Source organism: Nuphar pumila, chromosome 6 (assembly GCF_984573655.1).
Source record: "Nuphar pumila chromosome 6, dmNupPumi1.hap1.1, whole genome shotgun sequence".
Classification (NCBI taxonomy): Eukaryota; Viridiplantae; Streptophyta; class Magnoliopsida; order Nymphaeales; family Nymphaeaceae; genus Nuphar; species Nuphar pumila.
The window spans coordinates 15,069,002-15,141,090 of record NC_143254.1 but is presented as its reverse complement, the minus strand read 5'-3'; the positions used below and the strand labels follow the sequence as shown (position 1 = coordinate 15,141,090).

Here is a 72,089-nt window from a genome sequence, read left to right as displayed (position 1 = left end):
ATTGTTAGATTTCACGTGAATCTATGTGCCTTAACCGTAGGTTCATGTGAGGGACTGTACTTTGCTTGAATTTTGGCCTTGTCTATTTCTAGTCAACATTAGACAGATGGAAAGGAAAAGTTTAAAATTAAGGGACGTGAGATCTTGTTGTTATAAACTGAAGATTTTTCTATATTGACGAGGCATATTTTATATATATATATATATATATAGAGAGAGAGAGAGAGAGAGAGAAATGTATAATTTTTAAATCATGTATCTCTCAATGATCCTAACCTTATTCAAAAATATACTTGCATGTGTTTAATGCTTAATCCAAACCTGTAGTTGTATTTATCATTACTTACTCATTACGAATCATGCCTTATATAAAAAATAATTTAATAAGAATTTTTGTTTTTTAGTTAATCAAGTTTTTTGGTATAATTGTAACACTTCGATTTGGGAATTCGAGAGTCCGAGTTCGGTGGGTATTACTTTTTAAAGAAAAAGCATGAACAATTCACAAAGAGAAAATATGGCTAAAATTTGTTTTCATTCTTTTTTCAATAACTCACTTTCTTTTACACAGCTCATCATTCATAATATAAGAAATAACAAGTACATAAATGTTCAATAACAAAAAAATTAAAAATTACCAAGTGTTTTGCTGAAGTAGAGTTCGATCCAGGACTTTCAGCTTGACACAAAACCCCGCTGACCACATGGGTAACTACCATGGTGGTGACTTTACTTCTTATTTCAATTAATCCTTTCCTCCCAAAATATGTGAGGTTCATCACTTTAATTAATTAAGATGATAATCAGTGTCCACCCAAATATTCAAAGAGATCCTACTACTCTTGGGCCCAATGTCTAGAAACGGCATCTAGTTCGGTTTGCAGGTGCAAATGGATCTGGCCCACTTTCAGCCCTTGTCTCACTTCTTGTTGTAGTACAAAAATCAAAACTAAGTTGAATCAAGACGCAATGATTCAAGAAATTTGTCTCTTAACATGTGATGACATCTAGCCAGTTTAAAACTCAAAATATGTGATATTTGTATGGTTATACTCTTAACACTGCTTCATGATACTCATGAAATTAATGTTGTTAGAATTACTTTTCAGAAAGGATTCAGAAAATTGGTGACTTGGATCCAATTGAATCTTTATGAACCAACCCATTTAAAAAATTCAAGAAAATCAAGGAAAATTATCTAAAGAACTGCAAAAACTGAAAGTAAATGATGACTTAAAGGGTCAATCAATTTCTAAAATACTCATTCAATACTTAAGCAATGTAATAATGATCAAATATAAAAAATATCACAAGAAAATGAACAAAAAAATTATGGAAAATTCCAGCTTTGGCTCTTAATTCCAAATAGTGTTCACATAATGTGCAGTGGGGTTGCTTGCCCACACAACCATCCATCTTGGCATTTATCAAGATGGGCATGGTCTCTATCTCGAGAAATGTTAAGATGGGTGGTTGTCAGCAGCGCTGCAACATACATCACCCACACAACCACCCATCTTGGCATTTTTGGAGATGGGTGTGGTCTCCATCTTGAGAAATGTTGAGATGGGTGATTGTCATGCTGCATACTTTAAAAAAAATGCCCTTTTTCAAATATGGGCCACATGATTATGAAATCTTAAATATGGGCCAAACTTTTCTTGAATACTGTCAAATAAGAACCCATCACATTAAAAAATGTGAGTCCTTTTTCGCTCCTTTTATTGTTCCTTAAAAACTAAAAAGTAATTATGTATCCTCGTAAAAGGAAGAATAAAAAAGTAAACTCAAATGTGTGAACTTTTAATAATGAAGGTCACTGTTGTTGTCACGGGCCTATTTTCTTCAATGGGCCAGCGTGGCGCGACAATCCTTCCTCACCGTCGTAAGCCTACTTGTCAGCTCGCTTGCCAATTGCGAAAGCTTATAATCAGAGTTCAAGAGAGCAAGAGAGAATAGAGGGAGAAGAATTGCAATCACAAGAAACAATCACAACGAGGGTGAACAAAAGAAAGCTCAACGCATTTAATTTATTCACAATTTTGCTCGCAGGCTGTTACAGTATACGGGTTGCCTCTTTGGGGTATTGATTCACCTGAACCGGGCAACTTACATTAGACTTAACAAAAGCAAAACAGACTCTAAGCGCAACTGTACAATATAAGTCGTAAGAGAACATGCTCCCCCCTTCAAATCATGCGCCGTCCTCGGGGCCATCTGTTTCATGGTAAGCCCTGACTTCAGCCGGGTAGCGACTGTTCATTCGGAATGCAGGCTCCCATGTTGGTTCTGCTATTTTCTCTCACTGCACTAGATATTTCTTCGCTTCGCCCAAGTAGTTAACCTTGTGACGAAGGATCTTACTGAGGTGCTTCTCGACCCGTTGTGCTGCCGGGTCCTTCTACATGATAGGAGCATGTTGTGGCACACTGTGTTCTGGGTCTCCATCATTTGGATAGAATTGCTTGAGGTTTCACACGTGGAACACCAGGTGCACCTTGAAGTCTGGGGGCAACTTCAGCTTGCCCACCTTCTTTGTGATGGTGAAGGGTCCTTCATACTTTCTGAGCAGTCCGCGGTGTCGCCCGCGAAAGATGCCTGTGCGACCAGGATATAACTTCACCAACACTTGGTCCTCAACTTGGAACCCTGTGGGCCGACGATGCTTGTCTGCCCACTTCTTTATTCTTTTTGCCGCCTTGTGTTAGAATGCATTCGCCAACTCATTCTGCTTGTGTCAGTCACGAACAAACTGATAAGCGAAGGATGACCTTCCCTTTTCTTGTGCGGCAAGAGTATGCGGGGTCAGTGGCTACTGCCCCATGGATATCTCAAACGGGTTGTGGTCTGAAGACTCGCTCTTCTGCAGATTATAACAAAACTATGTCATGTCAAGGAGCTTCACCCAATTTTTCTGATTGGTACTAACAAAGTGCCTAAGGTACTGCTCAAGTATCCTGTTGATGCACTCTGTTTGCCCATCTGTCTGCGGATGAAAGCTTATTGAAAACAATATATCAAAGCCAAGTAGCCGAAATACTTCACGCCAAAACTTGCTCGTGAAGCGAGCATCGCGATTACTCACAATGCTCTTTGGTATGCCCCAGTACTTCACCACATGCTTTATAAACAACTATTCAGTCTTCTTTGCAGGGAACTCCTTCGAAGCTGGGATGAAGGTGGCATACTTTGAGAAATGATCCACCACAACCAGGATGGAACTGAGGCCCTCTACTTTTGGCAGACTAACAATGAAGTTCATGGAGATATTATCCCAAGGATGTTTTGGAATTAGTAGATGCTCAAGGAGACCGTCAACCTTCTGGTTTGTCATCTTATCTTGTTAGCAGATGAGGCATGTTCGCACATACCCCTCTGCATCGTCCCTCATCTGCGGCCAATAGTAGCCACACTTAAGAAGTGCTAAGCTCTGCTCCTGACTAGAATGGTCGGCCTATAGTGTATCATGGCACTCTTTAATCAATTCTCGGCAGAGGCTTCCCCACCGCGACATGAAGACGCATCCCTTTTTTGTCACGAGGAGGCCATTCTGTAGCCAAAATGGCTGAGTCTTTCTTGCCTGTGCCAGAGAAATAAGGTGTTGTGCTGTTGGATTTTGCTGCGTACCTTTGCAGATGCGGCTCAACAATGCACCCTCCAAACGCACTTCAGAAGACTCCTTGCGTGCAGCTGTCAGTTCATCTCTGCGACTCAAGGCATCTACTATAACATTGGTCTTTTCAACCTTGTACTCCAAGGCAAAGTCAAACTCAGCAAAAAATATTTGCCACCGTGCTTGTTTAGGCGTCAGCTTCTTTTGTGTCTGAAAATAGCTCGTGGCCACATTGTCCATCTTGACGACAAACTCGACACCCAGAAGGTAGTGCCGCCAAGTCTTGAGGTAATACACAATGGCTATCATCTCATGTTTATGCACCGTATAACGACTCTCTACATCCTTTAGCTTTCAACTCTCATATGCAATCGGATGACTCTCTTACATAATAACTCCACCAATGGCAAAGTCTGATGCGTTTGTGTGGACCTCAAAGGATTTTGAGTGATTAGGCAACTTTAGCACTGACTCCCTCACAAAGACTTTCTTCAAGCCATCGAAGGCATTTTGGCACGCTCTTGTCTAGAGTCATACCCTATTCTTCTTTAACAAATCTGTGAGGGGCGCAACAATGAAGAAATAACCTTCGATGAAACTCTGATAATAGTTTGCCAAACCAAGGAATGACCACAACTCTGACACTTTACATGGCGGAACCCATTCCTGGATGACTCTTATCTTTTTTTCATCCATGCACAGCACACCACGCCTTACAACGTGGCCAAAGAAGCTTATCTCCTCTTGCCCGAAGAGACACTTCTCTCGTTTAACACAGAGGTCATTCTTCTTCAGCACCTGAAACACTGTTTGCAAGTGCCCGACATGATCCTGCATATTGCTGTTGTAGATCATGATGTCATCTAAGTAGACTAGATCACGATGTCATCTAAGTAGACTACCACAAACTTGTCTAAGTACGAGTAGAAAATCTGATTCATTAGGGTCATGAACGTGGCTGGAGCATTCGTCAACCCGAATGACATTACTAAGAATTCGTAAGCACCATAGCAGGTGACACAAGTTGTCTTCAGCTCATCGCCATCTGCAATCCTCACCTGCCAATAACCCGATCTCAAGTCTAGCTTTGAAAAGTCTCAGGCACTACCCAACTGATCGAACAAGTCTACTATTAGGGGAAACATGTACTTGTTCTTTACCGTGACCTTATTCAAGGCACGGTAATCCACACATAATCGTTTGGAGCTATCATGTTTCATCTGAAAAAAGACCGGGGTATCAAATAGGGCTTTCAATGGATGAACGATGCCTACGTCCAACATCTCGTCTAGCTGCCTACGTAGCTCCTTCAGCTCAGCTGGCCCCATGCGGTATGAAACCAATGCGGGAGGCTTCGTTCCCAGGGTCAACTCAATCTTGTGGCCGACCTCACGTCTTGGCGGAAAGCGCTTCGGCAATTCCGGAGGCATCACCCCTCCAAACTCTTTCAATAGTGGGGCTAGGGTCAGCAACACTGTTACTTCCACCTTCCCTTCTTCTGCGCGCACCACAACTAAGAATGTATGCTCCCCATGCTTGACACCCTTCTTCAACTGCAGCGTCGATAGCAGTGAAGACTTGCCTTTCTGCGTAAGACACTACACTATGTGAGACAGGTCTGGCCCCATGATCATCAATGTGTTAAACTTTGACAACATCATAATATTCTGGCTCCGCAGAAACTTCATACCCAAAATCATCTTAAAATCGTCTAGGGGCACCACAGAGAAGTTGGCTTTGCCGGCCCAACTCTCCACTTGGATAGCCACATCTCTTGCTTCACCAAGGATGGGGCTTGGCCTCAGAGTTTACCGTTTTGATGGTCTTCTGCTTTGGCCTGAGCTTCAAGCCCAACCGCTCTGCCTTTTTCCATGAGACAAAGTTGTGTGTGGCTTCGAAGTCTATCATTGCTGAAGTAGACTTTTCATTCGTAATGACTTTCAAGTACATAAGTTCATTACTGACCTGCATGTTTTTAGTTTTGCAACTTCTAGCTGCGTTAATTGATCGCATGACCCCCATCCTTGGTTGCATGGTCTCAGTGTCACTGCATTCTTTCTGCACAGCGTTGGCTTGCCCGTCGTCCTTCACAAGGTGCTTTGGGTACTGCCTAGCGATATGCCTATCGCCACATAACCAACATGTCACAACCGCACCCTTGTTGTTGTTGTTATGCTTTGTGTAGTTTTGTTTATTGTCAGATTGATGGCGTGTTGATGTCTCACCTTTGTCATTGTATCGCTGGCAAGCTTCTTTCTGACTTTGGTTGATAGAGTGAAAGGCTTATGCTGAGTGTCAACTAAGCGCTTGGTCGCCACATATGCATCTTTTAAAATATGGGGGTTGCTCCTTTCTACTTCAGACTGTGCTCATGGCTGAAGTCCCACAATGAACCAGTTGAGCTTATCGTCTTCTAGCATGTTAGGTATCTCCAACATAAGATTTTGGAACGTTCTGGCATAGTCTTGCAACAAACCAGTGTGTTTAAGCTCACGAACCATCTGGTACGCCTGCCTCTGTGCATTCCTTGGCATGAAGTAGTTGCGCAACTCTATTTTGAAGTCGTCAAAGATGTCTATCGCGCATTGACCCCTCTCCATGTCACTATGCTTCCGCCTCCACCAAGCGATAACATCTTCATCGAGTAAGGGTGTTGCAGCCTTAATCCTCAGATCTTCAACGATCACATTCTAGATATCCAAGTAGTCTTCTACTTGGAATAAGAAGTTCTCAATGGCCTTGCTGTCACGAGAACCATTGAATTTTGTGGGTCTTGGCACATCAAGCCTTGATGGCCTCTCACCATTTCCATCATTTAGGGTCACCGTTCGCTGCAACGTACGGTTCTTTAACTGAAGCTCTCCTACTTCAGTCTGCAGGTCGGCCACTGTAGTTGTCAACAAAGTGACCTATCCTATCAGCAAATTCACATGCTCTTATAGGCTCAACAAAGTGACCCCTATATTTAGAATTAGTGGCAAAAGGTTAGCCCCTAAATGAAATTTTCTCAAAAATTATCAAACTAGCTAATTCGAATAGATCATGATAGCATTACATGAAATTTCAGTCTTTTTTCAATGAATTCTAGTCCTTTTCATGTTTTAGGTTTTCTAATATTGTAAAAGATACAAACTTGTCCAGAATACACACAAAAGCACACGATTTAACGTGACCTACCTCCACGATGAACCCTCACTCTCTTTATTTCACATAGAGAAGAGGAAAACTTGTTTCATTTATATAAGCCCCAAGAGTACATAAGATTCTACAATTTTCAATAAGCTTGCAGTCCTTATTGATTTGGTTTCCTATATTAGATTTACAAACCATAGAAGTCCTTTACTAAGAAAAGTTAAAGTCATTCCTAGAGCTGATTTGGGAGGTTGAATGTGGTGTGTCCCTAGTCATTGAATATTAAATAGTCCTACGATCCTATCACGTTGAAGAGACAAAAAGGGGTCACATGGTAAACCAGTCCAACCACATTTCCACCTCATAATGAGTACTACCACCCTGCCAAACCCACGTGGACGGTAACACGAGGTCACCTCCATAGATGGCTTGTGAGTTACTTTTCCAACACCTGCAATCAAAACCATTCTTTTTTTAAGAGATTTGGGAGTTGATGAGAAATTCATGACTCATGAATGGTCCCACTCATGCCTGTTATGTGCCAACTCACAGGTATGTGGCTTTCTCAAAGTGTTCATCCATGCCACCCTAGTGGAATAAGTAATCCCCAGTGTCTCACATCTATGCAAGCCAAGGAAAATGTCCATTCTTTAGCTTATATCCAGCACTTGCTGAAGCCGTTATCAAGTAATTTTATAGGTTAATATTGGCTGCTACGTTCAATCATATTATGTAGAAGGCATTGCCAGTTTTCAATATTTTCTAATGTTTTATAGATCGAGCCTACAAATGTATTCTTCATAGTTTATTTAGTATAAAAACTTGTTTTACATTGCGCAACTATAACATTTTTAATCGTGTAATTATGATGCGCAGGTGGTGCACCAAATTTTCACTATTTTAAAAATTGTTTTTTCTTTCTTTAAAAAAGAAAAGAAAAGTATGTTTTGCATTAAAGCAATTGAAGACAAAGCATGTTCCTTAATAAATGGGTCTTACTAATTGTATCTATGTATATGCAATCAGATTCAGCAGATAAGCTGGCACCTATGATTTTATGCTAGATAGCCCATAGCCTAGAAGGCTTGGTGCTTCTCTGAAAATTAAATGCATCTTATCTACTTATCATCACTTTTTCAGTTAGTCTAGTGAACAATCGGGCGAACCCACAAACAGGGTCTATCTGTCAGAATTTGGGTGCATGACTTTGTATATTCTGTTGGTTTCAAAGAATTGGGAAGGCTTAAGTATCTTGCTTAGTTTGATCCATTCTTTTGTCCAGCATACTTAGAATTATGTGTATCTTTCCATGTTGGCATGCTTCTATATGAGAGAGAGAGAGAGAGAGAGATTCTTCGCTGTCACTCTTGACATCTTCCTTGGATTCTCTGCTTCTCTTTAGTTTTGTTTGTTCTTTTATGTAAAAACATGGTTGGATCACCAACCATTTCTTATGTTTTGGGAGAAAGGATCACCAACCATTGTCAGTGAGTGAGCTTGGTTCAAAAGAAAATTGAATCTCATCATTCCTACCTTGAGCCTAACTTGGTGTCTGACATTCCTATTTTCTTACAATAAACAATGACAAGTGAGAAAAAGTGGGCTTGATAAAGAGAAAATTGGTGCTAGTGAAAATGACAATTCTTGACTAATATTCTGCAAGAGGCAAACCTCTAAATCTGCTACTGACATTTTATGCCATACTAAAGCCATGCTGGCTCACCTTAGCTACTTATTGGAGAGGAATCTAATTTCTTTGAGATTGGTCACTGACCAGTGATAGTGCAGTGACCAACTTTTTAATAAAATTTCTGTCTAGAGCCACCTTAGAAACTCCTTTAATGATACTAACCAAACAAATTAAAAGATATGGGAACGGCTCAGCTCTTACCCCTCATGCTATTAGTCTCAGATGTCACTTGGATGCCGTTCATCCGTGCTATGAACGGCATCTAACTGCCATAACTGGGTTGTTTTGTTCTTAGCCATCCATTCCGTATTATCCAAATGACTTCCATCTTGAGCTTGAACGGCTATGAAAATTTTTGCGGGGTGCATCTATAACATAATTAATCCAGCCACTGTGGTTTGATGCTACTCATCACATGAATGAATGGCATCCGAGAGACCTCCAAACGTAATCACATCATGGGTACCCTTGACCAGTGTGACAAATGCCGGAAATATTTTGGAAAACTTGCAAAAAAGAACTAAGAAATTACCAGCCATTTTTTTGGCAAATAGGGTAATGTTGGCATAAAATAAATTTACTTTGTAAAAAATAATTAAAATTGTTTTTAATTTTGTTTCCTTTTTATGCCAAAAAATGTGAGATTTATGAAAGATTTCAAACTATCATGAGATTTTGGCTGCATATTACCTGGTCTCAAGGTTGGCAAAGCCCTAGGTACCCCCGCCCCCCAAACCACCAGAAGTGCACCCAGGTTCAACCTTATGGCAAGGATGCCACCTGGGAGTTTCAAACTTGTGATGCCTCGTCAAAGTGATTTTTTTGTTGTCGCTTTAAAAGAAGTCCTTTTTTTCTGCTTTTTAAGTCTTTGTTCAAAAATATTTGCACTAAATGGAGTTTTGATGGTAGTATACCATTCTTGGCTACTCTTTTTTTGTTTTGTTTTGGATCTTCTTGTAATTGAGCGGGTTATCAAGTGGATCTCCTCGATTCTTATATTTGGATCCAAAGCATCCATGGAGGGTGTTATGGGGTTACTTGTGTGTGTGTGTGTGTGTGTGTGTGTGTGTGTGTGTGTGTGTGGGTGGGTGGGGGGGGGGGGGTGTTTAATGGTATAAGGGGGTCTATAAATACCCCAATGTTAGGGTTATTTAATATACTTATGATCTTTTTTTATGAGAATTGTTTTTCTTTGACCTCTCTCTTTTATAGTGGATTGGGTGTTGTCTCTTTTGACTTGAGATTGGCTCATTAGGGTTCTTCTTTAGTGAGAATTCACATTCATTTCTTCTATTTCTCTCATCTCCACCTTAGTCGACCCGGCCCCTATATCTTCAGTTCCATCTTACAATAATCTCTATCAAGATCATCTTCCATTTGTGATATCATAGCATAGTTTACTTTCCATCATATTAGAAAAACCCAAAAATAGTGCTTGTGAATTACATCAAATAGCATGCAAATCATGCTAGCCGATTGAAGTTTTCATGCATTTCACGTGAAATACTTGAAATCGGTGTGAAGATCGGTCGATTCGATGATGGATTCTGATACATCGACATTAGATCACCATTAGATCGTGTAAGAATTGTAGATATGAAGCAAAATACCTCAGATCTAAACCGTTCACCATCAGATCATGAGATTTGGAGAAACCAAAACGTGAAAATCACACTCAGCATGAAGAACAAGTGAAGAACGCTGAGATCGATTTCATTTCACCATGGATTTACATGATTCTTGCATCTGATCTTGATTTATTGTTGATCTGAAGTGTTTATGCAAGATTTAGGATTGGATGATGCTTGGATGAATTCGTATGCATGAAGCTCTAAGTGTGTTTTCCCATTTTAACGTGAAATTGGATGGATGATTTTTTGTGTCTGATTGTTATTTTGTGATGATTGGTCTATGAATTTAATTTTCTAAGCATGGATCATCATTATGAGCATTAGATCTGTAGTTTGGTATTGATTTAATTGTTTTTGCTAAATTAGAAAATTTTTTAAATTTGAAAAAGTATTTTATTGGTTAGATTTCTTTTTTTAATGATATTTGGAGTTATTGGGTAGATCCACATAAATTAGAGAGCTCTTTTGCCCTACAAAGGGTCAGATCAAGCCTATGTGCTCTTGATCCCACTGTAGTTGGAGTGTGGTCTTGATCCCACTTTTGGTTCCTAAGTTGAGCATATGCATATGCAGAATTTCCTTGACAAAGTTGGGGACCTAAGTTAGACTTGACCTTCATAAATTCAGCAAAATTTATGCAAAAAGGATGTTCTATACGTAAAAATAAATGATTTCTACTCATTAAGTTCCTTCACAACAATGGGGACCTAAGTTGTGCATATGCAAAAATGTTGAAGGAATTTGGGCATACGAGTGTAAAAATAATTTTTGCCAACTTAATGAGTAGAAATCAAAGTTGCATATGCTTAACTTAGACGACCCGAACCAGATCAAGTCTAACTTGTCCAAACATCATTTAACAAGTTCTATAGATAAAAATAAATGTTAACCAGACCATGTTTTACAAAGACATTCATTTTGAAACAACTTATATATACACACGTAATAAAAACACAAACCTATGCAACTCTCGTAAATACTGCCGGGGGACAACATGGCCCCGCCCCATCTTGCCCTGGCGATGAAGGTTAAAATTACGCTTTCCCCTGCCCCGTCCCCATCCCAATCCCCGCCTTGCCCCACCCTGCCCTGTCCCCAATCCTTCAAGGGATGACTATAGACCGAGGAAAAACAGGGCCCCACCCCGCCTCGCCCCCATTTGGACCGGTGATGAAGGACATGAAACGTGGATGGAGGTGGGGGTGAAGGTTAAAATCCATCCCCATGCGAGGATAGGCAAGGATGGAGGTTCGGATTTTGAGACAGGCCAGGGGTGGAGACCTTGTCCTCCGCCCCCGACCCGGTCTACTGCCATCCCTAGTGTCCACCTTGACCTGAGAATGAAAAGGTAGGGCCAAAATGAGCCTTAGGTCAGGCACTAGTTTTCACTCTTGCCACGCGCCCACCCTTCCAATAATGTGGCTCCGCCCCTGATCCACATCTTCATGAAAAGAGATGAAAAAAGACCTAGGAAAATAAAAGTGAGTTACAAAGAAGAGGATCAGTCACACTCACATGCATTGCCTTGCGGATAAGACAAATTTGAAAAGATTGAGATTGGGTGTAAACAGGCCTGGTTTACTCATACCCGACCGGAACCAAACCCTAGGTATGGTGATAAATAAGAAGACTCAATTAAGATCCGGGTCTGGACTTGAAGGTCTGATTAATACATGGACCCGGGTATAGTTTGTGAAATTTTATACCTGACCCGAGTTTTGATTAAGACCCATAATTTTTCAATGTAAAAATAATAAAAAAATATGGTTTTATTGGGTATGGTCCGGGTTTGGTTCATGTATTTCTTATCGGGTTCGGGTATGGGTTTTTTATAGTGGACCTGATTAGACTCGGGTCCAGACTCTCGATACCATACCCAAAAATCTGGTCCAAGTCTAGTTCCACCTAGGTCCAAACCAAACCCAACCCAACCCGTTGACACCCTAATTGGGATTGACACCATACTATTCTTGAAGACCTTTTTTGTTTTGGATCTTCTTGTAATTGGGTGAGTAATGTACCTCCTCACTTTTTTGTATTTGGATCCAAAGAATCCATGAAAGGTGTATGGGGTCACTTGGGGCTTAGTGAGGGGTGTTTTATTACTCTTTTTAGAATCATAGGGGTTTATAAATACCTCAATGTTAGGGTTATTTCATATGTTTAAGATCTTTCTTAATGAGGATCACTTCTCCTTAGCTCTCTCTGTTTGCAGAGTGTATTTGTTCTTGCCGTTTTTGACTTGAGATTGGTTTTTTAGAGGGCGTTTGCATGCTGAGGAAGAGGGCTTTGCGGCATCACTTTTGCGGAAAGGAAATCAGACCCGTCCCAATGGAAAACGTTTCCCCTGAAAGGAGGGATCCAACATTGATTTTGGTTTCCCTTAACCCGTGAAGAGGGAACCCGGCGTTTGTGTTGCCATTGAGGGCCCCACAGAAACACACCGACGAGCGTGCTTTTCTGGGAAAAGCCCCAGCTTTTTGCGGCACACAAACGGACCCTTAGGGTTCTTTGGCGAGATTTTCCTTGATTCTATCCATCTCTCCCAATTCCACCGTAGCATAATTTTCTTCTCTCCCATTTCACATCAATTCCGGATCTGGTGCAATCACATGGCACAAAATTTGTGCATTAAGCACCTGATTTTCTTCCCTTGGGCCCCACAACTGACAGGCCTGTCTCCAAGATGGAGGGTGATCAGGTGGTTGATGCACAAATATTTGTGCAATCATATTGCACCTGATCTTTTCACTCTTTTTACGCAGTGAGAATTCTTGAAACTACAAGAGGTTTGTCTCCTAGCTTTCGAATGAGATGCTCCTTTTTCAGAGAACTTTCATGTGGAAAGTTCATGAATGCTACATGTTATAGTCCAGTTTTTTTGGAGGTGTAAAAAACGTTATATTGAGTTTCTAGCATGTCAAATCTCTAGGTTCCGAGTAGTTTTCAGAGACAACAACAAGATTGGTCTGCCCAAAATCATGCCACTTTTAAATTAGACATCTCAAGGTTTATTCCAAATTAAACTTATAAAAAGATGCAGTTGTTTTGTTTGGTTACAATTGAAACTTATAGTCATAGTCCCAAATATCGTAGCACCATAATAATTTTATCATGATATTTTCAAAAGCCAATATTATATTGGAAAAGTGTAATATTTTCAAATCATCACTTATTTTGAAAATATCATGCTTTAGTGCAATATTAACCCTTAAAATCACTTTTTTTAGAGTTGAATCATATTTTATATACATATTTTAAGTGCTTATTGTGCACCAGTATGTCTGAAATTTTTCTTAAGAAAACTAGACTTTCCAAAGTATCACAAGATTTTTCCTTGCCAATATTTTTCTCAAGAACGAGATTTTGTGACTGTTTTTTGTCAATTTTCACGACAGAAAACAGGTTCTGTGCATTTTACTGATAAATCAAACTTCAAAATCTAAACTAGTTAGCAAAAATCTCTTTCATGGTAATATTTACCAAGTACCATACCTTTTATTTTAGATAAATACATTTTTTTTGGGGTTGTCTTTATTATAATACCCAGGTATAACTGCAACCTTCTAGCAAGCTATCACTTTCACTTTATGAAAATGGACCATGTAAATATTTGTTTCCTCAAGGTTACCCATAAAATAGTAGCTAATTGTTGTGACCAAATCAATTTGTTTTTTTTTAGATAGGCAAGGCAGACCCCACCCGTTATACAACCATACCATTGGGATTTGAACTTGCAAAGTCCTGACATAGGTGACGTGCACTCACTGCTTCTACCAGATAACCGGAGCCCTCATTGGTTTAGTAATATATGTGGAGCTGGTAAACCAACTAAACCACACATAACTCATCCCAGTCTAGGCTTGGTATAAAGAAGTTTGCATTCAGCTTGGTATGAGCTCATTATATTTGACTAGCTGAGCTTGAAAAATAAGGCTGCCTAGCTCATCTTAACTTAGCTTGAAAAATTACAAAGAATGATAATTTTGTTTTATCAAAAAAACGAAAGAAGAAAAAGAACTTGATATGATAAAACAGATTCTCAACCTGTAGATTCTAAACTTGATTCTTGTAACGTAAAACAAAAAGTTTGAATTTTTTAAGTTACCCCAAAATTTTTAAAATGAAAGATTAGCATATCATTAATACGGTGCTGAGTAGATGCCTGATGTGATACTCTTTGCATCAAACACAAGTGTAAGGGTATGGGACAAAAAAAAATGAAAACAAGGGAAGGAACAGTTGTCCCACTTTTGTGTCAAAAGATATTAGGTCCCCAAGCATATATAAAAACAAAGCCTTGTCAAACTATTTAGGCCTCCTTGATGCTTTTTCAAACATATCAACGGTTGGATATGGCTTGCTGGCTCAAATACAAAGTTAAAGGAAAACAACATGCATAGATCATAAAAGCTTTCTCTTAATTTTATGAAGAGTCAAGATAAGACTAGCTAGTGATGTGTGTGTGTGTGTGTGTGTGAGAGAGAGAGAGAGAGAGAGAGAGAGAGAGAGATGGGATTCTCCTTCTTTTGAGTACAGTTGTTTGGCATATAGCCAAAATATTGGTGATGTTAAGAATATATATATTTTTCATGATACCAACACATTATTTTCAATTTTTTTGACTTAATGCTAAGTGTAATTATCACAATATTTGTTTCGATATTATATGTGCTGTTACATATGCTTTACTGAGATTCACCTGGAAATTGGAAGTTTTAAATTTATCAAGAGATATTCCCTTGTAGAAAATCTCGATATAATACTTGTGACATTTGTTTGGTTGACAAGAAATAAGAACCAATACTTTGCATGATGATGCCAAACACCCATTTTCCTAAGAATTTTATGTGTAGATGCTAGTCTCCAACCTCTTCAATACAAGCATACATGGTAGGGGGGTCGGGTTTGTTTCAGACCCAGGTGGTACCAGACTTGGACGTGGTTTTCTAGTATGGTATCGAGTTCAGACCCAGGTCTAATCGTGTCCACTATAAAAAACCATACCTGAACCCCATAAGAACTACACGATTCAGACCCGGACCATACTCGGTAAAACCATATTTTTATCATTTTTGCATTGAAAATTTGTGGGTCTTAATTAGAACTCAGGTTGGGTCCGGGTATGGTATAAAATTTCACAAACTATACCCGGGTCCATGTATTAATCAGTCCTTGGGGTCTGGACCCAGGTTTTAATCGGGTCTTATTATTTATCAGTTATCACCATACCCGGGCCCTATAGGGTTTGGTTTGGTTCGGGTCCTGTTAAACCCCACCCATTGATACCCCAAGCACTGGTGGCCATAGGGTCGGGTGCCTGACAGACTTTCGAGTACCCAACTCGAATCAGGTTGGGATCTGGCTGAAATTTGCAGACCGGCTCGAATATTGTTGGGCTGGTTTCAGGCCGATTGGATAATCGGGCTCTAATCGGACCGGACCCTTGTGTAAAACACACAGGACCTGACAAGCCTGACCTGTTAAATGGGTCGGGTGCCTGTCAGACTTTCGAGTACCAAACTCGAATCGGATTGGGCTCGGGCTGAAATTTGCAGACCCGGCTCGAATAATGTTGGGCCAAGCCCAGGCTGATTGGATAATCGGGCTCTAATCGGACCAGACCCTTGTGTAAAACACATAGGACCCGACAAGCCTGACCCGTTAAATGGGTAGGGCCTAAAGGGCCGAACCCAAGCCCAAGTATGACCAAGTCAGGCCGGGCTTGGGCCAAGAAATGGGTTGGGCCTGTTGGTACCTAATCGGGCTGGCCAGATGGCCACCCCTACGTACACCTCAACCGACTCTATCTATGCATCTAGTACATATTGCAGAAGACATGGATGGAATCTAAAACACATACATTATATTTTTAAGGAGCCAACACAAGATTAACACTTCTTGTTCGTGCTTAGTTTGTTAATTTAAGTGAGTGGATCAGGAAAGCTCATTCTCAACTCTGGCGGTCTAATGAGATAGTTGGATGGTTAGGTTACGCTATCATAAACCAACGCCTCTCACGTTCAATCCCATTGGTTTATTCTTAAGCTTGCCTATATATATATATATATATATATAGAGAGAGAGAGAGAGAGAGAGAGAGAGAGAGAGAGAGCTTGAGTTTGTATAAAATGAATCTAATGGAGCTACAAGCAACTTGGTTCATTTCTTAGACTTATTAGATACATGCCAAAAATGATCCATAAGATATTTTTGTCTTTGAAAAGTAGTTATGCATAAATCAAAAGAGCATTTTTTTATCAGGTTAGTGTCACTAAATACTTATATAATAGGTTTCTTATGCAACAACACATGTAAGGGCAGGGTTAAGAATTTCTTCATTACCAAGCAACAACAACATAAGCACTAAACCAAAGCCAACTAGTCGAAAATTTTGAATCACATGTCACCAAATGACCAAATAAACAAAAAAAAAAATTGTTAAAGACCAAAATTGACAAAGATGCCTTAAGGGGTCACACTAACTAACGAGAAGGTTGTGTATGTTCGCCCCCGATGATTCACTGAATCCCACGTCTGTGTTCGGGGCTTTGAATGAGCACCACGTATACAAGCACATGGGGCTCGTATTCCCGTGTATGTTGACATAATTTTGCATCGGACTCTGGTGTTGTTGCAAAGACTTAAGTACCCTTTCTTGCTATTCTTCTCATAAAGTGATGGTTTGAGAAAATGACAAAAATGCCCTTCATTCAAAAAAGAAAAAACAAACAGTTCAAAAAAAGGACAAACATGTCCTCCATCCAGAAAGTCGAGGATGATGTTGACTCTTCAAAGTCTTCTTCTTTTTCTGTTCAAAAAAAGGACAAACATGTCTTCTTCTTTCTCCGTAAAACACTGTAAAACCCTCTCTCTCTCTAGAGAAGAAATCAAGGAAAACAAAGAGTTCTTCCTGGAGAAGGCCATGAACATCAACCCTCTCACTCTCTCTCCCTTCTCTCTCTACTTTTGTGCACATCCAACAGACGATCCTACATTGCTCCATCGTCATCTTCTTCTTCTTCCTTCTTCGTAAAACACTGTAAAACCCTCTCTTTCTCTAGAGAAGAAATCAAGGGAGGTAAATGGTTCCTCCTGGAGAAAGCCATGAACACCAACCCTCTCACTCTCTCTCCCTTCTCTCTTTACTTATGTGTCTGATTTAGAGTTTTTGCCCTTACAGGAGGGGGGTCCGGGGGCTCCCCCTCGTCCAACAATGATTTGTAGTATTATCGGGCTTTCCTACAGCAATTTGTAGTATTTTCGGGTCTCCAACGAAACGCTATAGGGATTTTCAGAAGACACTATAAATTGCTATAGCGATTTGCGGAAGACACTACAAATCGCAAATCGCTATAGCGATTTGTAGATTCTTTCGCAAATCGCTATAGCGATTTGTAGTGTTTTCGTGAATCGCTATAGCGATTTGTAGATTCTTTCGCAAATCGCTATAGCGATTTGTAGTGTTTCTGCAAATCGCTATAGCGATTTGTAATGTTATTCAGTAAGCAAATCGTTGTAAATCGCTACCCGAATTAGGACCAACTTGTCAGGGTCATATCTCCCTAACCAGAGGTCATGTTCCAAATCCGTAAAAAGTGGGGTCTTCGTTATTGAGTCTAGTTTATTTCTGTAAATTTTCAGCAAATTTTATTGTCATTTCATTCCCCATTTTAACTTCAACGATACATTACAACCACAATCATCAAAAGAAAGATTGCCCAAGCTAAGAGTCACCGTTCTCGCCCTCCTCCTCGACAGCAACCCAGTCGGTGCAGTCGCGCTGAGGATGGCCAGCAGAAGCTCCACCACGTCGTCTTCCTCTCCCTAGCGAGGAGGTCTCAGCGGAGCCGTCGTTCCGGTGATGGGTGTTCATCTCGTTCCGGTGACGGGTGTTCTACGAAATGTAAATCCCCCCTCCTGTAAGGGCAAAAGGCCATGAACACGCTGGGAGGAGCCCTCAGACCCCCCTTCTGTAAGGGTAAAAGCTCTGAATCAGACTCCATAACTCTTCAAGTTGAATGATGCTACCCACACTGGTGATGCTACCCACGCTGGGAGGAGCCCCAGCCCCCAGACCCTCTTCCTGTGCAGGTCAGTCGGTGCTTGATGGAGCAATGTATGATCTTCTAATGGATGTGCACAGAAGCAGAAATAGAAGGGAGAGAGAGAGAGTAAGAGGGTTGATGTTCATGGCCTCCTCCAGGGAGATTTCTTTCTCGGATAATCCTGCAGTGCAGAGACTGGGTCTTAAATAATCATCTTCGGGGCACTTAAGTCTTTACAACCACTCATTTTCAAGAACCGTCATTTTTTTTTGCACCAATGGAGGAGAGGGTACTTAAGTCTTTGCAATCGCATCAAACTCCAATGCTAATTAATGCTGACAAACATGGGGATACGAGACGCACATGCTTACATACATGGTGCTCTTTGGGACCCCCGATCATGAGATGTAGCTAACTGCCCTATTCGGGGGGGGGAACATATAACCTGCTTCGCTAACTAATAGACTTTTCCATTGTCTACCTTTCAACCAGTGAACATCTGACAGTAGGCTGGTTCATGAGCTGAATGAGATGAGCTTGAAGTGTTCAAGTTTGGCTCTTTCTTGTGAAGAGTTAAGCCGAGTTCCAACATATAATCAGTTCGTGCTGAGTTTGAGCCAATTTTTTTTATAAAAAAAAAATGCATTGTTTTAAGTTGAAAGAAATAAGATAAAAAAAAAATACGTAAATACATGTAAACTATATATAAATTGTATTTTTTAGTATCTAACAAGCTTATATGAGTCGCGCCGAGCCGAGTACTTACCGTTGGTAACGAGTTTGAATGAGCTCTTTATGAGCGGAGTTTGCTTCGTCATATTAAAGGGGTGTTTTAGTAATTTCGTATGCACTACGTTGCGTCCAACGAGGGCCCCCACCACCTTCCCCACTACCCGTAACCCGACTAGTACTAATAACTAAACCATACCAGCTTACGTATGAAATTACGTCACTATCCCTACCATTGTTGAGATTGACATTTTTGTCCTCCGTCACGCAGGGCGTTACCAAAAACATTGACCGTGGCAGCACGCAGAAGACCACGAGTTGGCAGTTTCTACCTTTACATCAAAGTACAAATAAACCCCTAAGGATTTCAGTCAAGGACATTCAAGGCCTCAAGAAACCAAAAAAAAAAAAATTGACCTTTTCAAGCATCAACCGTCCATCTCAATACCAACGGATGTAATTTTGTTGTAGTTTGACTAGGGTAAAGTATTTTGGCATCTTGTAAACTGGTAGAGGTCTGCTTAACTCCAGCCTGACGAAAAAAAAAAAACTACTAAGTATGAGATTAGTAGGTTCGACAAATTGTAGACCAAAGGTTGACCACCAAGCAGACGACTTAACCCACTTAAGCAATTCTGTCAGCAGTCAGGTGGTCGAATCCTTGTAGTGAGTGAAGACAGACCTGTCTCCACTTGACTTGATTCAAACTCGGCTTGGAAGTTGAAGGCCATGTGCTGGGTTTGTTAAAATTTTTATGAAAAAGTATACGTTATTATTATTTATTTATTTTTGTGATTTATAACTCAAAGAAACTACACTGGGCACGCTGGCTCAGCCTGCCACACCAACAGGCAACAGCCAGTGTAAAACCTCGAGGCTAGACCTCTGCCCCAAGTCTATGATGGACGTTGCCTATGAGAATTGAACCATGACAACCTGTGTAGCAGCCAAGAAATCACCCGTTACACCACACTCCCTTGAAAAGTGAATTTAACCAAACTGGGAGAACACACCAGGTATCGTGGTTTTGCAACAAAATCAAAACTAGGAGTAGGCTCTAGTGGGTAAGGAGGGTATGGGATTTTAGGCTAAATTTGCACTCTCATATTGTGGCGTAAAGGTGGTAAAAAAATTCTCAGCCGTGCGTCTCACGCCAATATCGAACCCAAACGTGATCTGAACTTCAACTTAGTGATATAGGTTCGATTAGCTGATCTGCTAGGCTTACAGGATTCCGAGTCCTATATAAAGTCGGACCCTTAGGGAGTGTTTGCATGTCGCGGAAGAGGGTGGCACCCTTTCCTTTCCGCGGAAACAGAATCGGGTCACCCCCGATGGAAACCCTTTCCACTGAAAGTGGGGGTTCTCGTAGATTTTGAACTTCTTTTCCGAGTGTCCAGTTTGTTCGGCCACGATGAGGCCCGCAAAAAACGCACACCAATCGATGCGTTTCCGCGGAAAAGCCTCAGTTTGCGTGACAGGCAAACGCCCCGTCAATAAAAACACGGTCAGGCCTTGGTTTGACGTGTGGCTCGGGTTGGACTCGTTGACAGCTAACAGACCCCCAAACACCCCAAATTTCCTAAACCCTATGTCCCCGCCCAAACTACAATAACTCATCATTGCCCAACTGGCAACCGCAAAGAAGGGGTACTTTAGTCAGTTAATTTATTAAAAAAAGAAGAAGCAAAAAATGAAAACAAAAAACCAGCTCCCAAGTCCTCCCTTCGTCCTCCTTCAGTCCCAGGATTTGCTACAAAGAGAGGAGCATCTCCACCACCACCACCACCACCAATGGCGAAGGCCGCCGCTCCGACGGAGCTCGACTCCGCCACATTCCTCCCCGCTGTGGCCGCGCCCGCCGCCGCCTATTCGGAGTCGCATGACTCCTCTCCCCAGTCGCGCGGCACGGACTCCGAGCCCTTCCGGTGGGACGATGCCCCTCCGGCGGCCACCGCCACCGTCCCCTCCACCAAGCTTCGGTTGATGTGCAGTTACGGAGGGCGCATCATCCCGCGCCCCCACGACAAGTCCCTCTGCTACCTCGGTGGCGAGACGCGCATCGTCGTCGTCGACCGCCACTCCTCCCTAGCCGACCTGACCGCCCGCCTATCCCGGCAGCTCCTCTCCGGCCGGCCCTTCTCCCTCAAGTACCAGCTCCCCAGCGAGGACCTCGACTCCCTCATCTCCGTTACCACCGACGACGATCTCGACAACATGATCGAGGAGTACGACCGCTCCGCCGCCTCTCCGAAGCCCTCCCGCCTCCGCCTCTTCGTCTTCCCCTCCAAGCCAGACACCGCCTCCAGCCTCGGTTCCCTCCTCGAGGACTCCAAGGCCGAGACCTGGTTCGTCGACGCCCTCAACGGTGCCGTTCCCGTCGGCCTCCCCCGCGGCTTCTCCGATACCACCGCCGCCTCCGTCAACCGCCTCCTCGGCCTAGACTCCGGCACCGCCGCCGATTGGGACCGCCACGACCCCACCACTTCGGAGGATGGTGGTTCGGCTGCCGCCGGTGCTGGTGGTGCAGGGAAGGGACTCAAGGCTGAGGTGCAGTCGGTGCCGGACTCGCCGATGATGGAGACCTCCTCGTCGTTTGGATCGACGTCGTCCGCTCCCTCGGTGTCGAACCTGCCGCCGGCTGGGATCAAGGCGGAGGATCCGGCCGGCGGCGTCGGTGTCATTGCGGGTCCTGGTGGGATCGACGAGCAGTTCGGGCTGATGAATATGGCGCCGGAGATCTCCAAGCGCCCACCGGAGCCTGAGGTTCCGGCCAGGTATTGTCGTCTTCCTGCGCTTATTCTCTCTCTTTCCATCATTCTTCTTCTTATTCGTTGACGATGAACTTTTAGGGTCAGGGTTTTGAAAGTGACGAATATGAGGGTTCTGCGTTTAGAAATGAGAAGTCCTGAATTTCTGTTCTTGTGGAAACGAAAATGTGAAAATATTGGAGATTAAGTTCATAAAGAGAAATCTGAATTCGTACGTTTAGGGCTTAAAAAATCTATAGCAAAAGAATCCGAATCCCTGTGTTTTCAAGAAAACTTCTAATCTGTAGAGCTATTTTTCCAAAAATAAAAAGAAGAATTTCAATTCTTCGCATTTTGGGGAAAAACCTGAATTTGTAGGGTTTGGAATCCCAGAATGTACTATTTGTTTTAGTGTTACTATGATCTTTGTAAGCGTTTGGAGCACAAAAATTGATGGTTTAGTGCGTTCTGGTGGTGCTTTTTCTTTTTCAGGGATAATCCTCCTCCTCAACCTGCCCAGGCTCCACCTAAACCTGTCTACTATCAGGATCCTGTCAGAGTTTCAGCGGTGCCCGTTGCCGATCCCAAGCTGGAGCCCTCTGATCAGAATTACAGGGTCCAGTTGCCGTATCCTGCAGACCCTAGCTTCCTTGTTCCGCAGGCGCTGCCCCCAGAGTATCACTATCTCCACCACCAGGCTGCGGCGATCCCGCCACCACCCATGCCTTCTTTCTACCAGGTCCATCATCAGCAGCAGCAACCTCAGCAGCAGCAGGTTGATCAGCCGTTCCCCATGTATTTCCTGCACCCCCAGGCCTCCACCATGGCTACACTGAGGCAGAACCAGGCGTACAATTTGGCGGCATATCAATCCACCATGGCGGATCCTTCAAGCAAGCCGGTTGCAGCTCCTGTTCCACCACCAGCAAAAGACCCATCGCCCATCCTTTCATATGCTGCACCACCATCCTCCTCCCGCCCTGCTCCGCGACAGGAATTGACAAGCAATATATACAGAACAGCTGCTAGCGCAGCGGCCGTGCCACTGACTTCTACACCACTGATGCATGCTCCTGATCAGCAGCAGTACGCCGGGTACCGTCATCCCCTGCACCCAACTACTCATTTGGGTTATGATTATGGTGATGCCTTTCCACAGCAAATATTCTACAGTCAGACGATACCGGTAAGTACTGCTGCTGCAGGGGAGGCATCGTCACAGCTCTCCCCAGATACAAAGCAAGCTAGATCATAGTGGCTATAGTGAGTTGTTATCAGTCGTTGTTTCCATACAATGCTACTTCGGCGGCGGTGATGACTTCTGTTCATATACATAGCAGTTGCGATTTTGGTTTAAATTCGTTGCTGTCAGCCTATAAACTCTTCAGTGTCATAATATGTGTATTGTTCTGCTCTCTCTATTCTTCCGTCGAATTTCCGAGTTCGTAGTTCGTTTGATTTAAACGATTGGTTGATGTCTGTCATAGGTGTAATAAGGTACTGAGTCCCCCTCTGTCTGTCACTGTCCCTCTGTATCTGTATCTGTATCTGTATCTTCCTGTTCCTCTCTCTTTCTCTCTGCTCCTCTCATGTGATGAGTTCAATCTATTACTATTTGGTCTTCTGTGAGACGTTGTGGTGTGTTATGTGATTAATAAAAATTAAATATACGAGTCATTGTCAATGTGCCTTTGTCTCAATCTTACATGGGGTGGGTCTCATCCCCTTGCTACTGTTATTTGAATTGTTGGTTAGTGTGCGTCTGTGGTTAATGAAAGAACGCATGCAGGACCGACTTTCTTTCCAGTGTGGACTCCGTGTGAGAGTTGATTGTATGAGACGGGGAACAACGGCTACATTCTTTGGAAAATCTTGGAGGCAGAGGTTTTGTCATCTGATTTGGTTGGTCGGTCATTCATGGTAATGTAAAAATGTGCCAGATAGGAAGGGTGGTGAGGGCTAAAAAGTGGGTTTCTTGCCTAGTTGCTTCTTGCTTTACAGGAAGGATAGGGAGATAAGAGGTTCTGATTCTTTTCATACTTGTCAGCCATAAAGTCAAACAAATACAGACTTCTCCATTTTGTAATGGGTCGAGTGTGAAGACATGGTTGGTTCATCAAAATCGGTTATACTATTAATTGCCTTAATAATAATTCAGGACTGGTTTATTTAATGTTTACCTTGAACTAATCATAATGAGTTTGCCATCTGGTATTTCAAGTTGAAAAATCACCTTATCATGAGTGCACGCTTGCTTAATTCCTTCGTTGCCTTTATTCATTGTGCTTTTTCAGAGGGGTTCTGCCTAACCCCAGCTTGCCTGTCAGAGGCAAAAAATAGAAACCATTCCCCTTCTGGCTTCTGGATATGAAGCAGTAGGTTGGTTATCACTTGTAGCACTGTGGAAGGCTGGTTTATGTTGCAGAGTGGCTTCCAATAAAAGGCTACGTGCTTTCTGTAATGGGGGGTGGTCTCTGTGTAAGACTGCTTTTACTGTCTTAAGTTTTTTATGTTTTTTCCTTGGTATTTGGGGGACCAAGTTGGGACATAACAATCCTAATCCAGCCCTTGTATGAACACTACTTTGCGAGTTTCTGAACTTGGAAGCAAATTTTTATTGCTACTTCTAAGTAAAGGTGGAACATTGAGCAATTTGGTCATGCAAAGAATTAGTAAAGACAGAAATTAGGCTGTTGGAACATTGAGCAATTGGCCTGAGAAGTTCATATATTGTGGGAATTAAATGCTGGCATCTAGTTTGTAGCTGTGGTGCGTCTGGTTGGAGGCCTTTATATTTTTTACCTTGGCTGGTTAGCATTGAATGAGATTATGGGTTTTTTCATTGTTTTGTCGCTACTTGCTGCATCATTTTGGTTTTTTTCACTGTAACAATGGTGATCGTTTTTTTTAGAGGAAGAAAAAAAAAGGTCAAGATGAAACAAGAATATGATAAGCGTTCAAACGTTAAACCTCATGTTCACTACAAAATTCAGCTGTGAAAATCGCCCAAATTTGGTGGGAAAACCAAGACCTTAGTTTGTACTATGGCATATCTAACACGAGATAAAGAAAAGCCCCCACCCCCTCTTGTTGGAATCTAGTCTGTTAGGGCATGTTTGATACACCGTTCCCAGCAGGATTCGGACGAAAATTCTGCTGGGACAGCAAAATCCGACAAACCTTGGATGCGGCGGACGGTGTTCCGCGCATCCGCCATGTCCATAAATGTCTGTAATTTTTTATCCACCTCCCTCTTGTTACAAAAAGAACAGGAACGGAGGGGACGGAAAAAAAATGCATCGACGGGCGCCCGTCGATGTGTGTCTCTCGACGAGCATGTCTCAACCCCTCCTCTTTCATCGCCTACGAGCTCTTCATTCCTATCGAATCTCGAGTTCTCCTTTGCCATCGACCCCTCCTCTTCCATCGCCTCACCACCATGATAGCTAGAGTGAGACAGAAGAGCTCCAATGGCCAAGCAGGAGGAGGAGAGCCTGTCGCCGTCACCGCTTCTTCCTCGTCCCCGATGACGATGCTTCGTCGGAGGAGCCCGCGAGCTCCATCTCCGAAACCACGCAGAAGGAGAACGTCTCCATCTCCCTCATGCTCTTCTCCCGCGATGTCTGCCCCTAGTCGGATTCCTCCATCGTCGCCTCCTCCTCCGTGGTGCCCAGTCGTCGTCGAAAGTTTCAGTGTGACACCTGTCGGAAGATCTTCTCCTCCTACCAGGCCCTCGGCGGCCACCGCGCTGGCCATAAGAAGTCCAAGGGGAGTTGAGCTTCGGCCGGACTCGACAGCCTCCCTGACCTCTCCGGCAAAGGGAAAATCCATGAGTGCCCTGTTTGTTTCAAGATCTTTGGGTCCGGGCAGGCGCTCGGTGGCCACAAGAGGGAAGACACCATACTCGATCTGAACCTTTCGACTGGAGTTGACGATTCGACCTCGGCCGTCTTCGATGGGGAGTTCATCGATCCGGAGAACCCAAATTAAGCTTCTGAAGTGGGATTTTCCGATCATTTCTTGGTTGCCCATAAGGAATTTGCGTCGAAAAATTGGATTTTTTTGCTAGCTCTGTATCACCAGTCATCCCGATCAATCCGTTCGGTTGATCAATGAGGGATCGATCATGATGGTTGACCAATGGGGTTCGAATTCATTTTCCTGAAAAATTCGACAGGAAACTTGCCTACGGATCGTGTTTCGGGCAAGCTCATCAAGATTCCTGCATTACCCACAAGAGTCCCGGTGGACATTCTGTGTGATTTGAGGCAAACAAATAAATTGGAGTAATTCAACCCATTATCCATGACTGTCCAAGTTGTTCGCACATCGTAGTCAAACAACAGACATTTGAAACATAGCATTTGAGTACGGTCCAGAACGTTGGACTTGGAACAGAATGAACAGAACCAATGTTTTGTTCAGTTCTTTTTGTTCATTTGGTCTAACTCTGGACAAGCCATCAAACATACCCTCAAGGAAGAATATGTCCCAGCTCAATATTACTATTAAAAAGCAAAACTTGCGTACTATAAATCTTGGATAAAGAGACGGCATGTTACTCAGGTCAAAGGAAATGTCTTGTTATTGGAGATTACTGTGGGTTCCCGACTCTAGAAATTACTTGGGACTTTTTGGTTACAAGGAGTTCTGATGGAATTCTCTGCCAAAATCTTTTACTGCTGATGATGTAATTTTTTGCTGAATCTTTGTGGGATCTACAGACTGCCTACACATATTGGTGTTACTTGGAGTTCCTAGTTTCCTATTCTTGGTCTTTGTCCAATTTTAAAGGGTTTCCTGCTGCTTATGATGAACAGGATTCCCTTTAAACTGATAAGGTTCAAAATGGCAGCCAAATTCTCATGATAAATTGATTTTTTTTCATTTTTCTTGCATTTTTACCAGCAAAATATTTGGAGAAATAAATAAATTAAAAAGTAGATCCTTATTCAAACCGAGCACACCCCCTTCAGTCCACTAGTTAAAAAAAATGAAAAATAGGCTCTGTCATTTCCCTATCAAATTTAACAGTACATATCATGATTTTTGGTGGAGATGATAATATCATGATATTTTGGTCGTTTTCGTGAATATATTTACGATATTTGTCACTAGGAATTAAATAAGCATGGCTAGACTGTCATCTCGTTATGTTTAGACATTTTGTGCATAAATTCCTAATATGGGGCATAAATGTTCTAGAGCTCATAGCTTGCATAAAATTTTACGTGTAGATTGTGTTTCCAATAAAAAACAAAAAAACATATCTTCATGTTAAGCATTAACGAAATTGTTTTTTTCTATTGTGTAGTGGGATTCTAGGTTGTATGTCAAGAGCCATTTTATAGGCCTTGCTGTTTCCTGGTCGTTGGTCGCAGGGGCGTAGCTAGGATTCATGTGAGGGGGGGGGGGGGGGGGGGGGGCAAACAGGGGTGTAGCAAAAAAAAAAATATTTGTGTGATAGTCGGGGGTTCGGGGGGCAGCGCCCCCGAAATTTTTTTTTTTTGAGATAAAATAAAAATGGCTACAATTATTAATAAAAATCTATTTCATATGGACAAATCAAACTATTTGCTGCAGTCAGGGCTGGGCTAAAAAATGGATAAAAATCTATTTCATATGGAATCAGGGCAGGGCTAGGACTGGGCTTTTAAAAAAAAAAAAAAATTAACTGTTTGGGGGAGGCAGGACTGGGCTACAGCCCAGTCCTGCCCCCCCTAGCTACGCCCCTGGTTGGTCGTCCTAAAGTCCATTATGGTATGAATGAAGTTTTGGGGCAGCCTTGCTGGCTGAACCCATTGAAAGCTACCTTGAGAGAGAGAGAGAGCTCACTATAAAAAAAAAAACACTAATGAAATCTCATGTACAAAGCACTTGTCTGCAATTTTCTTTTGTTGGTTAGTCTTCAATCATGCTTTAGAAGAGGTGGGGGTCTATTTACGGTCAGGATTTTGCAGGATAAGGCCATTCCTGCATCATTTCTTCACTAAAACCGGTACAACCCGGTTTAATTAGTTCAATAAACTTTTAGTTAGTACAAATATAAGAAAGAACAAGAGGAATCATATGCTGCTAAATTTAGGAGAACCATTATAGTCAGAGAAACCAGTCCTGGAAGTCCTGATTCTCATGAGAAAAAAACAAGGGTATTATATTCCAAAGTTCTGCATCCCACATTACACTTCTGCAATTGCAAGTGGTATGAGCTGTAACTCTAGTTTCATAGCAGAAATTCGAAAAAGCAATGAAACAGTGGGTCAGCCATGAACTGGCACTGCCAGTTGACTATTTTGTTGCCTTAAGTTAGACATATGTCTGTAAGTGGGTCAACTTGGTCTGGTCTTGGTCGTGATCTTTAGAAACCCCTACCTGGATCTGAAACCAGATCGAACTGTATATCCAATGTATACATCATGTCCTTGTCCTGGTTGAGCCCATGAACCGAACAAAATAGAAAACAAAACTAAAATATAGAAAAAACAAAGCTAAAGAAAAAGAAACTACAGACAGCTAGCAACAAACAACAAAGCCAGCTCAACCAGGATCCGCTGGATTAGAAGAAACCACCGTTGAGTGAACGTTGTTCAGATGAAAGGAGAGGTCTCTAAGATGCATACGTAAAATCGCATATACGTCAACCAGGATTTTATGGACAAGATGATTAAGGATGACCGGAATTTGATGGAAAGTAGCATCATTGCGTGCCATCCAAACAAACCACCAAGTAGGATCCCACAAAATGTCCTGGTTATAAATATGCCCAAATTGGGGCCGCATCCAGAATCACTTAGGATCCCACAAAATCCAAGTTGAGAGGCTCACTAGATCCCATGTCTCTTCCCTAATCAGCCTCATCAAAATGAGATCCTATCAATAAAGAGGTCTTCCCAAATTCAACACACTGAACTCGGATATGAATGGCAGTTGAAGTTGATAATCCTAAATGGGATTAGAAGTGTATTATCGCTAATTAATTGCCATTATATGGTTCTCCATCGGAAACCATTTTGGACAGGTGGGTGGATTGGATTGATCAAGGAGAGCAATGGCTGAACAGTGTTGTGGACCTCAATGAGCCATTTGAATCCCTTGGATCTTAGATCCGAGGATCTGAGGTAGCATGGGGCTTGCTGATGTGGTGGCGGTCCACATGCCAAGATCCAAGGAACTTAAATGTTCACATATAAAGGGAGATGGTTTTGTGGTTGGATCAGGGATACTTGGATCTCTAATATGAGCTCACGTCTCATATCCGAGGGATTCAAATGCATGCGTCCTATGGCATCGGAGCTTGGAAGGAAAAAAAAAAGAAATATAAAAAAGCAGCATGTGAACTTACAAGTTACTCAAGATGTCATGATTATCAACGCAAATTGCATGAATAATATTGATTCATGCTTAAGAAATGTTGGGCATGCATTGCATGTAGGCTCCTACTATTATTATGACATTGTTTTCCTTCTTTTCTGTCCTTTGTCAACTATATTAATGACTTTCCCACATAATAAAGCCATTGGAAAGGATGTGAAAGTTGCAAACAGCTTGGAGCAAGAATATGTGAAGATAGACACCCACATGGACAGAGGTGATGATCGTGAGTTCAACCGCATTATTATCATTGTAATTTTGCATCCTTTACTAGTAAGAAAGAAAATGAATGAGCAAGATGGTTTTTCCATTTATTACTTGAAAAAGCTGCATCTGGGATCAAAGATCTGGTCGTGCTGGCTCAGTCTACCATGCCTATGGTCATTGTCGCGGAGGCGTAAAACTCCGAGGCCATGCATTACTTACTGTTCTTGAGACATTGCGCTATGATATCCTTCTAATGGTTTGCAGGATGGGCTCACACAAACATGAATTTAATTCAAGATTTTAGGTGAAATCACCCAAGGGTGAGATTGAATGGGATAAAAAGGATAATTATGAATGCAAAATCCCTAGGATTTGAGATAAACCTACCGTTTCTTAATTCTCCCTTTCAATTGAAGGACACTGTCGTCCTATGAAGTCAGAATTTTCATACTTAAAATATTACTACGAAGCTAAAAATTGTAAAAGTGAAAATTCAGAAAGTGCACAGTTATAGCAATTTTTTGGTTAGACAGCTAGCTAAGCTAGCTTGATCTGACATGAGTAAGTTTTGGAAAGGCCACACCCCAGACTTTCGTCCTCATGAAGATGTATTTGGTTTCTGGTAAGCTTGTATGTTCAATTCATGCAATAAACTGGTATGGTTCATCAAACCTCAGCTTGCCTCTCTCTCTCTCTCTCTCTCTGAGAGAGAGAGAGAGAGAGAGAGAGAGAGAGAGAGAGAGAGTATATATATATATATATATATAAAAGATTGAGAGAGAGAGAATATATATATATATATAAAAGATTGAGAGAGAGAGAAAGGAATGCATTCATTTGGTTCATATAAAAAAGTGTTTTTTTGGCTTAATCTAAACCGATGTGTTTATTATAATTTACTTGGTAGAAAACATGTATTAAATTAAATACTTTTCATGTTCATATGTACATACAAAAATCAATTGCTTGTATTATGTTAAAATTTGATAAAAGAATATTCAAGTTTTCTTGCTAAGTAAGTTGGATCCACATGTTCTTTAGTAAATAAGAAATGATAACGCCTGTCTATTTAGATCAAGCAGAAAACACCAGCATCTATGTTATTTTTAAACGGATGGTCTACCTATGTATCCCTGTATGCACGCTCAAAGTCTATCTTTCCCCCATTAGAGCCCGATTGGAAAAAGGTTTTGGTGGACTAACCTCGGTGGACACTTGATTATCTGTAGATACATGATTGACTCTTGAAGATAGAAAGCACACCCACCGAGGAAGATAGGGCTTTTAGATTTTGGTTGGTAAATGTGCCTTGTGTGGCCCAAGGTTGACAAAATGCTTTTAAACTCTAATACATAGAAGATGCTTCACATTATCATGTGCAAACCAGCCAACTTTTGACTCTTTTGGATCAAGCATGTCCAGTAACAAGAATTTTGACATGACCCACGCAAGATAACTCATTGCATCTTTTCTCTACAAAACATGGAAAACTACATGTTCCCAATGCACTGTGATTTTGGGATTTTCTCAAAATCTTATGAATGTAAATCACAATCAAAGTAAAACATGAGAAAAGTACAAGTTGCGACTTTGATTGCCATGTTTTTGTCTTGAATCTGATAAAAAAAATTGATCATAAGATTGACCTTGTGACCAACAATTAATGCAATGTGAAAATGGCGTCAAGACACCAAACTAATGCTTTTATGTCTGACGTTACATCATACTTCAATTTGGAATTTTGGATAGTATTTCTTGAATAGGCAGTGAAGTGGGATAACGCATTTTGTTCCTTTTTTTTTTCCTTTCTTTCTTCAATGCTCATATTACCTTTCTGTCTCCAGGGGTATGGTTCAGACATCCCAGGTATAGGTTGAAAGAGGCTATGTGATCCTATTTATGTATCTGCAATGTAGAACTGGTTAATGTACTTCGTCTCCATCACTTCAGCCTTGGGACAAGGAATACACACCCTGAGTATTGAGATAGTTTAGATTGAATGAGGGTTGGCCATGGAGCCGGGTACCTGACGGATGTTGGGTATCCGACCTGATTAAGAAATCAGGGCCAAAATGGGCTGAGCCCATGTGTAAAATACACAGGACCCAACAGGTCCAGTTAATTGGGTCGGCCTAAAAGACCCAGCTCGAAACGAGCTCAATTATAACTGGGCCAATGCTTTTATCACATGTTTGACAGCTTATACAAATGTATGGACCAACCATTCTAGCCATGTGTTTAAAGACTTCGATTGCTTGGTGATTTTCCTGTGGGGGCCAAATTAATTGATTGATTGAGATGTTTTTCTTTAGGGGCCAAGTAATTGATTGATTGACGTTTTTTGTCTAGGGGTCAGTTAATCGACTGACTGACCTAAAAGAGTGCATGGAACTGCAAAAGCTCTCCTCTAGAAATCGGATTCAATCCCTATGACATGATAAATTTTATCATGTTCATCCCATCCACACTCGTGTCTACTGTGGAACCACTTTGATAGAGGGTAATCTCTTTGCAAATAATCTGGCTTCATATTTGTCAATGGAACCATTAACTCTTTTTTTGAAAGGCAAGCTGGGGTTAGGCAGAACCCTACCAGATATCTCTTAAGCCCCCATGTGGCAGAGGGATTCGAACCTGGGCCTTCAGCTTGACACAGGACCCCACTTACCACATGGGATACCACCTCGGTGGCGATGTAACCATTAACTCTACTCAAATATCCTGCTGAAGGCCCTGATAGAATCCCGTTGGTGCATGGGGGCTGCTGTTATTGAATCACTGTTGGGGCACCTAAGGCTGGTTGGTCTTATCCTCAAATGGGAGTCTTACCTTGTAGGGAGGTCTTATCCTCAAATAGGCCCATAAAGTGACCCGGTTCCTGGTGGGGGGGTTTCTTGGTCATTAAAAAAAAAAAAACTCTTCTCAAATATCCATGTCTATTTAAGATATGAAAATTTAACATGCAAACTCTATCAAAATTTTACATCATTTTTGTAGGATTGGCCGTGTTTTATCATTATACCATTGCTTGCGTGAATGTTTGAAGGGGTCACTTTCTTTTAGGAGAGAACATATTATAGATCAGTGGCATCATCCATTAAGGAATTATTTTTTTTCTAACAGGCAAGCTGGGATTAGGCAGACCCCTACCAGTTATACAATGATACCATTGGGATTCAAACTTGCAACGTCCCAACACAAGGTGACCTGCACTAGCTGCTCTTACCAGACAAGCAGAGCCCCCGTTGGTCCATTATAGCATTATTACCTTTTTATATTGGTCCTCTATTGTGAGACAGTTTAGGTTTTTTTCACAAATGACATTGTATTGATTCAATGACACTGATTTTCTATATCTAGAAGCCGATACTTTTAAATACCTGGCATGCATGCACTTAACTGCAATTAAATCGAACTTTTTTTTCCTTCAGCCTCGGATCTTTAAGTAAGATATATTTGTTATCCTTTTGTTTGCATAACTCATAGGAAGTGATCTTTGTTTTAGTATGAAGAACTCAATTTTCTGATATAGAAAGTGTAAGAATAGCTTCTCTCCAAGCATAAAATGGCCAACTACAGTCCAAAAACAAAGCATTTATAGTTTCAACTAAAGCCCTGTTCCTGCATTTCGTAACTTTATTTTTTTCTGGTGTGAATGGGGGTGTAAATTGATGATCAATTCCATGTCCTTCGTAAAATCCATCAAACTCATTTGGGTCATGGTCAACCTCCAGATCCCCAGCTTTGAAGGAGTTGAATCTTTCAATCATGTTGGTTTTCAACTTTTACCTTATAAACCATGAATTGATTTAAAGCTTCATCGGGGCTTAGGATATATACCTGGCAGTATCTTGTGTCAGCATTTATAAATGAAGTACTATATTCCACTGGCTCTACTTTGTATGGCAAATGTCATTGTGGGTCAATCCAAGCAACCAAGAGCTTTTATCCATATCATAACAGTAGGGTTAAAAACTCCACATGGAAACTTTATGTTGCAAATCTGATCCAGTAGTGCCTCCTGGGACCAGTCTCTAAATGATCAGAGTAAAGAAACAGTGTAAGTTAAGGAATCCCACACTAGTCCACACACACACACACACACAATGCTGTTCTATAAGGTAACAATGGCTTTAAGAAATTTCTGATGTCAGACATCTAAAAAATGTTCTAAAAAATAGCTAAAGATGTCACATTTTCCTTTTCCTTCTTTTTTGTTTTAAAAAGACACCCCTGATATGCTTAGCAACTCGAGGAAATAGCATTAACCTAAATCACTAAACCATTAGGGCACTTGACTAGTTATTGTTGTTTAAATAAGGCATCAAGCTGCCTCACTATTGGGCCATGTAAAGGCTCACAAACAAGTGACCTTAAGCAAATTAATTCCCTTAGAATTATTAAAAAGAGAAAAACACTCAAGTTGCGTCAGGCCATTCTGGGTATTGCCTTTCTCCCTATTGGGTTCTCTTCACAATAGTAGGGATGGTATTTGTCGTATTTACATTTAGTTTCAGGGAAAATTTCACATAAATGAAATTCAGCATACAGCTTAGATAGCCATAGTAAAAGAAATCTTATGGAAAGGAATCAAGAGTTGTCAAGATCTTGTTAACAAATGGCTGAAATATCATCGTGGTTGCATTTCTTCAGGAACCGTTAAGCCATTTGGTGCTCAAAAAAGCTTCTGGAATTCAAGATAGTCACTAATTCTATCAGGGCTAATGGTAGACTTCAACAGTACAGCATGAGGATAAAAATCAACTACGATTGGATGCCGCTAGTTACCTATGTTGGGCATAACACCTTATTAAACCAACCATTCACTTGTTAAAACAAGTCAAAAAGTTCATGACTGTATGGTTCAAAACAATAATATTTTAGCATAAAACCCAACAAGAGGATGCTTTGATCAGATAAAAATATGGAAAATGCACTTTCTATAGCAAGAATTACAAAGTAGTCTGTCCAACAAAGTCATTTAAGTTGAAACTAGGACGTGTTAAATAAAAAATATCAATTGAAACTTAAAGAGAATAATGCTCTAGTAGGAAACTAGAATTAAGCATCAAGCACGAGAGAGAGAGAGAGCATGGGGTCATAGATTAGTGTATAAATTCACTTTACCTTTTGTGTTCAAACATAGTACAGTCCAATGAAACTAATGAGTAGATTTTTGTTGATAGGCCTTCGTTACCAATTTCAGATGAAAACAATCATAGAGAAGTAAAACAAAATTAGCCAACAGCACTTAAACAAAGAGACGCAGGACCATACCGGTAATTTGGTATACTGCCAATGCCCAGATAATTATCTGCAATTTCAGTAGCTATAAAACTCACCGCTTATTGCATTGCATTAGATTCATTGGAAACAGCAACCTCCTCAATCACTGCAACAGGCTGAATGTGTCCGCTTTCTCTTTGTGTTGTCTCCTAGTTGCAAACCAATGGAGATATCATCATTTGAACCATCCTTACCATCTCTTAATCCAGATAAATTTTCAGGAAATTGATTCCTGTTCTGATTAGGCTGCCCCAAGGAGACATGAAAGTCCTGCATGAACTGGTGTTCCACGCTAGTGGATGGCTCTGCCAACCTGGTGATGAAATCATTTGGTCGAAACATGACATCCATGTCAATACCACTGCTTTGTGGTGCCAAACGGGATCCATAGTTGGACATATCCTCGAAGTGGAGAGTTTGACACCCATCGTACTTGGACTTTACAGTAAGTGACGGAATTGGAGACGTGCAACCTTTAGGAGGTGGCTCCTCAACAGTTGGATCAGAAACTGCATTCGATATGCACTGCCCTTTTTCTGCCATGGCTTCTGCTTCATGACAAGTAGTGTCATTAATGAAGTATGCTGCATAAAGAATGAGCATCAATATGAAACCTAATGTTTTAGAATCAGCATTCATGTATAGTAACATAATTCACATTGCCAGAGGAGCCTATCTTAAGAGGAAACCAAGACTTCTTCCACAGAAATTAAAACATATACCTTCAGTATTAAGTTGCAAATTGTTTTCTTCATTCAATCCAAAAAGAAAACTGAAGGTTTCATGTCTTCAAAATATATTGCAGCAAAATGGGACATTTCAAAAGTAACAGCTGAAAATTGTGCAGTGCCTTGAACAACAATCCCATACTAAATGATGCAAACAGTGGGGTTTGCATAAGGAAAACATACAAAGTAGTAGACCCATACAAAGGAGTTCACTCTCTTCCTGTTCTTCCCTTGCTCATGCAATGGAGACCAAAATTGACCTTTCTTTCAAGCTCAACAAAAAAAACTACATGATGTAGGCTTCCGCCATGAAAAACATTCTCAAAAGAAAAAAGCCTTCGGGGTATGTCATGGGCACTATCCCAGAATCCCAACTCAAGTTCACAAAACTAGAAGGGGGTCAAGAGAAGGCCTTAGAGGGAGATGCTCGTGCCAAAGCCATTGAGGATCATTATAAGCAAATGGAAGATTAGGAAAGCAACCATGCAAAAATTCTTGTCAAGCTTAAGGTACGTGCAAATATTGCTAAATTTCGAAAAGCCAATGAAGCTTGGTTTTTCATGAAGCGTATATATACCCAAAAAGATCTTGCAGGAGCATATTTTTTGCAAGAAAAAAATAGGACCACCAAGCAAAAGGAAATGGGTATCCAAGACTTTTATAATGCTTTGAATCTCTTATGGGATGAACTAACACTTTTGGAGTATAAGTGAGTTGCTATTGAAGACGTGAAACTTAGGCAAAAACAAATTGAACAAGAGAGATTTTTTCAATTATTGTATGTGCTCCATCCCTAATTTAAGCAAGTTAGATCTAGATCGTCTTTCCTACATAGATCTACTCCCCTTCCTCTTGAAGATGCTATTACCAAAATTGTTCAAGAAAAAACTTGTCTTGGTATGAGAAAATTGTGATGAAGTGTTGGTGGTATCTAAACCCGGCAATCATGTTAAGACCTATAAGCCTCTACACTTTGGGAAGCAAAATAATTATAGTAATAATAATAATCATAGTGGTAGAAGAAAAATGATTATTTGTCATCATTGTAAGGAGTCGGGTCACATTAAACCCATTTGCCCTAAGTTGAATGGAGCCTTTAAGTATAAAGTTGCTTCTATTGAAGAATATACTCCCAAGAAGGAAGAAGGCAAAAGTGGAGTGGATCTTAAAAATACACTTGGCCAAATATCAATGACACTTCAACAAATTCTTAAAGCAACTTCTCCTACATTGAGTGTCGCCATCACCTCCTCATCTTTACCCGGTACGTATTCTTGGATTCTAGATTCGGGAGAATCTTTCCATATGACTCCTCATGAGAATGCCTTATTCAATATATGCATCAACTCAAACTTGTTTTGTATTTCTACGGCTGATGGAGCCATTTTGAAAATTAAGAGAAAAAATATTAGATTCTAAAGATTTTCAAAAAAAAATTGTCCCAAAAGTTAGAGTTGTTCCCAAACTAAATTTAAATCTTTTTTCACTTTCTCAAATTGCCGACCAAGGATGTGAAATATCTTTTTCATCCAAGGGTTACTTTGTATAGGATCTCCGATCCAGGAAGCAGAGCAAAGCCATAGAAAAGAAGATATTTATTTTATGGAATCATTGCCTCTTCTTTTAAATCATTTTGTACCTATGTCCAAGATAAGGGTATTGAAACTTGGCATAAAAGACTTGGACACCAAAGCTATTCTAAAATTTATCTTTTTCCTTCTGGAGGAAAATTTTGTAATGAAAAAGATATAACTTGCAAAGATTGTATTTTTGGAAAAATGAAATCTATCTCATTTCCAAAGAGAACATATGTTTGAACAAGACCTTTTGAATTGGTGCATTCGGATGTATGGAGTCATTCTTCTGTCATATCTAAAGGTGGTTACTTGTATTATGTGACTTTCATTGATGACTTTACTAGATATGTGGGTATACTTTCTTAATTTTAAATCGGAAGTTTTTCCCTTCTTTAAAGAATTTCACATTAAAGTTAAAAATCAATTTCAAAGCAATATATCTATTCTTAAATCGGATTTGGGTGGAGAATATCTATCCAATGATTTCAAATTATCTAAAACAAAATGGGATTTGCCATCAAAGATCTTACACTAAGACACCTTAACAAAATGGACTAGCGAAAAGAAAGTATAGGCATATAATAAAAATTGCTAGAACTTTACTTATTTCAAAAAATATCCTCAAAAGTTTTTTAGCCGAAGCCGCTTTAACTTCCACTTATTTGATAAATAGAATGTTATCATCTACTTTAAAAAAGGTTTTCCCTTATGAAAAGCTTCTCAAACTGATACCCGATTTTAATCGTTTATGAATTTTTTGTTGTAAATGTTTTGTGCTTTTACACAAAAGAGATAAGTTATCACTAAAAGCAATTGAATGTGTCTTCATTGGATATGGTGAAAATAAAAAAAGATATAGATACTTTGATTTCAAAATTAATAAACTCCATGTTTCTAAAGATGTGACATTCTTAGAGGATATAAATGGTTTTGAAGAGCATGATATAATGGAGAAAATAGACTATATGATTTTGTATGATCTCTCTCCAAGAGAAGATATACATACTAATGATGACTCTTCAACTATGAATACCCTAATATTGAGTCACCACCGAGTAGTGATGACATCATTAATAGATCTCCTAAAAATATTCAAGTTTATGCCCAACGTGAGCAAAATAACAATACGAGTGCTTTAGAAAATTTTTCTCAATATAGTGAGCCTATAGAGCAAACTCTCTTAGAAGATCTAGTATAGAATCTATTATACCAAATAAGTTTGTCTCTTATAAATCACTATCTCCTAATTATAGGACTTACCTAAAAGCATTACTTTCATTCCATGAGCCTTCACATTATAATAAAGCTAAAAATGTTCCTCATTGAATTGAGCTATGAACACAGAATTAGAAGCCCTTAAGAAAGCAAAAACTTAAGTAGTTTTGTTACCTTCAAACAAAAAAACCATTGGATGTAGATGGGTCTTTAAGGTTAAAACCAAGAGTGATAATTCTAGAAAGATATAAAGTTAGGTTAATAGCTAAAGGATACTCTCAAGATTATAAAATTGACTATGAGGAAACCTTTGCACCCGTAGCTAGAATGACTAGTATTAGAACTCTAATTGTCGTTGCTTCAACTAAAAAATACCATATATATATCAATTAGATGTTAAAAATGTCTTTCTTAATGAAGAAGTTTATATAGATCATTCACCGAAATTTGATATTGGAAAAGAAAAATCTTTTAAAGGCTTTGTATGGTCTTAAAGATGTTCCTAAGGCCTACTATGATAGATTCAGTAATGTCATGATTGATTTGGGTTTTCATTCATGCTAAACTGACACTGCTCTTTTTGTCAAAAGTATAGGTACCAACATTGTTATCCTTCTACTTTACATAGACGATATGATAATAACAGGAAATGACAAACAGGGAATTAGTAATGTTAAAAATGTTTAAAAAAAATGATATGTTTGACTTAGAATTCTTAAGATATTTTTTAAGAATTGAAGTTGCATATTTCCCCAAGGGTTACATCCTTTCTTAAATGAAACTTGTTATAGATATTTATGCTAAATCTAAAATTGTAGATGATAAGAAAGTGAAAACTCCTGAAGTGGTGAATGATAAACTGAAACTTGAAGATGAGACTCATCTTAAAGATCCCACACCTTACAGACAGCTAATTGAGTCTCTTACTTATCTGTCTATCACCAAACCGGATATAGCACATGCAGTTCATTCTGCTAGTCAATTTCAATATGCTCTAACAACTGTGTGCATGAGTGTTGTACTAAGGATCATCAGATATATCAAGAACACCATAACTAAAGGATTCTTCCTATCCTCATCCTAATCTTTAGACTTGCTTATACTGATGCTTGCTGATTGGGAAGGAAATCCCAATGATAGAATCTCAACTACTGGTATTTGTGTTTTTTTAAGAGATTCTCTAATTGCTTGGAGATGCAAGAAACAACAGAAAGTCTCATTATCTTCTATTGAAGCCGAATACAGAGCCATAGCAACTATAACTATAAAACTTGTATGGTTAAAAAGTCTTATCAGAGACATGAAAATCAACATCTCCAAGTCTTCGAAGATGTGTTGCGATAATAAAAGTACAATTTACATTGCCAGCAACCATACATTCAATGAGCACACCAAGTACATAGAGATAGACTGTCATTATGTCCATGATGAATTCTTAAGAGGAACTATTGAGTTGCCTTTTGTCACTTCTAAATTCCAGCTTGCGGACTTCTTTACTAAAGCTCTTGTTGCTTCACATTTTTTGTTTCTTCTTGACAAACTTTCGGTGTTTAAACCTTAAGTTTGAGGAGGTTGTTAAAATAGTATATATATATTATGATGTCTGTAATTTACTTTTTGAGCCAAGGGTATTTTGGTTATTTTTCCTTGTAATAAAATATCCATAGAGACCGCATGTAGCCCTTTTTATTTTTTTATTTTCTCTTTTTTGTCCTTGACCAAATGACCAAGGGATCTTTGGTCATTAGCCAAAGAGTTGTTGGGAGGCTGCCCAACAGTCAGATTTTTTACCGTTGGGGGCTCCCATCTCTTTAGAGCTCCCGATGGTCACCCCTTTGAATGAGGTTGTGTGTATAAATAGGGTTAAACCCCTCCTGTTTTCTTGAATGCTTGTGTTAAGCATTTAATCAATAATGGCTGATATTTTTTACTTTTGTGTTTTCATTATTGCCTTATTGGCTTTTGTATTGTCCCATGGTGGACTTTAGCATGTGAACTTGTGTGATTATAATCTTTTATAGCCCTAAGTGGCTAGTGTTTTTCTTGCTTCCGCATATTTCATTACAAAATGACCAAGTAAAGACATATATATGGTTATATATCTTTCTAGGCCGCAGCCATATATTATGTTTAGATGAACTATGAAGGTAGAGAAAAAAAAATTTGTTATATTTATGCATGAAATCACTTGCATGTTAACTTTCATCAAAGTACGTTATCAAACCTTTTTGTTAACTGCTATTATTTATTACTTTAGATTTAGATATTGTTCTTACATTGAAAATAATAAATATTAGATTAGTTTCTCAAGTTTACAACCGAATTTTTATTGCAAGATAATTAATTTTGAAACAATCAGTTGATGAATAGTAGTTGTCAGTTGAACTTGGATACTTGATTCATTAGTTTAAATGCTCTGAAAGATTATCTATCTTCTGTACTTTTGGATACTTAGACACTACTTAAATCATTACTTCTTGTTACTTAAATTTATTCTTGGTTATGTATGTGTTTCTAGCATTATATAATTGTTTTTACTTGTATGACTGTTCTACTGCTTCTTTACATAGATAATAAAAGATAACAAGGTCTGACTGAGTCATTAGGTCAAACACCTAAAGCTGAGCCGAGATTGAACAAATCAGGTAATGGGTCAGCGGGCTTTCAAACTATTAACATCAAGATCATATTGAGAAACAGCATGTAGTTCATGGTATAATTACTAAATTTAGTCATAATTGACAAACATAATATCCTACCTTTTGTTCATGGTATAATTACTAAATTTAGTCATAATTGGCAAACATAATATCCTACCTTTTCAATGCTCACAAGTAAATTATTCCAAAGAGTTTGTAGATCAATGTAGAATTCATGGGCATGAATGCAACTGCCCAGACCTGGGCCAGAAATTGAGAACCTTGACAATCCAGAACAATGAGGTTAAAATACTGCTAAAAAAGACTTAGGAGTAGCTCATACATTTTATATTTGCATTCATATATTATAGGAAATAGAAACTGTAACAAGACTGCTTTAAGTCTCATTGCTCTCTAGAGAGGTCCTTACAATCAGAACTACATCACACAGATGTGGAACAGGTGCGAAAGGATGTGACATGGCAATTTAAAAAACTTGGGTGCATATAAAACAGTTCATTGGCACATATATATTCATTGGCGCTGGTCATTGATATTGGAAAAATGGTTAAGTTTAGGTCACAGTTCATGATCTTAACGAGTCATACATACACCCTAGTCTATGTCACATGGGTCGGGTGTGGGTGCAGATGTGGCACTTAAAAAAAACTTGGGTGCTGGGTTGCGGGGAGGGTATATATATAAAACCAAACCTAGAAGACGAACCCAGCAAACGTTGGTTCAGGTTCTACTGAGCCCAGGCCTAGGTTTAGGTTCTGCTGAACCTAAGAGCCGAACCCAGCAGGCCTGTGTTTGGCAATTGTGCCAATGAGGGGAGGAGGAGGAGAAAGAAGAAGAAGAAAGGGAGGAGAAGGAAGAAGAGAGGAGGAGGTGATGAAGGGAGGAGGAGAAGGAAGAAGAAAAAAGAAAGGAGGAGAAGGAAGAAGAAGAAGAAAGACAAGAGGAGGAGAAGGAAGAAGTAAGAGGTGAGGAGGAGGTAGAGGAAGAACAAAGAGAGAGAGAGAGAGAGAGACGTACCTAAGTCGTCTTCGCTGCTGCTGTCGGAAGAGGAGTCAGGAAGGGGGCCCTTCGTCGTCGCCGTCAAAAGAGGAAGAGTCAAGAGGGAAGGGGGAGGGGGTGGCACGATTGTGCCCTAAATCACCTCTCCCCCCAAATCCAAATTAAAAAAAAATGAACCAAAATAGACTCAGTCAAAGTTGACCAAATCTATTTTGGTCAAATATAATGCTGAGTGCAAGTTGACCGCATCCAGGGGTATTTGACCGCACCTAGTGCGGCAAATTTTAATTATTGTCGCACCCGCATCACATTGCGTCGATGCGAGTGTAGCGGCCCTTTTACAGAGTCCGTGTGACAGACCCTAGTACATGTTCTTCTACGCTGAGGGCATCCTCGAAGAGCAGGAGATTTTGTGACATTTCTCATTGGCTGTCTTGTGTTTCTAAAAAGTTGTTTAATAGTTGGCATTCTGAATCGCATATAGAATAGGTTGGTTTAGATCGATCATAACATGATGATTATGAATTACTTTCATTTGATTAGATGATTCTACTTTGAATTATATATACATCTGGACTTGGTTAGGGTCAACTGAGTCCAACTTTGGATAAAAATGGACCCCGGTGTGGTTGATTGCATCTGACACTGCAAAATCCATGTCCAAGTGTCCCACCTGCACTGATGCGGACGGGACATGAGTCCGTTGCCCTTTTAGAAGTGTCGCTGTAACATAGATTAAGATTGACTTTGAGCAAACAAGGAAATACAAGCAATTAATATTTTCAGAGAGGATTCCCCCAGATGTCTTTGATAAGATCATTTAGGCACTTCACTTCCTAGACATCTCATGTTATATACACAAGATGCACCAGCCTACATGCACACGACAATGTTGACATGGCATAAATAATTTTGTAAATAACAGTATAGCACATGAAAAATTATCAAACTGTGATGCAGCATAAATAACATATTATATAATAGTAGCTGGAAATTCAAAGATACCAAGACAAGGAAAAGGAAATTCCCCCCATGGACACTCGATGTTTTCCATGTTTCAAGGAAACATGAATCTTTTAAAAATATGTATTGACGTTTTCACAGAAGCTTGTGTTTACAATGAACGTGACATACAAAAATCAAAAGCTCCTTGAACACACTTTTCTAAAATCTACATGTTTTGTTTATTGAGGATCGGCCTTTGGATCAACAGATTCTGATGTGGGAACAGGTTTTTCTAGCAAATCAAAAAATCAATGGCTGTAAATTTTCGACTCCTTGACACTGTATGCACGTTGTTGGAGTGTGGGGATTGATTTCTACCTTGATATAAATCCCTAATTTCGGCAAAAATTGTTGGAGTGTAGTTTTGTAATTTTACCCAAAATAGGTTGCCTAGAATGGTGGTAAATGCAATGAAAAAAAGTCTTCATGTTACAAGGAAAGAATTATGCCATGTTATGTCACATGACAATAAACATTTTTGAAACTGTGGGAGTAAATCTACATCAGGGAGCAAACTAAAACAGGTTGCATGTATCTTAGAGAAAAACTACTAGTAATTTGGAAAACTTTTGGCGACTAGCGGAACACCTGCCCCACTAACACATCCTCCCTTCACTTTGCAGCCTTTTCCACTGGATTGGACCTAGAGAGATGCCTCTGAGCCTTATTTTTATTTAATTTATGAACACATTTGCAATTTTAAGGCTTCTTTACCTGGTTTGATTCATAAAAGAACTTATTATGGTAGAATTTGGATGCATTCATGAGAAAGATCTTCCTTATTGCAGTTAGCATTGCTTGGCTTTTTTTAGACTTTATAAATTTTATTAACATTAAACAGAAATATCCCTTTGGTGGTGGCTATGCTTTCTAGTTCCATTCTTTCTTTATCAGGGGGCACATAGAGGGTGAAGAGATTTTAAACACTACCAAAACACTTTTCGTATTCAAACTTAACATACCTAATTCACTTTATATAATGAGACAAGCAAGAGCATGAGTGACAAAAGGCTTAGGGGTTGATTAACATAGCTGGATCGATTAGAGCAACCACTAGCTCGAGTGTAGAACAAAGTGACTCAAGGTTTGTCCTTTGTAAACTTTTCCCGTGTTACTTTGCAAATTTGGGCAAAAATTTCCTAGAAATATTTGACTGGTGGAGCAATACATTAAGAGAAAATATCAGCAATCTGTCCCAGGGATACTCCAATTTGACTCCCATTCTGTATCCCCTTGTATACAAGTCATATTGGAAACTTTCTAAAATGGCCATATCCCTGTATCCATGTCAGAGTTGGCAATGAATTCACACGAATGGATTGGTCATCCTATATCAGAAATATGTATATGTATATCCTATATTAAATATTGCATGTAACCCCATTCAGCATAGCAGAACGAAACATATTGAGATTGATCAACATTTTATATGGCAGAAAGTCGAGATGAAAGAGATAGAACTACGTCATGTTCGAACAGAAGACCAAGTAGCAGACTTGTTTACCAAAGGGTTAACAGGACATCAATTCTGGTTGTTAAAAGGCAAGTTGTACATGCTCCAAGACCACGTACAACTTGAGGGAGGGTGTTAAAATAGAACATGCGTATGGGTCTGGATCCAGATCCATACGCACGACGCCGTTAACGTGCGTAGGATTTTTCATTAATGGCATTTATGTAATATAGCCATTGTAATCTGTTTATACATATAATGTTTAGTGCTCGGTGGCTGCGTGTAGAAAATATTCTGAGCAACCCCAGCCATTGTGCAGCTCTCTCTCTCTTTCTCTTCTCGTCTCTCTCTCTCCCTTTTTTTCTATTCTTCGTGCAGATATCGATCACGGTAGCAGCCCCTCAGCCCATTTAACATCCTGGACCGAACCCCCTCGGGTTCGACCCAATCCAAAGGGGCCCACCTACTCCCGCTCGCGGGTGTGCTGCCACGGGGCCTCCACGTGCAGAGTCAGGAGGAAACATTGAGTCCTTCCCGAGTCGGGCTGACGAACCCAAGCCTACAGTAGGACCCAACATGACGTTGGGGCCCTGCCTACCCGGCTCGGCCTGCGGCGCAGCACCCGTGAACCGATGCCATGAGCTTTGGCCTGCAGGTGGACCCAGCGTAACGCTGGGGTCCTGCTAGCTCGGTCCGACCTGCGACGCTATCGCAGGGACTCGCTGCCACGAACCCAAACCTGCAGGTGGACCCAGCGTAACGCTGGGGTCCTGCAGACTCGGTCTGACCTGCGACGCGGTCGCAGGGGCTTGCTGACTGGGATGTGGTATACCCACATGAGGGGGTTTGCCTGTCGTGATCCCCTGATGAAGTTGGAGAGTACCCGGATCGGATGGGAGTATTGGAACCGAAGGTGAGGCAGCGACACGGCCAGACTGAGGGTGCGTCGGCTGACTGATTTCTGCGAAGATGGGATCCACGCGTGCCACTGCACTGTCAACTAGATCTGCGCCTGATGTGGATATTGCAACTGTGCGTTGTTCCATGGGTGATTCAAGGGCGACAAGTCGATCTTCAAATCCATCCATACGCTTCGACATACCGGCCAAGTCTTTATTTACGCGCAGTAGGTTTTCCTGGATTTTTGTCAACACGTCCATCATTCGCAACATCGGATCTTTACTGCCGGTGTCCTCCCGTTCTTTTTCACCCGTCGGATCATTGCCCGCCTCTTGAGCCATGCCGCTAATGAAGGAGGAAAACCTGCTCTGATACCACTTTGATGCAGCGAGGTACCGGTCTTCACACGTGCTTGACATTGGCAGATGGAGGCACAACCCTCACGGTCATGCGTTGTGCTGAAATGAACAAGAATGCCCACCGACAAAACGATGGGGATTGGTGCTTTTGTTTATTTCAATATAAACTTCAAAAGGAACAATGGAATGAACAATAAACGAAGAACTGCAAAGGACAAAGGGAACAAGCAATAGAAAAAAAAATGAAAACTGCTGCAATCTGAACATTCTCTGCCTCACGCAACCCTAGGAGAGGGTTTTAAAGTCTGCTGCTGGATCCGGGTCACGGGTCCAATCTTGGACCCGAGTTGTGATCCGGGTCGTCTTCATGTTGCTGCTGGATCCGTGACGTCCGGACTGTTCCACGCCTGGAGTAGGTATGCAGGGGCACGTCCCTGCATCACAGCACCGTACCTGTAACCGGATCGGACCCGTGGGTCCGATTGTCCATCCTCTGTGGTGGATCAGGCTTCCGGGTCACGCCTGGGTCATGTGGTATCGATCCAATCGGGTCCTGCTCTGCATCAGAAGATTATCTGCCAAAGGGATGAAGGTGGACAACTTGGAGCTAGGTTGTGGATCCGATCAAAAGTCAAACAATGAACTGCAATGTTTGATAGAGCTTGACCTAATGCAAGCTGTGAATTCTCCCAACACAGGTCAAACATAATAGAGGGCAAGGGAAAGCAGGGCTTGGTAAACAGCTTGGTGATTGATTTTTTTTATCAATTTAATATATTTTGTGAATCATGTTCCAAAGGAAAATATGTCATAGCCAGATGAGTGGCCCACTGGCCCATGCTAGATCATTCACACATTTGGAAGGACAAACCCCCAGATTGGCTTCCACCTTTCCAGTTTCCATCTTTGCAAAATATTTAGTTGTGCTTCTTGTTATATTTTTTTGCTGATAATGTACTGGTAGGGGTATATAAAGTGTTAAGCATATAATAGAACAGATATTTCATATAGACCTGATTGGATTCATTGCAGATCACAATGACCCAAATGGAAGTGTTCAAATCAGGTCTGCAAGCTCTATATCTAGTTGGGACCCATTGGGATTTATGCACTCACAAAGATCCAGCTGACACACAAGCATTGACATGGATAACCTAAGTCAATCTGAATTGCCTAGATGAGCAGTTGCATTTTGGTGGCCTAATGTAAATATGTGGGCCGAAAGAAGAGGAACCACTTATGTCCAACCGCTAATCCATCTTGATCCAACCCACAACCACAAGGGTCTAACATAAAACATGCATAACTGAAAAAGCCAACTCACATCTAGAAATAATTCCTCACCAATGATATGTACATTGTCAACCATGGCTATGGAAGCTCCTACCATCTATGAGACACAAATACACTAAAGCTCGTTTTTATGTCATGGGAAGCACATTATAAGGACATTGTTTTCTGTACATCGTAACCACAATTTTATTAGAAGCAAGAAATTTGCATAAGGCATTATGATTCCTATAGAAAGCAAACCATAGTTGGCCTATTTTAATTGGATTGAAGGATAAATAATAAATAATAAATTATAATCCATTTTTGAGTAGATATATCAGATAGAACTGACTACATTTGTTACAAGGGGAAATGATCCAACTATGTTCAAATCAATATATTCCAGAATCAAGCAAGGTCACACTGACAAGGATCCAACTTATAGGAAAACTCTGGCATGGAACACCTAAATCCACTTGGACCAACATAGCACAACTGCAGAGGATGCTGAATCGCTGATCTATCCTGATTCCACATAGAACCACATGGTTCCAACCAGACATATAAAAGAACAAATCAACTCAAATCTGGAAACAGCTTATCTTCATCAAGTACATTTTAACTACACGGCTAGATTTTAGGAGAGGTGGACAGTCTAGATGGAACCATGAGCCAAGAAACATAATATTACATGATCTATAAAAAGATTATGGCAAAAACCAAACTTCAATATCTCCAACCTAGGAGAGCTTGCAAGAAAACAGCAGGATAATTACTCGGGAGAAAAATTGCAAATTAAACTTTTTTGTCCAGTCTACACCTCCACCTTTCCAAGGTCAATTCTGTGCTTGGTAGTAATATCACCATAAGAATTTCAGAAATTTACTAAAACTATGCAAATATTAGAGAAAATACACGAACTGATGTGCAATATCATAACTAACAGCCAGATTCTGCAAAAGGAAATTTGTCCAAAGTTTAATGCCCAGATGAAAAAGAAGAATGAGATCCAGCCAATGACCAGAACACACTAATTTCATGAGAACCAATGACAATAGATAGTCTGTGCATGGACAGTCTTATGTGGTTTGCGACTCCGACCTAATTCCATAATTGAGAAACATGAAGCAAGAATAACAGGAAGGGAAATCTTTTTAACCTTGAAGGGCAACATCTGTAGTGACCAAATCTAGTTGAAGCAGATCAAGAAGGCGTCCAAGGTCAACAGCACTGGTCCAGTTCTCAGGACCCAATCCATCCTTAAGCTTGAGACGTCCTCGATTTGCAGTACCACCCCAAATGATGCCAATGGGCCTGGGCTTTTCCATATCATCACCAACGACAAGTATGAGACTTCCACTGTCACCTTCAAGATCAAATGTCTGCCTATTTTCTCCAACAACAAGAAAATCTGTGAAGAAACATATCCCTTTCTCATCATTATATTCTAATGCATATGCAAGGATAGTGCCTTTGGTTAGGCCTGAGCTCCTTCCAACTTTCACAACAGGTTTGCCAATTAGGCTCCCAACAGGTGCTTGCAGGTCAACTCGCATAACCTCCCCCATCTCTCCCACTCCTTTAACTGAAGTTGTGACTTTTGTCAGATCAAAGCTGTCTGAAAATGGGACAAAAGCTCCATCTGCTCGCACAAATGTTTCTGTAAATACAAAACAAGATAAATTAGCATATGTTAGTTTGTACATGACTGCACTAAATTATTCATGAGCAAAATGAAAATAGTAATGTTCAGAATCACCCGATGAAACAGTGAGCACTAACACACTATGGCTCTATTATGGACTGACACATACACTTCTAAAGAGGATCAAAATTTGGGTTGAAAAACATAGTTTTAAAACTCAGTGACTCACAACTAGACTCGGCATGGGTTGACTCATGACTCACCGAGTCAACTCGGTGACTCATCCAAATCATGATGACTTTATGTTTCTATAAAAATATGTATATAATATGTTTGTAAATATTGTATAACTAATTGTTACATATAATATACAAAGTATATATATGTAAAACCCGCACTCAAGCTGGGCTAGGTGGGCTCGAACCCACCAAGCTCAAATCATATCAAATAAAAAAAATTAAAAATACAGACAACCGCAGGGAACCACTCAGTTCCCCGACGGTTGCAGAGGATGTGGGGTGGCGGAGGAGTTACCCTCCCCCCCCCCCCCCAACTATCGAGTTCGGTGATGGGGGAGTTAACCCTGATTGTCAGGAGGTGGAGACCCCCTCCTCTGGTGGAGGTCTATTTAAAGACCTCTACACCTCCTCCTCTCGTCCGCTGATCGGAGAATCTGAGAGAGGAAGGAAGAGGAGGCGGGAGACGCGCTCAGGTAAATCCCCCCCCCTCTGTTTTATTTTCAGAGAGAGAGAGGTGGTAACGCCTGCCGGCGTTGGTCAGTCGACAGGCAGAGGGTAGGAGAGGGAGTCCTCCCTTCTCCATTGCCCTACACTGCTGGCCGACACGGTGCAGGGGACCCTGTCCCCAAACAGGGATCTCGACGGAGATGAGAGGGAGAGGGACGGCGTTCCTCTCCCACCAGTCTGCATCGCCGTAGGGGTGCACACAGAATCACCCGCCGATGCAGACCAGGCATCTGTCTGGGTTACATGTGAGAGAAGGGAGACAGAGGGGGCAGAGCCACCCCCTCTGTGGGTTGTGGCACCGCGACAGGCAGCGGGGTTGTGCCTGGCAGTGGCCAACTCTCCCCTGAGTCACACCGCTGGTCTGCGCCGCCGACAAACCAGAGTGGTTGCCGGCAAAATAGTAGAGACACTCGGGTGTTTTAGGGAGGCAAACCATCTCGATATGAACCAGACCAAGACGGTTCATTACACTGGATTGTGGTGCGCACTCAAGCTGAGACGAGCCCGTGGATCGGGTCCAACAGCGGGTACCCAGACCGACTCAGTCTGAGTTGAGAACCAGACCAAGACTGTCAGTGCAGGTAAACGGAAGGAGACAGAGACTAACAACCTCTGTCTCAATTTCTGTTTTGGATCGAGCCTAGATCAATGTGGATCTAGGTTCAGTCAGAGCGATCCAAATGAGAGAGAAAATGGACCATCTATTCCGGGCTTGATTTCAAGACCAAACCAGGTTTGGGTTGAGTTAGAGGAACCCGAGAAGAGAGGCGGTTGGGTCGAGCCTAAACTGAACCAAGTAAAAAGACAAAAATACCCATGAAGCATGTCCTAAACCATGGTCAGTAAAGCGATTATAACTCCTCACCCCGAACTCATATTCGGGAGAGGTTTGGTTCGTTGGAATCACCACTTTCAGGGGGTAGTTTGGTAATTTATGAAATATTGAGTTAATAATCTTGTGGATCTGATATGACTTGCAGATTCGAATAGTTCTACGAGAGACACGACTCCAGAGTAAGAGTTCAGTCCTTACACTACAGGTAAGGGGTATTATGAACATTGTTAGTTATTAATAAACAATTTGTTTATGTGCCTGTATGAGATAGCTTGCATGAAATCATGTATGAGAATGTGATTGCTTCCTCGTATATGGTGTAGCTTTACTCTAAGAAATTATTATAATGTGTTCTTGAGAGATATAATAGATGTGAATGAGTGGGCTACAATGCAGAGAATGATTTCATGTATTCTTAAGTTTTCAGAATGATATACATGTTAGAGAAATGCTGGATTTTAGGCAAAAATCCATATTCTATGCTTTTATGAAAATAAAATTACATGCATGAGAACATATTTGAGTAATTTCCTTAAGTCCCTGTATTCGGTTTTAATTACTGCAATTTGAGTTATCTTAGCATGCTAGACTTAACCCCATAAGTCTCAAAAGAGGCGATGGTGGAAAGGGCTACCTGGCAGCTGTCAAAGGGAGAACCGCCATAAGTGTGGGCCACTGGTGATTTATTGTTGTAGAGACACTACTGTGATGTAGAAACACTACATCGTTTGCATGCTTAGATTTTTGTGAATATCATAACCCTAAGAATACTTTGAGAAATTATTGAGATAAAGAAAAAAATGAAGTTGAGATAGTTCCCATGGAAAAGCAAGAGTTGCTTAATGTATTCTAGGGGTTATATTTCACACAATGATTGAGACTCTAGGCAGACCAAGATGTAGCATAAACTACGAACCTTGAGGCAGGTATAGCCTTAGACACCTTGAGGCAGTTAATAATATAACCTTAGACACCTTGAGGCAGGTATAGCCTTAGACGCCTTGAGACAGGTATAACTTTAGATGCCTTGAGGGCAGGTATAACCTTAAGACATCGTAGAATTGAGGTATTCTACATAGGTTGCTATGCTCATAGTAGGCTATAACCCAGGGTTACCGAAAGTGCTATACTATATGGGGAAGCGTGCTTCCCCGAACCGCATTTCAAAAGCGTGAAACGTGGCACTTCCGAAACATGTGAGGAAGCACCAAAAAATTAGAAATTGCGCTTCCCAATTTAGGGAAAGCGCGCTTCCCATTTAGGTGAAGCTCGCTTCCCCTTATTTTTTCATTTTTTGTGTTTTTTTTCTTACTTTTTTCTCTTTTTTAGCTTTCCCCTCACTTCCTAGGTCGCTTCCAGTTTGCTTCCAAGATGATTCCTAATTCGCTTCTAAGTCGTCCCGCGCTCTTGCTTCCTAAAATTTTGAAAGTGCCTGGCTTCCCGCTTCCGCTTCCCCAATCACTTTCCGCTCTCGCTTCCCTTATTGGCAACTCTGCTATAACCAGTATATCTGACCTAGTACAGTAGTTAACAGTGAGTGAATACTAGCTTATGAGTTTGAAAAAGTGAACGGCAGTAAACTAAAAGAAACTAAGTTTGTGTTATGATGTGAAAAACTAAACTCACACTAGGAGCTTAGAGCTCACTAGGGTTGAATGTGAATGTTTAATTATTTTTAATTGTTTCTTACAGAGTAGTAGACTCACCCCCTAATAATTACAAATATAGGTTCCAAGAGATCTACCTGATGCAAGTCGACATAGTCGCATCTTCTGCAGGTGTTCTTAGTTTGTGAGGCCTTCTTCATGAAACATTGATGTTTTATTTTGAGAAAAAAAAATTATGTCATGGTTTCTCTGCGTATACTTTAAACTCTTCCCTCCGAGAAGTAATACCAACCGAACCCAGACTCAAGAGGTCCCAGATCGAGATGTTACAATATATTACATCATTAACTATGAAAATATGTTATTTATATACAATATACATAATATGCACATATATATACATTGTATATGTATGACTTGGCTGACTCAACCAAGGTTTGTTTTGGGTCATTCAATCATTGGACCCGGTGAATGGCCAAGTCACCTAGTTGACTCGGTGAGTTTTTAAACATTGATGAAAAGCACTAAAAAAGAGGCCCAGAGAACAACAACCATAATGCTAGTCAACCTATGGCACATAGGTGTGGGTACAGATGCAGGTGTAGGTACGGGTGCGGATGCGGGTGCAGGTACGGGTGCGGATGCGGCACTTTAAAAAAAACTTGGGTGCGGAGAGTATATATATATATATATATATATATATATATATATATATATATATATATATAACTTTTAATAGTTTTAAGTTAACACTACATGTATTTGTGTGTATTTATGTATATATATATATATATAATATAGATAAAAATGGACTTGATTAGGGTTAACTGAATCTACTTTTGGATAGAAATGGACCTCAGTGTGGTTGACTTCACCTAACATAAAGGAAGTTGTGTCCAAGTGTCGCACCTGCCTTGGTGCGGGTGTGACACAGGTGCAGTGCCCTGTTAGAAGAGTCCATGTGACATAGTAGTCAACTTTGGGCATATGAATGCAATAATGTTATGCAACATATGTACCAGACATAATGCAACATGTGGCATCACTCGGACAAGAAATAGGTATACTTACGCAACGTACATACTCTTTTCTTAAAGCACTGAGTGAAAGATTGCAAATTTAAGAACTAACCTGGATTTGTGCTAGCAAAAATCCCATACCAAAGTTCATCTGTAATAAATGAAGTTGCTCTCTCAACAGCACCAAGATATACACCTGGCCCAAGATTAGGAGGCAAAGGATGAAACATCTTCTGATTGGGATAGTCCAAGTCCACAGCAACATGGCGGTTTGTCAAAAAACCAACTTGGTGAGAACCAGTCCGGCTTCTTACAATGGTTCCAAGAGTTCCATATGTTTCTTGACTTGAAACCTAATCATGGACCAGAGTTATGTTCTTAACATATCAACAAGTAAAGGCTGATGAACATATTTATCTTTTAGTTTTTTTATGGACAGCTATATGAAAATATATCAATTACAAATTCAAACTAACAACAAACAAGATCTCATTTTACCACTTGTGTTGATGACAGCAATCTTATTGACATCTAATATTTACTTTGGTGTGCCCAGAGACAAATTTTGACATGGTTAAATCCATGCAGTGTTCACAATAGTTAGATAGCTCTTCCAAGATGACAACAACAACACACACACGTCAATGCATTATTAGCCAGCAACTCAAATATTCTAGAAAATAATCAAATTGTTAATGCTTCAAACCTATGTCACATGGGTGTGGATACGGGTGCGGGTGCAACACGGGTGCGGAGCAATTTCAAAAATTTTGGACACAGGGACATGGCTATATATATATATATATATATATATATTTAACAATAATAAGACTCGGTCAAAGTTGTGCCCATTAGGGGACAGCTATATATATATATAACAATAATATATATATATATATATATTAAAATATATATATATATATATAAATCATTTTTTTTAGTTTTTATACGTCTTTTGTCCTAAAAATGAACAAAAATAGACTCGGTCAAAGTTGACCGAGTCCAAAATATGGACGGACTCGGCCCCGGTGTGTTGACCGAGTCCGACACTTGGTTGACCGTGTCCGCACCCGTGTCGGGTACGGGCGACACGGGTGCGTCGACCTTTTAGCCGAGTCTGTGTGACTTAGCTTCAAACACAACAATCAACCTCCCTGGGTGATATTCGATAAAACATAACTGGAAAAAATATCGAAAGAAATAGACAGAGAATGGTATGAGGCAATAATAGACAAAGTCTCATCAAATTCAAAAAACACATGTTTTGGTAGAAATTCTGGCACCATATGATAGGGTCACAGATGGTCAATTATGTTTATCTGCTATTTCTCTTTAACATGTTGAAAAAATATTTATTGTGTAATTATAATCTAATGAAATTAGAAACACTGTTATAAGAATAAGATAAGTAATACTAGTAATGGATTTTAGAGTAAAAATGTAATCTTCTAACTGTAAAAGAAAATGATTCCATGCATCGTTTTATAACATCACATTGGAAGTAAGCAATTGAAGAGATCTAGAATATATTGCAGTAGAACAATTGCAGAAAGCTACACCTGAGAACCTGGACCAATACGGGGATCACTTCCTCTTAGGCCCTCCACTAGCTCTGTGTAAACCTGCTCTTTTGGCGTTGCAACAAGTGAAGTATAGTATGAGAATTCCACAACATCCACGTCACACCAAATGCCTCCTGGGCCCTAGAAAAGAAAAACACAGAAGTAGTACTCACTGGGAAAAAAAGAACTCTATAAATTAAGCAAACAACAGCCAAACAATCAACCGTCATCAAGTTATAATATAACAAAAAATCAGTAAAACAAACAGACTTTTAATCAGAGTCAACACCTGTGATACATGGGCCTGCATATCCACTGTACGTAATCCCATATGGAGACTCTTGACACACCCAGCATCCATGGGCTTAATGAGTACAGGTAGAATATGCAAGCATCCATCTCTTATACATATATAAAGGTTCCACTTTTGGACTAACTAGAAGTTGGACATACCCAATTGAACACACTGTGGCGTTAGGACTAACTATATATACGAGTGGATATATGATTTTCCAACTACACAGTACCTAAAAAAATTATGTGTGTGTCTGTTGAGGTTTTTTGAAAAATCTGCGTACACAGACACATGATTAAAAACCCATTTCTACTAACAAGCCACATAGATCACATCTATTGGGTCTGATTGAACAAAAAATTTAAGAAAAAAAAAAAAGAAACAATTCCTACTTAATGGTATCTTCATTCTATCATGCGTGTGTGTGTGTAAGAGAGAGAGAGAGGTTCACTATAAATATTATAACCATGAACAATATAACGCACGCAAATAAATAACAACAGCAAAGACCATTTTCACATTACAAGCAAGAGAAACATGAACAGTATAACTGCAAGCAAAACAACAATTTTTTGATTGCTTCATTCGGCCAAATTTTGTAGTGATAAAATCCCATGCATGGTCATAATAGAAACGTTACCTCAAGTATCGCGGGTAAGACTTGGCAATCCAACAACCACCTCCGGTGGACCTTCCGGGCGACAAAAACCAGTATGGCCGGAATATCAGTGAGGGCGCCCTTCCGCATCCGAAACCCGACGGCGGTGCCGAGGCTGTAGCGCCTCAATATCTTGCTATGGAAGGCCCTAATGATCATCAGATCGAGCATGGTGGTGGCCTGCTGCCCGGCAGGCAACGTGCCGTCCCCATCGGAATCCAGCTGCTTCTGCAATCCCCAGAAGTAGGACGCCCTCTCCTCGGCCGTATCGTTCAGGCGGGTGGAGCCCGGCCAGAGGAAGTAGGCGGCCGTGTTGCTCTCCGAGTGCTGGCCGGCCGACGGCGATTCCTGAATCGCCGGGCTGCCATTCTTGTGCAGTGCATGTGCAGAGGAGCCAGAGAAAGGAGGGTAGTGGTCTTCACTGAGCCTACAGAAGAGAGCTCGGTGGAAGATAGTCCATACAAATCATTTTCCAAATGTACTGCTGATTCAATATCAAGATATTTTCCATATTCCACAAAAAAGAAGCACCCGTGATGCGGCAGAACCGAGAGAGAGAGAGATTTTATTTTCTGATGGGGTGATTTAGTTTTAAAGAGTTGGGATTAAAATGCAAAGTGGGGTTGTAAAAAAAATTTGAAGTTAGCAAATCACAAGGCTACAAATATACCAGACATGTAAAACTTAGAGAGAGAGGATGCGCACCTGAAGTAGCAGGGGTGTGGCTTTCTTCTATGGAGTTGCAGCTGGGGCTCCAACATTCTACAGAGAGAGAGAGAGAGAGAGAGAGCAGGGCGGCGTTTTAGAAGAGAATTCAGTAAAGTTAGTGAGAGATATTTATAGTCATAGGCGTGCATGTACGGGCCACTTGCGAATGTCTCATTTTTTGAAAAAAAATGATGAAAATGAGAAATGTGGAAGAATAAAAGGGAGACTATGCGTTTTACTTGTAGCAATGAGTTGCATGATTCTACTGCCGCCGTTACCCTACTTGGACAACAAAGAGAAGGGATCAGGGGACCAATATAGTTGACCGTAACGCTCGGAGTCTGGGGTCCCCTCTCAGTGCAACAGCTTTTGAGCCAATTTACCCACTCAAGACTCCAGCTCAGGTTGTGTTTTGGCTCAATATTAATACAAGATTAAGGATAATATTTAAATGGGATCCCAATCCTCAAGTATGCAACCTAATTCGAAGCTGCACCTTTTGGGCTGAAACTTTTGTAAAATGCATCAATACTTTGTTATGTCTAATCAAAATACCTCTGCACAACTTTAACCATTGTTTCTGGAAACGTCCCCCTTAGGATTAGACTGAGAAGCATGATTCCAAAGGAGAAGTACTTCCGGGGAGGAAACTCAGTTCCCATCACATGGGAAGCACGCTTTCAGCTCGCTTCTTACCTTGATTTCCTGTTGCTTTTTAGTTATTTTGTTTCTCCCTAGCTTCCCTTCTATCCCTTATGTTTTATGTAAACATATACTGACTTTTACTATAACAAGCTTGCATGTTCATTTTACATAGCTTCCTACTTGTCTTTATAGCATTTCTTATCAGCTTCCATATCGTCGCCTATTTGCTTTCCATACACTTCCACAATTGCTTTTGTTATCATATCTCACTTTGTGTTTCCTACTATCCTTCAACACTCGCTTCTCCACTTTCGCTTCATGCACAGCTTTCAGTATCCATTTAGTATCCTAGTAACTATTACTTCAACACTGAAATTAAAAATCTCAAATTTGATGTTTTAAAATTTTATTAATTATTTTTTTATTGCTTCAAATAAGCCTAAATTGAACAATTTTTCATCAAAGCAATGAAAATTGTTTGTTTGTTTTTTCTTAATCATTTTAAAAAACCGCGTTCTCCTTTTATTAATCATCTTGTTTTTTATTGTTCAGGAGATTACCACAACTTCAGATTTTATATTATTTTGATTTTTATTATGTGCTGATTTTCTTAAATTACATAAATTGAATGGATTGATTCAAATTTATTTCAATAATTAGGATTAGATGAAAATGACCTAGAAAGTGACATTGATTTTGTGCATCTACCAAAGTTACTACTAATTGCACTCATGGGGAACTTACCTGAAGAAATTTTCCTACCATAAAAAAAAAAAAAGGTGAACATAAAGGCCTCAGTCTCCAGCTCCTCTGTCATTAAGTGACCAACTTCTTTGACCTTATGGCACTTGATAAGCATTAGCTTCCATACATAGTCTTATGGTTTTGATGAGACATGCTTTTGGTGAACAATAGCCAAAGCTTTTAGTCATTGTGATCCCTTTTGTGAAAGCCAGTCCTTCTCTAAGTTAATAGGGCTTTTTGAAAAGTTTCTTGAGAGAGTTTTCTTGCATCTCTAAATTATCTATCGTCTTGTGTCAATTTCGTGTTCAAGTACATTTTTCTTTAGGTCATTTGAGTTCTTCCTAAGAGTGTGGCATGGGTTACTTCTGTGTTGTAGCACCTGATACTCAGATATTGGCTCGAGGCATTTGATCTATCCTTTCCTACTCTAAAAATTATAAGGACACCTTTCATTTTTGTTAAAACCCATCTTTCAACAATTTTGGTGTTGATTTTATTGTGTATATGTAGTGCCATGTTATTTAGTGGAAAATCAAAGTTGCAAGCATTGTTTACTCAATCAAACCTAACTCAATAAAACAATGTTTCTGGATCAAGATGACAAGTGCATGAAAGAAGAGAATAAGCTTTTTTTCACTCACTTGATAGAACACTAAAGCTTAAAAGAAACAAGGGTAACTTAGCATATAAGGGTTCAACATATTATAAATTTACGTTTAGCCATCTCAGTTTTCAAAACACTTTTTTTTATATTTACACAGAAAAACCACCCCCAAGAATCAGAGACTTAGCCGCGTTGGCTCTGCCTGCCATACTTATGGTCATTGTCCTGGCAGTGTAAAACTTTATGGGTTTATCCCCTTGCCCCCTGGGAGTCGCCATGCTTCGGCTTGCACAAGGGGTGACGCCTGGGCTTAGGTCCCATCCCACTATGCTAAACCCCTTTGGGGCTTGAAGAAATTGCTTAGATAAAAGCTCTAAAACTACTTATTTGCCCTCAATTGTGGCTAAAAAGTGAGATTCAATAATTTAAACAAAAGGTTCAAAGCGACTCTTTAAAGATTAAACTTTAGCTAGATGATATAGGAAGTGACCCAAGGGTTCATCTGAGCAATTTCTTGAAAAGATGCACTTTTATCTTAAATAATTGAAAATTGAGACAGATAAAAATAAATTTACTATACATTAGAGGCCTATATGTAAATCATCAAAGAAACTGCCAAGGTACCTTTCTATCTGTCTCCTTCGTGAAGGGATTAAATTGAATGGACACTTTGTTTGGCATAAGGACACACTATGCAGTGTATCAAAATGTTAGATTTGACCTTTAATAATTGGCATAATGTGTGGTTCATTCACGTCATATAAGTGACAATATTAGAACCTTATTGCTTTTTCATAATTTTTGCATATGCATGTGACACATATCTTAAGAATTTTAAAAACACCTCTTTTCAATGTCTTTCATGTAATATTTGGCTTGTTTTATAGAGTTTGTTCAAATGTAAATGCTGGTTTCTCAATCATCTTTCTCTGAAGGCCTTGTTGGGAGGATGCTGAGATAAAAAAAGAGTTGTCTCTCCGGTTTACTTGGTTACACGTTCAGTTTTGATTCTATGAGCAGCTTTAGCGACAGGTAACCAGTATGGGTATTATGAAAAAAAATTGTAATATATAAGAAATTGTTAGGTCAGTGATAACGCATTAGTTTTTATTGGGAACATAGTCAAAAAGATTAATAATGCCATGGTCATATATACAAAAATTTTAGAATCTAATTAGAGATTCCTCGAGGGCAGTAAAACAGCTGTTGATAAAAATTGAAAGACTTACCTTTAATCACTAAAAATTTCTTTTAAAAGATGTCGAGACGTCGTTCAAGTCTATGTCGTCCTTCTCTAGAAGGAAGGTAAAGTCAAGACAAGTTTTGTTAACTCGTAGCACAAGTAAAACAAAAAAATATGTGTAAGTATCTATTCTAAATTAATAATGATGGAATAAATAAAAAAAATACAAATTAACTAAACTAAGAAGTACCTTTTTCAGACTTGAAAGTTTACTTTTTTATTTTTAAGTTCTTTCTCCTTCGTTCCACAACGCCTTCACTAGGATATGATAGCTTCTTGTGATGGTTTCGACAACGCCTCCACAGATGGGATATTTAGGGAGAAAGGGTATGATAAAGCTCGTGTTTAATTATCATCTATCATGTTAGTGCTTGAACGTCTAAAGTTCTGATCTCCCAAACCTTTGGGGTGCACCCCTATTTATAGTTTTTTGAACAAGATCTGGGTCACAGGATCTTTGTATTCAAATCTGACCCCAAACGGATCTATGTCTATCCTCGTATGGAAGATGAGACTGATCCAAAAGAACTCACTCTCCCAAAAATTCGAAAAGGAACGAAGAATATGCGAAAAAGATAAGTATAAGCCATTTGGCTTATTCGAAGCTTCGAACTATGAGATAGCTAAAAGAGTTTGGTCATCCTAGATGGGACGATCATCCTGTTTTAGTCGTTCAGGGTGAGACAACCTAATTTTGGCCGTTCAAGGGGGGGTGGCCATCCTCATTTGGCCATCCATGGGAAACAACCGTCCTGATTTGGCTGTCCCAGAATGCATGATGGGATTTATTTGTTTTTCATTTCTTTACGCAATTTTGAGAAAAATTGAGTGTTTAGAGATACCCAACTTTGTCATTAATCGATGTAATTTCATTTATGACAAAGAAATAGACACCAAAATTTCGAAAACAACTGGGTTGCCGAAACCATGCTTGGTTCTACCGAATGAGGTCAGGCCAGTTTGTTAAAAAAAAATGGGTTGTCGAGACCATTCTTGGTATCGTCGAACGAGGTCGAGCCAATTTGAAAACAACTAGGTTGTCAAGACCATTTGAGTATCGTCGAACAAGATCAAGACAGTGTTTTGAAGAAAAAACTGGGTTGTCGAAAACATTCTTAGTCTTGTCGAACGAGATCGGACTAGTTTGAAAACCACTAGGTTGTGGAGACCATTTGGGACCCATTGAATGAGGTCAAGCCAGAGTTTTGAGAAGAAAATTGTGTTGCTAAAACCGTTTGTGGTCTCACCGAATGAGGTCAGGCTAGTTTGAAAATTCTTGGATTATGATATGGGATTTTCTCAAAAGTTGATGACTCTGAAGGTTGTTGGGCAGGTTTCACCATCTGATGAGGCATGATATTGCTGACTTGGTGAAAACTTGCAACGATTCTTAACTCCCCTCGATAAACTATATTCAATGCAGGAGAAGATAAAATATTGGTCATCAAGCGAGGTTATCATAAGATATTTGTAACTCCTTTTTATGCCTTTTAAGCCTATTTTGATTTTTGATATCTTTTGAATGATTTTTCAAAATTTTGCAAAAAACTTATTGGGGCAAATGCCAGGAGTCGTAAACCTCTTGTGGGTTCATGGTTAGGGTAGAGTTGCCCCAGTAAGGCTTTAGGGTAGAGATACTCTTCCTAAGACGATCAATTTAGACATAAGATTTTATGCTCCTAGTAAGGAGAGTCAGGCATACTTCGATCACTGAACAAAGCTTTTTTGGTATTCGTTAGACTCAGGATCCTTATGGCTAGACTCTTTAGTGTCTCATGATACATGCAATAAACTTTTATTCAGTGAGACTCAAGCATTTATAGTATAGTAGGTAGCATAAAGCAACTATGAATGATTGATCATTTAGGGTAAAGAAATTTTGTTCTTTGCTCTCTTCTAAAAAATTAGGATATGCCTGACAAGTTTATTCATACACCTGAAATTCCTACACTTTAGACATTTCTCCTCTTAAGTTTGTATAAGGTAGTGACAATAAACTAAGAAGTACCTTTTTCAGACTTGAAAGTTCATTTTTTTAGTTTTAAGTTCTTTCTCCTTCGTTCGACAACACCTTCATTAGGATATGGTAGCTTCTTGCGATGGTTCCGACAACATTTCTGCACAAACATGATATTTAGGGAGAAGGGGTATGACAAAGCTCACGTTAATCATCTATCATGTTAGTGATCAAACGTCTAAAGTTTGGATCTCCCAAACCTTCGGAGTGAGCCCCTATTTATAGCTTTTTGAACAAGATCCGGGTCATAGAATCTTTGTATTTAAATCTGACCCCAAACGGATCTATGTTTATCCCCAGTTGGGAGATGAGACTGGTCCAAAAGAACCCTCTCCCTCAAAAATTCGAAAAGGAACAAAGAATGGGTGAACAAACATAAGGATAAGCCATTTGGCTTATCCGAAGCTTTGAACTATGAGACAACTAAAAGGGTTTGGCCATCCTGTTTTAGTCATTCAGAGTGGGACAACCTAATTTTGGTTGTTCAAGGGGGGATGGCCATCTTGGTTTGGTCGTCCACGGAAAACGGTCGTCCTGCTTTGGTTGTCCTAGAAAGCATGATGGGATCTGTTGTTTTTTTGTTTTTTTATGTAATTTTGAGAAAAAAATGGGTTTTTAGAGATACCCCACTTTGTCATTAATCAATATAATTTGATTTATGACAAAGAAATAGACACACCCAAATTTTGAAACAACTCGGTTGCTGAAACCATGCTTGGTTCTACCAAATGAGGTCAGGTCAGTGTGTTGAAAGAAAAATTAGGTTATCGAGATCATTCTTGGTATCATCAAACGAGATCGAGCCAATTTGAAAACAATTGGGTTGTCAAGACCATTTGGGTCATGCCGAACAAGGTCAGGCTTGTGATTTGAGGAGAAAATTGAATCATTCTTGGTCTCGTCGAATGAGATCAGACTAGTTTGAAAACCACTAGGTTGTGGAGACCATTTGGGACCCATCGAATGAGGTCAAGCCAATGTTTTGAGGAGAAAAATATGTTGCTAAAACTGTTTTTGGTCTCACTGAATGAGGTCAGGTTAGTTTGAAAACTCTTGGGTTGTGATCTGGATTTTTCTCAAAAGCCAATGACTCTTAAGGTTGTTGGGCAGGTTGCACCATTTGATGAGGCGTGATATTGCTGACTTGGTAAAAACTTGTAATGATTCTTGACTCCTCTCGATAAACTGTATTCAATGCAGGAGAAGATAAAATGTTGGTAATTAAGCGAGATTAGCACAAGATATTTGTAGTTCCTTTTTATACCTTTTAAGCCCATTTTGATTTTTAATGTCTTTTGAATGATTTTTTAGAATTTTGCAAAAATCTCATGGGGGCAAATACCAAGAGTCCTACACCTCTTGTGGGTTCATGGTTAGGGTAAAGTTGCCCCAATAAGGCTTTAGGGTAGAGATACTCTTCCTAAGATGATCAATTTAGACATAAGATTTTCTGCTCTTAGTGAGGGGAGTCGGGCATACTTCGGTCACTGAACAAAGCTTTTTTGGTATTCGTTAGACTCAGGATCCTTATGGCTAGATTCTTTAGTGTCTCATGATACATGCAACAAACTTTTATTCTGTGAGACTCAAGCAATTATAGTATAGCAGGTAGCTTAAAGCAACTATGAATGATTGATCATTTAGGGTCAAGGATTTTTGTTCTTTGCTCTCTTCTAAAAATTTAGGACCTTCTTGACAAGTTTATTCATACACTTGAGATTCCTACACTTAAGACATTTTTCCTCTTAAGTTGGTATAAGGTAGTGACACTAGACTTCACCGAGATTTTTCTCCTCTAATTTCGCCTTGGTTTCAATAGACTAGCTATAGGGATATGAAATTAAGTCTCAAGGCACTTCTGTTAGGTTTAATAGTCTCCACTAAGGATTAAACTCTGAAGGACGAGGGTTTGATGAGAATATACTCAATTACACCATCAGCCTCAAGGTAATGTTTCTTTGAGTCTTTATCTTTAGATCGAAGAGGCTTTATATATTCCTCACTCTTGTCATCCTTTAACCTGAGGCCTGAGAACCATGGGTTGCATGACTTCTTAGTCCATGAGAGATGCCCTTAACTATTCAACATATGCCTCTAAAAGGCTATATGATTGGAGTCTATCACCTTGCCATAGGTCTAGAGGTAAGTATTGACTTTCTCCTAGCACAAAGCTTTCTATTTCAGAGCTTCCCATCACATTGCTCACAATTTGAATTATCTCATTGCATGCTCTGTACGAAGGCAAAGACAATTAAAATTGGTGAGAGAACAAGTTTAAAAATCTATAATATTGGATCCTCTAATTTTTCTATCAATGGCTCAAGGTTTACTCTTAGAAATATTTTACATGTTTCGCACATTTCTCAGAACTTACTTTCGGTGAACAAGTTTGCTCGAGACATTAATATTATTTTTGAGTTTCACCATGAATATTATTATGTAAAGGACCCAGCTTTAGGGAAAAAGATCATTTGTTGGCGGAGCAATGATGATCTCTACAAAATAAAGCTTCCTAAGGCTGATATGAATAAAGAGGTATCAAATATGGTGTTAATGGGAGAACAAGTGATTTTGGATCAGTGGCACCAACGACTGGGGCACTCAGCTATGTGTGTGGTGCAAAAAGTGGTGAATAGAAATGAACTTCCTTATTATTATGATATGAATAAAATATGTGATGCCTGCCAATAAGGAAAGAATCAGGATCTTCCATTTACCTGTTCATCTCATAAATTTTTTGAACCCTTAGAACTTATTTATTCAGATGTGTGGGACCCTGCTTCAATTGTTAGTTTGGACCGATATCGCTTTATGTTCATTTTGTTGATGCATTTTCTAGATTCACATGGATCTATATGATTGCTCATAAATAAGACGTGGCTCATGTTTTTCATATTTTAAAAAAGAAAGCTAAAAGTTTGTTTAAAAGGAAAATAAAAGCTTTACAAACTGATAGAGGTGGAGAGCATAAAGGATTAGAACCATTCTTGTGTGAATGTGAGATCACACATAGGGTGCTGTCGAGAGGAAGCACAAACATATAGTGGACACTCCACTTAGTCTCATGAGCCAAAAAACCGTCCCTACCAAGTACTGGACTTTTGCCTTTAGCACGACAATTTACTTGATCAACTGGTTACCCTCTCCAGTAACCCAAAATAGATGCCCTTTTGAGATATTATTCAAACAACTTCCTGATTATAATATCCTTTTTTTTTGTTGTCCTTGTCTTAGACCATATCGATCACATAAACTTGACTACAAAACCAAAAAACATGTATTTTTAGGATATAGTAATTTCCACCATGGTTACCAATGTCTTAATCCTATTTCTGAAAAAAATCCTCATTTTCCGTAATGTTATATTTGATGAAAGCCATTTTTTCTTTCGAAACTCTCCTCTTTCAATCCCTACAAAATCGCCAATCCATCTCTTATTTGTCAATTCAGTACACATCCTTTGCATTTAAGGATCTTGGAGATCTATATTTTTTCCTCGGCATTGAAGCCATCACTACTTCATAGGGGTTGATGTTATCCCAAGGAAAATATATAGTGGGTCTTCTTGCACGGGCTGACATGGTAGGTGCCAAACCTTGCCCCACTCTGCTATCCTCCTCCATTACTCTCTCTCTGCAGGTTTTGGAAACTCCTTTCATGACTCAACTAAATACAGGAGCATTGTCCGGACTCTACAATATCTTACTCTATCTCGGCCAGATTTATCTTTTTCAGTGAATAAAATTTGCCAGTTTGTGGCTCGACCTACATTGGGCAGTAGTGAAACACATTTTATGATATGTAAAGCACACTGTTGATCATGAATCGTCTCAAGATTCGTTTCTCTATGTTTTCTCATATGTGGATTGGGCAAGATGTCTTGATGATCGGAATTCAACTAGAGGATACACAGTCTATCTCGGACCCAATTTATTATCCTGGAGCTCTAAAAAGCAACCAACAGTGGCTTGCTCAAGCACGGAGTCTGAATATCGAGTCATCGCCAATAGTGTCATTGAATTAATGTGTCTGCTGGAACTTGGGTTTTCCTTATGCTCCATTCCCATTATCGGATGTGACAATGTTAGTGTTACCAACATGGCCGCTCATCTCGTATTTCATCAACAAAGTAAACATGTAGAGATCGATGTTCACTTTGTTCGTGATAGAGTTCACAAACGTCAACTTGTGGTTTGCCATATCCCATCGCAACCACAGTCCTGGCACCAGGATGAGAGATCTAGTCACGTTGGCTTTGCCTATCATACACTGTCCTGGCACCAATAAAGTTTCAAAGAGGAGACATGAAGATAGGAATGACATAGGGGATTAGTGGAGCGGATTTGGAATTGTGGGGTGGTCCTTCCAAAATTTACATATCCCCGACCTAGCTAACTTGGATCAGTGACTGGCCCCAAAAATTCATATGATAAACAACACTATATTTGAGCTCTGTTAAAACTGTACATCAAATCCTTCAAAAGGAGTGTGAACACTCATCTCTTCTATGTGGGCCTTCCAAAGCTTTGCATTGCACACCAGGTCAACTCATTTTAGTTTGAAGACAGAACCTATGAAAGTTCTTTTTGGATGATTGAATATATTTAGAAAGAAAAGGCGCAACGAGGTCTCTTGGAAAATGAATTTGATTTATAAAAGAAAAACAACCTCTAGATTGTAAACTCCAAGAGTTTTACCACAGTTGCCAGCAACTGGTACAGGTGCTGATATGGGCACACACACACAGTTTGCTGTAAGCATGCACACATAATTTATAAAGGAACCTGAATCCCCAAAAAAGTCAGGTTGAAAAAAAGTTGCTACAATTTTAAGCTGCCACTAACAAAGCTGCTTATTCTTTTATAAACGCTAGCTGACCTTTTTTTATTTTTTTATTCTCCATTACTGTTAATATTGCATACATAGAAAAAGCCATAGCTATTGAAAGTATTTTTAACCTTCCGTTTCCATAATTCCAAAACTCTGTGAAAAGCTCCCTTCATCCGAAAGCGAAAGGAAGGTTAACTTTTTCAAATATGTTGAAAAGGTATTTTCATGTTAGAAAAATTATACTTTTTTTTTAATTCATGTTTTTAATATAAATACATACCCAACAAGTATATATTTTTGGTAAAAAAAACTTTAAAAATCCATTAAAACCAAAGGTTATAGATGCTGGTTTATGTCATTTTTTATCAGCTTGTGCTTCCTGCACGTTCCACACTTTCACACACCAAGGCATTTTCTTGGGCGCTCGCTTCATGCTTCATGCATCACTTCTCAGTGATATGGCAACAGTGAGCAAAAACCACTTGAATTTTTGCAGCAAAAGATATCCATACCCAGCCATATATAAAATAAACCGCCTCAAAAGACAGAACCTTCTAACTGCGAGATTTTTTGGAAGTCTAGTGCCTATTTGGTTCTTTACATTATTGGTATAGGTGAGGTGAGATTCATAAAACTTTGCCGCCCCTCTCACATGAAGGAGAAAAAAGTTTGAACATCTTATGCGCAAAAAGCCCTAGATCTTTGTTTATAGGTAATGTTGTGCCCCTGATTCAAGCATTACAACTTGAGAAAAAGGATGCCACACAATAGATTTGTACAATACAAACTAGTCCGATATGCTATCTTGATTTTTCCTGAGGTGAGACGCCAACAAGGGAAATAATTTTTTCAGCTATTTGTCTAGAAGCATCTGGCATTGCTGACCTTAGAGCCTTCTCAGACGTCTCTGCCATAAGGCTTTCATTTCCTGCTAATAGACATAGATGCAGAAAAAAAAAAGAGCAGTATTGCAGGTATTTACGACAATCTGAAGAAATTTCTGCCAACATTGAACCAGTTGGAGCAATTGTTTCGAGAACTAAATGAAACTGATACCAACGGCAAATGAATCTTTATGTGGTTAACCAAACTAGGCAGAGAAAACCAAAAATTGAATAGAAACAACCTTTTGAATGGACACTCTAAAAAGAAATGAACACAACTATAAATGTTTATGGTTTGAGAAAAGAAAAGGGACTCAAAATTATAAGAAAATGATTTTTTTTTCTTGAAATCTCTCTTGATTCAAAATAAAAAATTGGAGGCATAATCTGAATTAAAATGAGCTGTACCAGGAAGTGACACATCTGTAATGTGAGAGCAATATACTTTTCCATTGAAAAGAATATTCAGAAAGGCCCAGTAAAGCAACACTTACTAATGCTGGTATTTATGCAGCAACAAGGGAAATGCTGTTATTTTTACCATCATGAGAAAACAATGCTACAAACTCCGTGGACCACATCTAACAACTGAAAGGAACCTAATTACCTATGAAATGAAGAATTTGCATACCTAGAACTACAACAAAGCAGTAGATTAGCGACGACCACCTTCCGTCGCTAATCCGTCGCTAATCCGTCGCTAACCATGTTAGCGACGGATTAGCGACAACGCGGCGACAGTATGCTTACGTCGCGAATATTTCGACGCTAACTGGCGACGGAATAATTCCGTCGCCAAGTCCGTCGCTAATTGCGACGGAATAACGAGCGCTACATTCCGTCGCCAATCCGCCGGTACTAAACGGCGACCACGGCGTGGCGACGGATTTAATTCCGTCGCTAAGCCGTCGCTAGAATAATATGAATAGCGACGGAATCATCCGTCGCTAATCCGTCACAAAAACGAAAAAAAATAAAAAAAAATTTATTTAAAAATTAATTACGGAGAACTGTACAATTTATATTTCCTGTACAATTTATATTTCCTGTAAATAAAAAACAAACCACACAAAAAAATTCATATAACAAGTATCTATAATAATTAATCGTTCCACCTTAAAACTAAGAAGTTTAATTATTTACAATTCAACAATTACAATTAGGAAAAATAAAAAAAATAGAACTTCTTCAACAAAGTCCTCTAATCATCGCCAAGATTTTGTGCGTCTTCTTGTTCATTGTCTTTATCTGTCCCTTCAGCTCCACTACCCTGATTATCGCTAGCAGCCTACACAAGAAAAGAACAGTCAGTATTGATAAACAAAATATAATGAAATAAATTACACACTATATGTGATTCTATCATGTGCTCATGTGCTCATGTGTGATCTAAGGCAATAAAAAAACTCTATATGTGATTCTATCATGCTCATATGTGTGCTAAGGCAGTCAAAAAATTGAATATGTGATTATAGCATGTTCATATGTGTTCTAAGGCATCTAAAAAAACTCTATATGTGATTCTACCATGCTCAGATGTGCTTTAAGGCAGGCAAAAAACTATATATGTGATTCGATCATGCTCGTATGTGTGCTAAGGCAGTAAAAAAATTGAATATGTGAATATAGCATGCTCATATGTGCTCTAAGGCAGGCAAAGCCAAAAATTTTATATGTGATTCTATCATAAATGATATATAACATGTTCATATGTGTTCTAAGGCAGTTAAAAAACTCTATATTTTATTATAGCATGCTCATATGTGTGCTAAGGCAGTCAAAAAACAGAATATGTGATTATAATATGCTCATATGTGTTCTTAGGCAGTCAAAAAACTGAATATGTGATTATAGCATGCTCATATGTGTTCTAATGCAATCAAAAAAACTTTATATGTGATTCTATCATGCTCATATGTGCTCTAAGACAGACAAAAAGTTAAATATATATATGTGATTCTATCATGCTCATATGTGTGCTAAGGCAGTCAAAAAATTGAATATGTGATTATAGCATGTTCATATGTGTTCTAAGGCATATAAAAAAACTCTATATGTGATTCTACCATGCTCAGATGTGCTTTAAGGCAGGCAAAAAACTATATATGTGATTCGATCATGCTCGTATGTGTGCTAAGGCAGTAAAAAAATTGAATATGTGAATATAGCATGCTCATATGTGCTCTAAGGCAGGCAAAGCCAAAAATTTTATATGTGATTCTATCATGCTCATATGTGTGCTAAGGCAGTAAAAAAATTGAATATGTGATTATAGCATGTTCATATGTGTTCTAAGGCATCTAGAAAAACTCTATATGTGATTCTACCATGCTCAGATGTGCTTTAAGATAGTCAAAAAAACTATATATGTGATTATACCTGAGAGGGACCTGGAATCGAAGATCCCCTATCCTGAACAACGACTTTGATCTCATTTCGGAGAAAGGGGGCGACGGTGTATTGGAAGTAGTTATTCAGTGATTCATTAATGATCTCGCGTACATCATCACCGGAAAGAATAGTCGGCTGCTTGGAGCTTATGTCGGCACAAGAAGTTGGTGAGCCGTAACTGGAAGAACCAATAACTGGTGAAGTGTTCATATTACTCCCAAACCCGAACACGCGACCTTTTTTGGGTTCACCTGCTGCAGTCACCCATGCTGTAGGATCAAATGATGGATGCTGAGTAGCGTCTTCACCATATCGCTCTACCATTTGTTGCTCATATGCCTCCTACAAAATAATGTTTAAAGTATTCATTAATAATTAATGATAACATTATGATGACTTGCATATATATTGCAATGATTATTAATAGAATTAATACATACCGTTGTCGTTCTCGCCTTCTCTGATACGAAGACTCCCGTGGTCTTCCGTTTATGTGTTTCTACAAACACATCCTTATATGGTACACTGCCTCCTTTTTCTGCTTCTTGCGAAGTTAAATGATAAAAGATTTAGTACACAAATTTGCAACTATACTTATAAAATTAATATTATATATTGATGAGTTACCATTTTCTTTAGGTGGCTCCCAAATGTCTTAGATCCACCTGTGTGTAGATGGGCTTCGGGCATCTTCGATCGATTTTGTGAAGCCTTCGCAGAGCGATTTTTAAATGCATCTCCCGCCCACATATCGCACATTTCATCCCAGTAATCTCTCCTGATAGTAATAGGACCATGGCCCTTCCACAATAATGGATCATCTACTACGCCAGATGCTTTTTTTGCTGCAGTCTTCATAGTGTGCAGCATGTCTGCAAATCGATTGGCAGCCACCTTCTGCCACACCTTCCTTGCATCATTTTCTTCCACCGTAGTTGCAAAGCGATTCGAAGCCTACAAATATTTTCAGAAAGTTAGTAGACATTGCTTAAATAAATTAAATATGAAACACATTAACTATGAGGAACAACTGTATACCATGAATGAGGACAACAATCTGTCTAATACCTCCTTTGGGTACTCTTTCCATTGAGCAACTGATCCTGGTAGATGTTGAAGAAGTGAATTCCTAATCTCCCGTACTACTTCTTGTGGCTCAAACCTCGTGCTGCACATGAATTGTTACACAGTAAATATCAATATAAAATATTTAAAAGATATGCAATAATTGAAAACAAAATACTTACGGTCGATTATCGATATACACTATTCGAATGAGTCTTCTTGTGCCAGCCTGTGAAGACCCTGTTTCCTGTGTTGGCTGTTGACTTGTGCGATCAACTGGTGTAGGTGGGTCGTGTATAGGCGCAACATCATCTGTAAAAAAATACACACCAAGTTCTCAGAATGTGCATTTGAAGTAATCAAGCATCTAATTAGTTATATGATATACCTATCACAGGAGCCCGTGAAGATGAAGGTTGAGCCTGGCTACTACTGGATGAGCGACCACTATAACCTCCACGAACCATATTCTAACAAATAACATATGTCATACAATACATTCAAATAATTCACATCAAGTATTACAATGCATTCAAGTCATTCACATCAAGCATTGCAATGCATTCAAATAATTCAAATCATTGACATCAAGTATTGCACTAATTCAAATCATTCGTTAATTGCATAAATTATAATACATTCAGATAATTAAAATCATTCACATCAAGTATTACAATGCATTCGAATCATTCGTATCAAGTATTACAATACATTGAAATAAAATTTTTAATCATTCACACCAAGTATTGCAATACAACTCACATCAAGTATTACAATGCATTTAAATAGAGGTTTCTAGTATAAGATTTTGCTCACTAGCTTGAGAATTCTTCCTCGTCACTAGTTTGACTTTCTTCTTCTTCTTCTTCTTCTTCTTCTTCTTCTTCTTCTTCTTCTTCTTCTTCTTCTTCTTCTTCTTCATTGTTTGCCCATCCACTTGGTACATCATTTGGATCACATTCCTCTATGAATGTTTCATCAGCCAATGGAGATATGACATGCATATCATGCGCAACATCGTGACCATAAGCGAAGTCACAGACATCATCTGATTGATAGTAATCACTGTCTTCAGCTAACTCATCTTCTTGTAACTGATCATACTCGGGGTATAGTTTGGATTTCACCTTGCAAACTGCCCACCATTCATTTCTATCTGACTTTTTTATACTCGGATATGAAGTATAATAAACTTGTTGAGCTTGCGAGGCTAATATGAATGGTTCATATGTTCCAAACCTGGATTTATGATTCACCTCCACAATGCCTGAAGCTTTGTCGAGTCTTGTTGCAGTTGGATCAAACCAATGACACTTGAATACCGTAACCCTGTTATTCATGCCTAAGTAAGTCAACTCCATTATTTCCTCTATAACACCGTAGTAATCATGTTCATTTTCACCGTAGCTGCTACCCTTGACACACACGCCACTATTTATCGTTGATTTGTTTATACCGTAGTCTTTTGTATGAAATCGATAACTATTTACGATATACCCGTTGTAGCATTGCACAACTTTGGTCGGACCATTTTCTAAATCACATATTCCTTGATCTTTAACATCACCATGGCGAACCTACGCACAGACATAAACAATTATTGTGATCACGATCAATTAAGTAACTTAGTGTTGTTTATAAGTACAAAATTTATGTTAGCTTCTTTACCAACTGTTTCAACCACTCCACAAACTTAGTTTCACGTTCTTTTTGTACTTCTGCATTAGTGAGATGTGAAACTTTGCTTTGCAACTCCAGATCAAATCGTCTGCAAACCACAAATACTTATATTACCGAGCCATGTATCCACATATAGAACATAAAAGGATTTATAATTGAGTTGCATATACATATACTTACTCGATGTATGGGTCGATCGCTGAACAATTAAAAAGAATATAGATGTGTGCTGCATCTTGCTCTTGATCTGTCAATAGCCTTGATCGGCAACTACCAAATGCATGCC

General features: G+C 39.7%; 2 protein-coding genes across 3 annotated transcripts; one reads left to right on the top strand and one right to left on the bottom strand.

The window, feature by feature from the left end:
• Positions 1 to 20,577: 20,577 nt before the first annotated feature.
• Positions 20,578 to 23,277, top strand: LOC149834078 (uncharacterized). The gene is made up of 2 exons (XM_090009951.1): positions 20,578 to 21,620; positions 22,086 to 23,277. Exons 1-2 carry the CDS (start codon positions 20,638 to 20,640, stop codon positions 22,846 to 22,848), a joined length of 1,746 nt encoding a protein of 581 aa, XP_089866077.1. The 5' UTR covers positions 20,578 to 20,637; the 3' UTR covers positions 22,849 to 23,277.
• A 10,989-nt stretch (positions 23,278 to 34,266) lies between these two features.
• LOC149834077 (protein NARROW LEAF 1-like) lies at positions 34,267 to 55,785 on the bottom strand. 2 transcript variants are annotated; one of them, XM_090011206.1, is made up of 6 exons: positions 55,698 to 55,785; positions 54,975 to 55,419; positions 54,037 to 54,180; positions 52,590 to 52,830; positions 47,785 to 48,285; positions 34,267 to 35,041 (listed from the first exon to the last, which is right to left on the bottom strand). In XM_090011206.1, exons 1-6 carry the CDS (start codon positions 55,751 to 55,753, stop codon positions 34,557 to 34,559), a joined length of 1,872 nt encoding a protein of 623 aa, XP_089867332.1. In that variant the 5' UTR covers positions 55,754 to 55,785; the 3' UTR covers positions 34,267 to 34,556. The 2 variants fall into 2 exon arrangements, with proteins under 2 accessions (XP_089867332.1, XP_089867333.1); XM_090011207.1 differs by having other exon boundaries at positions 34,267 to 35,005.
• Between the last annotated feature and the right edge of the window lie 16,304 nt (positions 55,786 to 72,089).

Bases quoted from the DNA above. Each gene is read 5' to 3' on its own strand.
- LOC149834077 (XM_090011206.1), bottom strand. From the start codon at position 55,753: ATGTTGGAGCCCCAGCTGCAACTCCATAGAAGAAAGCCACACCCCTGC. The intron at 52,831-54,036 runs GTGTAGCTTTCT...GTCCATGATTAG, and splicing joins GTATTGGTCCAGGTTCTCAG to GTTTCAAGTCAAGAAACATA. The intron at 35,042-47,784 runs GTTAAAAAGATT...TTCTTTATGCAG, and splicing joins TACAGATGTTGCCCTTCAAG to CATACTTCATTAATGACACT.
- LOC149834078 (XM_090009951.1), top strand. From the start codon at position 20,638: ATGGCGAAGGCCGCCGCTCCGACGGAGCTCGACTCCGCCACATTCCTC. The intron at 21,621-22,085 runs GTATTGTCGTCT...TTTCTTTTTCAG, and splicing joins GAGCCTGAGGTTCCGGCCAG to GGATAATCCTCCTCCTCAAC.